This window comes from Rhineura floridana, chromosome 1 (genome assembly GCF_030035675.1).
Source record: "Rhineura floridana isolate rRhiFlo1 chromosome 1, rRhiFlo1.hap2, whole genome shotgun sequence".
Lineage (NCBI taxonomy): Eukaryota > Metazoa > Chordata > Lepidosauria > Squamata > Rhineuridae > Rhineura > Rhineura floridana.
This window is the reverse complement of record NC_084480.1, coordinates 81,933,556-82,005,644: the sequence shown is the minus strand read 5'-3', so window position 1 is coordinate 82,005,644 and position 72,089 is coordinate 81,933,556. Positions and strand designations below refer to the sequence as shown.

Genomic DNA, 72,089 nt, shown 5'->3' with positions numbered 1-72,089 from the left:
AACCACCCAACCTGCACATATCCTAACAAACTGAATGGAAGTATGGTGTGATAAACAGCAATGGAATAACAAAATTCTGATCCTCGTGAAGTATAACCCTGAACATGCGAGTATGGATTCAGGTGGAGCATTACGCACACAGAAAAACACTCGCAAATGTATTTAAAAATCTGATTATCTTAGGTGCTGAAAATTAAGACATTTGGGGCAATTCATGATTGCTTTGGTGACCGAAAAGACAGACAGCTGAGCAAATTATCCTCCTTGCTCCTGTGGTTTTTATTTAACGGTATTTTTTCCCCACTCAGAATGTATGACAGCCACTGAAAAAGAATAATTAAGAAAAGGTTTATCTAGGGACTCTTTTGTTTTGGAGGTAGTCAGAGAACACAGAAGTGCAAAGGGGTTCTTGTTGGTTCAGCAGTTAATAATGAATGTGCTCCAGCCTGCTCTCAGTATGAAGGCAAAAGCCTTTGGTCTCATTCCAGAGTAAGTGCAAGTCTCATCCCATTAGCTGACATATTACTAGGCTCTAAAGCCAACCTATTCAAGTTTCACTGAGCATTCAGAACTGCTTAATTATTCACAGTAAAAACAATCTGCCTAGACTGCCCCCTTTCAGATTAATACAGAGGCATAAGGACATAGGCTATCTTGCATGATCCACGGCTACTTAGGACGGTATCATCAGACACAAAACAACAGAAGCCTTTTTTTTTCAAGCAAAGAAAATATAGAGAACATGGAGGGAAAATAAGATGTTTACATCTAGATATAAGAACTGCTTTTGATTCTCCTAAAGTAACAATTGCTTCTTTCCCTCCTCCTCCTCTTCCTCAGCACTGGAACTAAACCACACAGTACATTCTTTATAAATTATACCACCCTTTGTTAATTATAGGGTGTTGACATGGCTTGTCAGTACTAAGCTCAGTAAATGCTTTGTGTGCTTGGATTTTTAATAGCTGTTTGTTCTGCAGAATGTGACAGAGCTTCACAAGCAGCTCAGATTGGCTATTGCTCATATCCTTTTCTTTAAAGCTTTTCACATTTTCTATTTTTAACATGCATACACACACACACTAGAGAATTCCAGTTGCATGGTTTATGTTCTCAAATGTCATTGTATTGATTCAGTCAAAATAGACTGTGCCTTACAAAGAAAGCTTTAGAGCCTATGAGAGAATCATGTTAAATCCTCTGCATTCCCCCAGCCACAGATCTAGGATGAATTAGCATTCCTTTTCTAGTGAAAAATATATTGCCTGTCAATTTGTTTCCAGAACAATAACTTGTAAAAAAAGCAGGCTGGCATTCATGTCAGTTAGCCACCCACTTAAAGGTGGTCCACACAGACAAACTTTTAAAAATCCAACACACGCAGGATGTTCAGGTGACCCCTGTGCATTGAAAGAACATGTGAAGGAGGGGCACATGGGATAGACTGGCCCCCATTAACACACCCAGCATCCACACATTATACCATATGCACATCCAGACTGTTTTGGAAGGGACTTTGCATGTGTGCCAATGTATGCATATAAACTATGCAAGGAGAAATACTGATGGGACTAGGGTTCCCACTCATATCAAGAAGCTCTATGTGCATTAGGGATGGGATCTTCTTCTTGGTGACGAACCGATTTGCATTCCATCAAACTGACAGGTGGCTCCTTTCTGCGTCCATTTGTTTATTGCTCTCTTACGCTGTTATGCATCTGATTTTTCTTCTTCTCAAGAATTCAGTTGATAGAGAAGAGGGGAGAGAAAAAGAGAGCAGCAGGGAAGAGAGCGGCCACCTTCTCAGCCTGCAGCTATGCACACTTACTTGGAATTCAGTCCCATTGAACTCAGTGGCCCTTACTTCTCCTAATGCCATGCCCCTTTCTCCCAATCCCCCTTCTTCTCCTTCTTTAATTGAGAGCCCTAAGCCCTTTTACACGGGGGGGGGCAGAGAGAGAGGAAAACAGATTGGGGTGGGAGAGATAAGGGGGCACAGAGAAACAGGAGGAATCAGCCTTTGAAAGAGCAAGATGATTAAGTCCCAAATGTTTTACCTGTCTTGAGCAGAGCAGAGATCAAACCTCTTCCCTTCTTCCCCTCCCCTCTGCACATATTTTGTTTACATTGCCATTCATTCTCTCTCTCTTTTCCTCCTTTCTCCCACCCACCCAATCCCCCTTCACCTCTGTAGTTGATCCTCCCCTCCCCCTCCAGCAGAAAGCAAATAGCAAGCTAGTCAGTTTCAGTTTAATAAAGGAGACACAGGTTGTTTGCAAACAGCAAACCAAAAGACAAGCTGATGTTATATTTTATGCATTGTGGGGGGGCTTTAGGAACAGCTGCGGACAGCATTCAGGACCGGTCTACCACTAATCGCAAACATGCATACTGTTGGGAATCCGGTTTCAATTTTAAATTTAGTGGATTAATTGCACGTCCCTAATGTGCATACATCACTATGTGCATAGAGACCCTTCTCATGCCAGCTGACTGTGGATGATGGGGGGCATAACTGTGACATATAGGGGCAGGAATTGGGCTACCCTGTGTAGCCCTCAAACAAAACCAGGCCTCAAAAAGGAGAACCACTGACCTGCTCTATGACTTCTGAAGGAATACATTAGAGACTTCTTATACACACAATACATGGCTTTCCACTTTTTCTCAGAAATGTTTTAGCCCTTGTATTTATTATTTATTTATTAAATTTATATTCCACCCTTCCTCCCAAAAGACCCCAGGGCAGCAAACAACAAACGATAAAACAAAAACATATTTTTAAAAATTCCAGTACAGAGGCAGACTGGGATAAAGATGTTTATTTAAAAGGCTTTTTGAAAAAGGAAGGTCTTCACTGAAAAGGCAACAGAGAGTGCACATGTCTGATATTCAAAAAGAGGGGATTCCAAAGGGTAGGTGCCACAACTTTAAAGGTCTGCTTCCTATGTTGTGCGGAACAGACCTCCTGATGAGATGGTATCTGCATCGACTTGGCATATAAGGGATAAGATCGTCTTTCAGGTATCCTGGTCCCAAGCTGTATAGGGCTTTGTACACCAAAACCAGCACCTTGAACTTGGCTTGGTAGTTATTATCCTTAATCATTCTCTCTTATTGACTAAGATAGTTCTCATTTGTTTGTGTTGTCACTCATTGTATTACCATTTAATCCTTTGAATTCACTGGTGGCTTCACAGCAAAAGTTTTTTCCACAGGTACAGTTGTCCTCATTCTGTTTTGTTCCTTGTTTTACATTGTGGCTGTTAATGTCAGTTCTCCTCTTCAAGGCCTGGTTTTGCTTGCAACAGCTTTCTGTTTGGTGCATCAACTATTATTGTGCTCCTGTCTGCTTTTAAAACAGATATTTACAAACCTTCTGTTTTATAAAAGAACTCCCCTCCCCATGACTTGACAAAAATGCAAAGTGTTTACTTACTTTTCACAGGGTCTGATCTGGAGGTACATAAGGCCACCATCTTGCTGAAGCTAAGCAGATTTGGACCTGGTCATGCCTGGAAGGGTGACTGTGGGAACCACACGTACACCACCTTGGATTCCATGATGGAAGAAAATAAACACAATTTCTTATGAGGAATTTTACAACAATAAGATTTTTGCCACCTGCTTGACAGTCAGCAGTAACAAAGGCTTTACAAAATATCTGCAGAAATATTGAGATAACCTTGCCCCAAATAATTTCCAAGACCTTTCATTACTTCCCCACTAATGCTTTCTCAAAAATGGGACAATTTCTAATCGGGCAATTCAAGACAGAATGGCAGCCTTCCTGTCTACAAGAAAGAGAGAAACAGAACAACAACAACAAAAGCAAGGCTGGAGAACCTTTTTAGCACAGATGGCCAGATCATTCTCTCCCCCCACTCCAGTGGGCCAACTTTGACAGATGTGCAGGGCACCCACCTGTCAATCTTCTGACATGTCAACGTAAGACGATTGATAGGTGGATGACCCTGTCTACCTGCCAAAGTTGACAGAATGCCTTGCAAAAACAAACAAAAAACCAACAGCATATTTTAAAGCCTAATTACCACTATATATATAAAATGCTATCATCATACTTATCATCATCATCCAGGAATATTGTGAAGAAATGAAACATGCTGTAACAAGGTAGATTGAGCAGTGGCCATCAGGCAGCTCCTTACTGTTCATGAACTTGGTTGGCCATTCTGCCCCATAGGATCTTAGCAGCAAGGCTAGGCAAACCTCTCCCTGCTCTTCAAAGAGCCACGAAAAAAAGGGAGAGACATCCCTAGCATGCACTGAAGTCCTTGGCCCTGGGCTCAAGCTACCCCCTTGGTCATGGTGACACAGCATCCAGGCAACTTTCTAAGGGGAAAGCCCTATGTATACATGTACATCTTGTGCACACATTTGTCCCTTAATGTTTTCTAAATCCCTACTATTAAATATTTAATGATGCTTCCCAATACACAAATTGGAACCTGCTCCTTAAATTCTAATGCAATACCCGACTTTACCCTTAGATAGAAGCTGCATACCCTTTTCAAAAGCTCCACATAGAACAATGAGCTCTGCTTTTTGCCCACATCTGTTATGCGTTAATAAGGAATCCCAGGCATTTCCACTTTGACCTACATTCACACTGATGGCATTCCCAGGACAACAGAGAGGCATTTTGGGTTAAACACATACAAAAATCCAAATAAAAATTAGGAAGGATGCAAAAAAAATATATCACATAATAGTTCTCCCCCAATCCTAGGATGCCCTACACACAGCTTTGGAGAGTAAGTGAAAGGAACCAAAGTTAGGGTTAGAGAGATGAATGCTAGAGCGGGAGGAGGGATACAGAGGGAAGAAGGTTCAGGAACAATCCTAACAACCCATTAAAAAAAATCCACATTAACACTGGGAACTTGCATGGGAGGGCCCAATATGCACTGAAAGGGTCATTGAACGTTGGAGGATTCCAGGGTCTTGATGTGCAACAGTGTTGGGATTTTGGCACTCTTCAGGTCTCCAGCAAAGTTACCCAATCTCTGGAGTTCTTGTCACAAAGTCTGACCATATCAAAGGCTTGGAGCATGCAAGATGGCTCCCTCTTCAATATGGCCCCACTTTCCATCCTGCAAAAAGGGCATGCTCAAAAGCTGCCTAAGAGAACTGAGGAAACTACTGTTCTCTGATCCACTCCAGAGTGAATGCCCAGTGCAACCACTTGGTTCCACTCACCCCTAGGTCTATCAACAGGTATTAGCCATAATAGCTAAAATGACTATTGTAGACAGAATACTGCCCTAGATCCAGCAGGGCTCTTCATATATTATGTTCTTCCTCTGTAAAAGCAAAAATAAAATTTCTGTTTCATAAATGTAACTAGAAGACATAATTCCATAGATGGAATGTTTCCACAGTTACATTCCTACAGACATTTATAATATAATTTGGGGCAAATTGCTGTTTCCAGTAGGGTTTAGCATGTTTTTCATATGTATAAAGCAGATGCTAAACATTCCACTCATTACTTAAAAAAGGCTCTCATTTCTAGAAAACAATAATCATTGCAGATTCATAATGCATATGTCTCCTTTTGTTAAACACACAAAATTACATTGCAACACAAGAATACACTTTTTTCATGTAAATCCTTCCTATTATTGTGGACTTTTTTCTGTAGTATGAAAGTATTGGGTGTTGAGAAGTGGTGGAATCAACAGTACAGAGCCTTGAAACCTTTCAGAACACAAGCAATGTTAACATTGTCAAATTTTCATTCTGCATGTACAGAGCTTCTCCAAATTCTTTTAAAAATTGAGTCATGAAGTTATCTAATATACTGGGAATGGTAGAGTCATTGGAAAGCAGTCACTACAAAGATAGAGAGAACGGCTATAGAATGGTAGAGCTTCATGTTTTATTTATTTATTTGATTTATTATTTGATTTATATCCTGCCCTCCCGGCAGGAGCCCAGGGCAGCAAACAAAAGCACTAAAAACTTTAAAACATAAAAGAAACTTTAAAACACATTAAAACAAAAACATCTTTAAAAACTTTTCTTAAAAAAGCTTTCAAAGCATCTTCTAAGATTAAAAATATTTTTAAAAAGAAGGTTTAAGAATATATTAAAAAGCAATTCCATCACAGACGCAGACTGGGATAGGTCTCAACTTAAAAGGCTTGTTGAAAGAGGAAAGTCTTCAAAAGGTGCTGAAAAGATAACAGAAATGGCACCCGTCTAATATTTAAGGAGAGGGAATTCTACAGGGTAGGTGCTGCCACACTAAAGGTCCATTTCCTATGTTGTGCAGAATGGACCTCCTGATAAGATGGTATCTGCAGGACACCCTCACCTGCAGAACACAGAGATGCCCTGTTCCCCTCACCTCTCTGGCTGCTGGAGCTCTGTCAGGGGAATAGGAGTCTCTTCTCAGCACCCTTCACAAACTACACTTCCCAGGATTCTTTTGGGGAAGCCATGACTGTCAAAAGTGAAATAAAGGTCTGGCGTCGGTGTGGCCCCCTGAATAGTCAAGCCAAGCAGCTGTGAGTCTGGCTTTTAGAACACTGACAGTTGGTTCTTACTGGGCATGCCTGGCCTTATCATTGAGTTCAAAAATAAATTAATTAAAAATCATCCAGGCTTTGAAAGTGCAGAAGATGAAGGTCAGAGTATGGGGCAAGGTCAGTAATAGGATTACAGGTACTCTGTGAACATGGCTGATTCTTAATGAATTTCAACAGATTATGAGAACTCTGACAGAAAAAGTCCAAAAGGGGTCTGTTTTTCTCTCTCTCTTTTTACACTTTGAACTGTTGATTCTCTGACTGTTATGTATCGCTATGAAAATTTACAGGGTTGTTAAGCAAGCGTTTCTGAGTTCAGGACTATAAGTTTTGTAAGATTTTGTTTTGAAATGAGGTTATGAATCAGAATGGCATGGGGGTATTTTCAATTTAACATTGCGGAATGCGAAACAACTATGCTGACTATAGTGTACAGCCACTCTCGAGGGTGTATAATAAGGGTGCTTCCTATTCACCTATAGTCGTTTTAAAGTCTTGGGATGGCTTCAACATTGCAATATGTAGTATGCTTTCTACCATACGTTCTTATTACAGCAGTGATGTAGCCAACGAATCATACACTTTCTTATAAAAGCACCAAATGTATACCTTATGAGGACTAATAAATAAATTACTTCACATTGGTAGACACTGCCCTTCATTAAATCAACATGATCCCAGGATGTTTATATAATATATAAAATACAATGAGCAAAAAATATAAACAAATGTTAATATTTGTTATTAATGGCACCTGGTTGGCCACTGTGAGAACAGGATGCTGGACTAGATGGGCCACTGGCCTGATCCAGCAGGCTCTTCTTATGTTCTTATGTAAAAGAATTCAATTAATAAAACAGAAAAAGAGCAGCAACATGAGATCAAATAACCACTGGTGGCTATTAATTAACTCCAAAAGTTTACTAGGCAACCTCTTTTAGATTTGTCCTATAGTAGATTATTCCTGGTTACCAGTCCAGCCTTGTTGATCTGCTTTTTCACTGCATTACATGAAACTGTAATCTGAAAAAAATGTCTGATACAAATCCTTACGTTGTGAGACTCCTCCCAATGAGTCTGAACTGATGTGATTATATCCATAGACAATGAATTTTATGGTATGTTCTGGGTGGAACCTGTAAGCATGTAGGTATATGCAGCAGAGATAGGTTGCTGATATAAGATAGTGCTCATATATCTACTGTGTAGTTGCACAGTAGTGTTCAGAAAGTGAACCTGTTATGTGGAATGTATAGGCTCAAGCAGATGGTGAGGGGAAGTTATTGAAATTCTCAAGTGTCTCCTGTCTGTGAATCCAGATTATAAAGATATGATAAATGTACCTAACATAGAGGAACATTTTTGGGGACAGGACCTGAGACATCTTTGTCCTAAATCACGCATGAATATGGTAATGTATTGTTCAGCCTTCTGAGTACTCACAGTGGTGCCATTAATCTCTCCAAAGCTGAAGTTAATTGTTGTGGGTAAATGCCATCAGGGAGTAGCACCACCAGGGATGATATTCCGATGATTCATATTCCATCCTTGGGGAAATATTGGTGTAAAAAGCCTGGTAGCTAGGATGGTATTCTTTGGGAGATTATTGATGGATAGTAGGTTCCTCATGAAGTCGTGCCTTACTACCACATGTATATACATGCCTGCCAATTTAGGATTACAATTCATACATCTGATGAAGCAGGCTGTGGTCAATGAACATTTATGCCATAATAAATGTGTTGGTCTTTAAGGTGGCACAAGACACATCATTGTTTTTGCTACATCAGCCTAGCACAGCTACCCTTCTGGAAATGGTTTAAATTTCCAAACATCCAAGTCATTACTTAAGTCTATTTACTTCCTTCCCTTCTTGGGTCACTATTTCCAGCAATATGTTTCCATAAGCAAGACTCTTGACCTCAGATCATAGTTGTTTCCTTCCTTTAATCCAAGTGACTCTGGGTTAGCTTTATTATTAACTGCTCAGAGCTCCAAAATATTTTATGTCATCTTCATTCATTTTAGCATCATAAGGAGGATTAGGAGTTCTACTTCCTAACTAGCTCTTCCAGTCACTCAACTATTCTATTAAAGCCATTGTTTTCTTTTCTGAGAGCTAGGGAGATGCTGCAAGTGCAGGACTACAGTGGGCAAAACTCTAATCTTGTTTATTACTGACTTAAAAATATTGAGTTCACCAAAAAATAGCTAAATAAAAACAGAGGAGTATAGACCGAGGTTGGCTATGTCACAAGAATGAATCAAGGTTAAAATGAGAGTGACTTTAATTCATGTTTTCATATTTTCTTTTAATATCCTCGGTGAGATATATGCAACAATCAACTTACAATCCTATATAAAGACTGCTAGAGTACAATCCTATACTCCCTGGGAGGGTGTTCCAGGAACCATAGGATAAATCAGATTGACCCTTTTGACACTGGAAACAAAGCTTCATGTTCCGATGTTGAAACATCCTTCCCTACTACTGCTGGCTCCTCTAAAGCCGTGGCTCAACCAACATTGGAGCTCTGACATCAAAAAGGACAAAAAGGGGATGTGTCAGGGATGTTCTAGGAAACGGCTTGGTTCTGAAGGATCATAAGTCATCCCAGTCCCCTGATAAGCTTCCAAACCAGGAAGAAATTTAGTCACACTCCTGAGCATGACTAAATATCTTTCTCCCCCTTTCCTCCCACTATGGAAGGGAAAACATTTTTTAAAATGTAAACCCGAAAAGAGGATGTAAAAACTCCAAGGATTCCTCTGCACTCATTTCTATGGCTCAAGCCTAGCAGGGTGATGGATAAGATGGTAGAACCACTTTCATATCATCTCCTCCCTACGCACCTTAGGATTGCATTGTCAGACAGACTGTTTAAACATCACAAATTTTACAAAGTTCAAAAAGGCTCATTTCAGACTGGTAAAAAGATACTATAGTAAGAGTAGATTAAGCAAGGATGATATTACATCCTTTTTTTCCCCTCTAACATCCAAGACATTGGGTGGTATTCAATGCTAGTCCTACTCAGGGTTGAACTGAACTCTACTCAGAGTTCCATTGAAGTTTATAGACATCATTAATTTTCAGTGGGTTTACTTTGACTAGGACTTTGTTGAATACAGCATGTTTAATACAGTTGTAGCCCTAGTGAACCCAGAGTCTTGCCTCTTTATTCCAGGTGTGGGCACAAGCAGTTACCAACATGTATGAATATGTTTATCTTTCATACAGTTGGTTGATAACAGGGAGCTAAAATAAATTGACAATAAGATTCTATTCTCACCATATCACTCATCGCATTCATACCATTTGTAAATGTAAATGTTGGTGCAACATGTATGCTTACAAAATCAAATTAATCAAACCTTCCCATTTCTAACCCTCCCTCTCCCCTCTATTATCTGTTACATTTAATAATGGCAAAGTATTAAAGAATGGATCATTAACATCACCATTATTATTCTGTCCTTGTATCTTACAATAGTTATAATTGGGTTCAAGTCATTTGAATTATCTGATGCTCCTCCCTCATTTTCACTTTTCAGGGCAGCTCCATTTCTTCTCCATTGCTCAGGGTATTTGGGAGCAGTGCCTTGTACCAAGAAAAATCTGTCTGCCATTTAAGAACATGTGGAAACATGTATGTCGTAGTCACACCCTGCTAAATGGCACTCCAAAAGCAATGCCCAGAAACTAAACCGACAGTCACTTTTATAACCCTGGTTCAAGCTAATGGAAACTATTTAATACTGTTATGAGCATGGGGGGGGGCTGGAATGGATGATTTCTGTGGGTCACCTTTCCAGCCTCTGATTTTGAATCCTATGCCTGGGAGGCTGGCTCTGCTAGCCAGATGAATCTCCTTTGTTAATCAAATAGAGTGGCTAGGTAGTTAATGGTCCTATTTAGTTGCCCCGGCAACTGGTGAAAGGGGCTAGGAAGATCCTTTTTGTCATTTTAAACTCTACTGGAGGAGAGTCTCCCCCCCACTCCTGGGCGGGGAGAAGTGTGTTTGGAACTGGAAGTGGGTGTACTGGAGAACTAGGGCAGCAGGCATGCGCAGAGGCTGGCTCCCTACATCGTGGCGATAGGATGCCCCTGCACCTAGATGGAAAAGCTGGATATTAGACTGCTGATGCCTTGAACCCCTCCATCCTAAGCTCAGGTTGGAATGTGTGTACATAAATAAACCATATTTCATAAAGACACCGCAGTCTCCGCTGGCCTTCTTCCCAAAGGAAACCAAACCCTGGATGGGCGCAGGGACCCCCTGAAATCTCACCGCTCGGAGATTGGGGGAGGTGCGCAACAATACCATGAAGGAAAAACACAGCCAGTGATTCTGTGGAAATCTTAAAATGCCTGGCTCAACAGTTCTGTTCTGACTTAAGTAGGATAAAATCATTAACGTTCACTTGGACTCCCTTCTTCTAAACCTCTGACAGATCATTTCAGATTAATATCTTTAAGGTTTGTAGCAATCTTTGGTAAGAGATTGTTTAGTGAAATTCCTGATTAGTGCTTTTAACATTGGGATGGTCTTCATATAAAAGGGAAAGAGGAAGAAAATCACATCAGCTAGTATAGAAAATGCTTTAAACTGTCTCCTTTTTTTTAACTTCTTACCCTTCAGTACACCAGGGAGAGGCTTTATTTACATAGTATTAGTAGTCTGGTAGTGAGCCAAGAAATGCAGAGAGGACTGTAATTCTGTCCTCAAGTTCCCCTTTGGTGTCATGATCTTGGCAAGCTCACAATGCTAGTAAACCACAGCACTGTGCTTCAGAACCTACACACAGATCACATGAGAAACAGGAAACAAGGATAAAGTTTCACCTTCATGTTTCCTGGGCTTGGAATGGAATAACCTTAAAAAAATTTCAGCAGCAAAGCACACTGTTTTCAGTTTGATCAATACCTTTCAACTAGACTACACAGCAATGCATTAACAATTCTGCATTGAGCCTTTTTAAAAAAGAGAGAGATCATTCATAAGAGTATTACCTGCACATCAGACAGTACTACCAAAAAGGGGAAAACATCTGAACCTTATTTGACAAACTGACTGTTCAATGAGCCATTAGCTAAGGGGGCTTTTGGATTGCCTCTAGGAAAGCAAGGAGCTGTATGGCACAAATGTTTACAGATGCAAAACACTGATGAGGGGAAATGGGAGGAAAGGTTCCCAAGGAAAAGAAGTGATAAAGGAAGCCTAGCATGAAACCGATATTCTCTAAAAGTAAGCTGTTTATGAGAAGCAGTAGTAAAATTGCTTAATTCTTTTGTGCCTCAGGGAAAAATCTCAGCCTTTTGAGGAGCGATGGAGAGAGAGAAATGAAGCCAGGGATGTATTTATCAGAGAAAGAATGCTGTGGAAACAAACTTCCTGTACTTTAATTTAAAAAAACACAAAAAACCAACAATGATTGTTGCTTGCCAGGAGTTGACAGGTGTAGTTTCTTTTTTTTCTGGATGGCATCCAGAAACCACAGCTTTAATATGCATTTACTACTTTATAGTGAGAAAACAGCTGTCTCTCTGGCTTAGCATACAAGGAGACTAAAATACTGTGTCGGCTGCACTTTATAGCAGGATAGCAAAATCTGCATAGCGTTGTAGTCACCACCACCACCAAGGAAGTCAAGGACTATTCTGAATCCATTTTGTACCTCCAAGGGTGTTGCTAAGAAAGCTAGGTATTAAAAGGACTCAGGATACAGGTTCATTGCTCAAGTTTGCATATGCTAATTTGTATGTGTAGATGGCTCTGGATAATTATGTTGGTGAGTGTGGTCTCACCAACACTTCACATTGTAGTGCACCCAGCCATTGTATAAGTGGAGTTAAAAAGGGTGAAAAGGGACAGGAAACCTGAGGTCCTCTGCAAAAGATCGGGTAACAATGTCCCTGTTGTACTCTATCTTGCATATAATCTATACAATCCACAAACAAATGGGTTGAGAAGCAGACCAGTGGGGGTTGGTCCATTACGCGTAAATGGGGCATTGCTCCATCAACCTCACTCTGCCCTTAGCCAGCCCCCACCTGTCTGCCTTCCTCATTCATTCATTGGCGATCACTCGTGGCCGAGTAAGATTGTCTTCCAAGATAATTTGGTTGAAAGATGCCTGTACATGAATTTGTTTTATGTGAGGAGATCGGTGCACAATGATCAACACAGAATCTTGACAGAAAAAGGCTTTGATCCAATGGCATGGATACCACGATGATTGGAGATGGTCTCGGCTGTGCGTGTACAGTCCCCAAACCTGCTGGTATTGGGGGACTTCAATGTACATTCAGAGGCCATCCTTACTGGGGCGCCTCGGGACTTCATGGAAACCATGGCTTCCTGGGAGCTGCACCTTATTACAATGGGGCCCACCCATGTAGTTGGTCATGCACTCGACCTTGTGTTTGTCTCGGGAAAGGAGGGGAGTGATCTGAAAATTGGGGGTACATCCATCACCCCATTGTCATGGTCAGACCACTACTTGGTGAGGTTGGAACTTTCGGTGCCACAAACCCTCCGTGGGGGTGGAGGACCTATTAAGATGGTCCGCCCCAGGCGTCTGATGGATCCTGATGGATTCCTGAATGCACTTGGGGATTCTCTGGAGCATGCACACAGCCACTCGGCTGAGACCCTGGTGGAAGGGTGGAATGCTGCAATCGCCAGGGCATTAGACTGGGTGGCTCCAAAACGCCCTCTCCCCCTGAATAGAACTCAGACGGCACCGTGGTTCACCCCACGGTTGCGAACTCTGAGGCGGGAGGTGAGACGGCTAGAGCGCCGGTGGCGGAAATCTCGCTCTGACAACGATCGGACACATGTTAGAGCGGCTGCGGCAGCCTATCATGTGACAATAAGGGCAGCAAAAAAATATTTTTATGCTGCCTCTATTGCATCTGCAGAGTGCTGTCCCAGGAGACTGTTCCAAGTGGTCCGGAGCCTGGTCGGTCCAGTTGCTCCGGAACCAATGGAACATGCTAAGGCCTCCTGTGACGAGTTTGCTAAACACTTTGTGGAGAAAATTGATCGTATTAAGAGTGCTATTCCGTGCGCTGTGGACACAGTGAGTGAGCCAGAGGTGACCAGTGGTTCTCTGGTGGTGTGGGATCGGTTCCAGCTTCTTCCATCTGATGAAGTGGACAAGGTGCTTTCAACCTTAAAGCCAACCACTTGCTTACTCGATCCTTGCCCATCGTGGCTCATTATGAGCTGCAAAGATAGACTGGGTGAGGGGATCAAGATGGTGGTAAATACATCTCTCGAAGAGGGAGTAATGCCATCATCGCTCAAGGAGGCAATAATAAAACCAATCTTAAAGAAGCCCTCCTTGGATCCCCAAGATCTGAACAACTTTCACCCAGTCTCAAATTTGCCATTCTTAGGCAAGGCAATTGAGCGGGTGGTGGCAAAACAGTTGCAAGCGCACTTGGAGGAAGCGGATTATCTGAATCCATTTCAATCGGGCTTCAGGCCTGGACATGGGACTGAAACAGCCTTGGTCGCCTTGGTAGATGATATGAGGAGGGCGTGGGATAGGGGCAAATGCACCTTCCTTGTCCTCCTTGATCTCTCAGCGGCTTTCAATACTGTTGACCACGTTATCCTCCTGGACCGCCTGAAGAGGTTAGGCATGGGGGGCACTGTATTGCAGTGGTTCCATTCCTTCCTCTCTGGTAGGTACCAAAGAGTGGCATTGGAGGATGAGGTTTTGGATCCTTGGCCTCTCACTTGTGGGGTGCCACAGGGTTCCATCCTCTCTCCGATGCTGTTCAACATCTATATAAAGCCGCTGGGGGCAATCATCAGGAGATTTGGGCTGCAATGTCATCAGTATGCGGATGACACGCAGCTCTATCTCTCATTTAAATCTTCACCGAGGTTGGCTGTAGAAACCCTGTCCGAGTGGCTGGATGGGAAGGAATAAGCTGAAGCTGAACCCTGACAAAACCAAGGTACTGTTTGTGGGAGACAAGGGAAGGCTGGGGGATGTGGACCTGGTGCTCAATGGGGTACGTTTGCCCCTGAAAGACCAGGTCCGCAGCCTGGGGGTCATTCTTGACTCCCAGCTGACCATGGAGGCTCAAGTCTCGGCTGTGAGCTGGGCGGCGCTGTATCAACTCCACCTGATACAGAGGCTGCGCCCCTACCTTCCCAACCATCTGCTCCCACCGGTAGTACATGCCCTGGTCACCTCTCGCCTAGACTACTGTAATGCGCTCTATGTGGGGTTACCCTTGAAAACGGTTCGGAAGCTGCAACTGGTACAGAATGCGGCGGCTCGTCTGATTAAAGGCAGCCGCCAGCAAGATCACATCACTCCAGTGCTGAAGGAGTTGCACTGGCTACCGGTTGTTTACCGGGCCCAATTCAAGGTGTTGGTTTTGACCTTTAAAACCCTATACGGTTTTAGCCCAGTCTATCTGAAGGAGCGCCTCCAGCATCGTCAGGGATGCCGCTCAACAAGATCAGCCTCAGAAGACCTTCTCTCAATCCCACCGGTTAAAACAGCTAGACTGGTGAGGACTAGAGAGAGGGCTTTTTCAATAGTGGCCCCCACCCTGTGGAACTCTCTCCCAAATGATCTCTGCCATGCCCCTTCTATGATAAGCTTCCGCCGGGCCTTGAAGACCTGGCTCTTCAGGCAGGCTTTTGGGGTGGGTTAGGTTTCTTACTGTTATGGTTTTAAATTTTAATGTTTTAATGTATTGTTTTATCTTGTACGTCGCCCAGAGTGGCTGGACAACCAGCCAGATGGGCGACTAATAAATTAAATAAATAAATAATAATAATAATAATTTTATCTGCTGCAGCCTTCATCCACCTCCACAGCCATTGTAATATACACATGGTTATCCTCCGCCTGTTCTGCCGTTGAGGACATTCTTGGATCTTTCTTTGTCCGGTTCCTCTCCCTTGACCTTACTGCCATGGGTGACCCTGCTGGGAGTACATGACTCCTGACGGCATTGCTCATAGGGTTCACTGGAACACGCAAGCCCACTCACCACTACAAGGTGATAATCCATCAACTGGGTCTGCCTTCCTACTTGCATTCAGTCCAGGGAGTGACACTGGCTGTCAGTTTCTTCCTCCTTAGTCTCAGTGACTAAGACTCCTTAGTCTTAGTCTTGTAGAATTTAGCAGGGAGGAAGATGGGGATAAAACTTGAATTAGTTGGCTCTGCTTGTCATTAGCTCTGGCTCCACCTACTTTTGGCCTTTCAGCCTTCTGCCCTTTCAGTTACAATTCAGCAGCTTACATGCAAATATTCCTTGGAAACACCTATATTTCTAGTCAATGCTCTGGTTGCATCCTCTCAGTGACTATTGGTGTATACAAGTAAATGGGACAATGTACAAAGTAGACACGCTTGTTGGCAAGTAAAGGGTTCCTGAGAGTATTTTTTCCATGGCAGAGTTACAAGGCCAAGACGCTCAGAGTCCGTGCAGATCTCAAGGACAAGTATCCAAGGCAACCAGCTGGCCTTATCTATAAGACTTGGCAGATCTGGCCAGTTGGTGTGGGGGTCGAGGAGTTTGTACAGAGAGAGAGCTTGTGATATATTCTATTGTCAGTAAAGTGACTCTTAAAACTTATTACTTGTCTGGCTCATTGCGTCAACTGGAATCTAGCCTGTCACTATTCTGTTCTGCATCCTGGGCACCTGCTTGCGCCAGATACAACATCCAACAAGTGGTAGCAGAGGATGGTTACCTGGTGCTGATGTTTACCTGGTGCTGATGGTTACCTGGTGCTGAGGTTTACCTGGAGCGGAGGATTGCAGAAAAGCGGCAGAGAAAAGCCAGAACTGCAGACCAGTGAGTAAAACAGCAGAGAGATGGAGAAACCAAAAGCTGAGCTGAAAGCTGTGAGAGAGCCGTGGGAAAAAAAAAACCTGACTGAAGGACAGAGGTGAGAAGCTCTAATTACAAAGGCGGTGAACTGTGAAAAGTGAAAGTATGTCTGTTATGTTATCGGCCGGGATCCCCTTGGGAAGGCTGACAGGGAAAAATTATGGCACTTGGAAACAGAGAATGCAGGCTTTTCTAGTGAAAGAAGACCTGTGGAAAGCTATCGCAGAAGACCCACCCGCCGGGGTGCCTATTCCAGCAGATTGGAGAAGGCTGGATGAGAGGGCAAAGGCGTTAATTGTTCTTGCTATTGATGATTCTCAATTACTGCACGTGCGTGATGCAACAACAGCTAAGGAAACCTGGGAAACTTTAAGAAATATTCATGTGAAAAAGACTGCCAGTTCTAAAATATATCTTGCCAGAAGATTGTATCAGATGCGCTTATCTGGAGATACAACCATGTCAGAGCATTTGTTGGAAATAAACAGACTGTTTACTGAGTTGTCAGAACATGAAATTGAACATTCTCAAACGCAAAAAGTGTATATCACATTAGCTTCACTAGATTCAAGTTATGATAGTCTGGTGAGCTCTTTGGAAGCAATGGACGATGCAAATCTCAATATGGATTATATAGAAGGAAAACTTTTACAAGAATTTCAAAGAAGGCAAGAAATGGCAAAGCAAGAAAGGACTGAGTCTAAACACAACTTGGGAAAGCTGAACAACAAAGCAGCACAAGAGAGACTGTATGAACAAAAAGCGTGTTATTTTTGTGGTTCCAAGCAACATCTTCAAAGGAATTGTGAAGCAAGAAGAAGAGAAAGAGGAAGAAAACCATGTGTACAGGTGATCTATGCTAGTAAGAATAAGCAATGTATGAACAATGAGCAGGGAAATAACTGTAAAGATTTATGGGCAATTGACAGTGGGGCAACAAATAGTATAATCAAAGATAAATCCATGTTTCATACATTTTGTGACGTAGAGGATCATGTGATAATGGCTGATGGAACTAAGAAACTTATCAAAAGTAGGGGTACAGTGAAATTAGCAGGTTTTAATACGATTATGACAGATGTGCTGTTTATTCCTGACATTGAATGCAACATTATGGCTGTGTCAAAACTCAATGAAATGGGGTTCAATGTGATGTTCAAAAGGGGTTCAGTGCATGTAATGAGAGGAGAAAAAATATTCATGAAAGGAATAGTGAGGAACTCATTGTTCTTCTTACACGTGAAACAAACAAATCATGTACTCATGTGTGCTAATAAGAAACCCCATAATAATTGTGTTCATTTATGGCACAGAAAACTAGGCCATATAGGATATGAAAATGTGGTGAAAACAACAGAGAACAGTAATGATGTGACATTGAGAAACTGTGAAAAATATGTAGACTGCCACATGTGTAAACAAACTAGGGCAGTTGTGGCTGCAAAGAACAAAGAAGCCATGCCCAGCACAAATGCACCTTATCAATTAATACACGTGGACTTAGTGGGGCCATTTCAACCTACTCAGGGGGGTGCAAGATATTTCCTGACAATAGTTGATGATTTTTCAAAATTCTGCACTGTTTATTTACTAAAAGCTAAAAGTGAAGCTGCAGAGAAACTGAAAAGATTTATTACAAAAATTGAAGTGCAGTTTGGTGTCAAAATACAGAGAATAAGATCAGATCAAGGAGGAGAGTTCTTAGGACACTCTTTTACCGAATACTTGGATAAAAGAGGAATAAAACAGGAGTTCAGCCCCTTATAGTCCTCATGAGAATGGGTTAGCTGAACGCTGGAACAGGTTGCTTCAGGACTCAATAAGATCAATGCTGTGTGACTCCTCTTTAACACAAGGTTTCTGGGGAGAGTGTGTTCTGTATTCAGCTTACATTCAAAACAGAATATTCCATAAGGCCACTGGAATGTCTCCTTATCAGAAATTGTATGACAGAAAACCCAGATTAAAACATTTGATTAGGTTTGGAGCAGAATGCTGGGTACATGTTCCCAAAAACAAAAGGACAGGGAAGCTGCAAAGGAGAGCAGACAAAGGGTACATGCTGGGATTTGAAAACACGTATTACAGAATTTGGATGCCAAAACAAAGGTCTGTGGTGTTAAGCAGAAGCGTGCAAGCAATAGAGCAGGATTGGGAAGAGAAAACATATGTGGAGTTGGGAAACACTGAAGTTAGTAATGAACAAGAACAGGCAGATACAGTACCAATAAAACAAGAAGAAACAGGCAGCAGTAGTGAATCAAGTTCTAGCTCTGAGAGAGAAACAGAGGAATCGCCTGACACAGACACAGACACTAAGGCAGAAATACAACCACGCAGATCAGAGAGAACAACCAAAGGTATTCCACCTGTTAGATTTAAAATAAATTCCATTAAACATATAGACTTCAGTAACTGGAAAAAGTGGGATGATGGAAATCATGAAGAGTAATGAAATGTAATAAAAGTGATGCTGAGATTCTAATGCAATGTAGTAACTGTATTACAAATGATGCTGATGTAAACTGAAGAAAAAGAAATGTATCATGTGGAGAAAATGATATAAGTAAATGCAAGAAATGTAAATGTAAATGACATGAAAAGAAGTGAAAATGTGAATCTGTAACAATCTGAAATGTATTGTTGAAATGTGATATAATGTGTGAAATGCTAAGCAAGAAGGCTATGGAAAAAATAGGTGGGGGAATGTTGGCAAGTAAAGGGTTCCTGAGAGTATTTTTTCCATGGCAGAGTTACAAGGCCAAGACGCTCAGAGTCCGTGCAGATCTCAAGGACAAGTATCCAAGGCAACCAGCTGGCCTTATCTATAAGACTTGGCAGATCTGGCCAGTTGGTGTGGGGGTTGAGGAGTTTGTACAGAGAGAGAGCTTGTGATATATTCTATTGTCAGTAAAGTGACTCTTAAAACTTATTACTTGTCTGGCTCATTGCGTCAACTGGAATCTAGCCTGTCACTATTCTGTTCTGCATCCTGGGCACCTGCTTGCGCCAGATACAACATCCAACAACGCTAAAGAAGGGGTGGGGAACCTGTGGCCAGATGTTATTGGTCTACAGTTTCCACCATCCCTGATCATTGTCCATGCTGGCTGAGCCTGTTGGAAGTTACAGTCCAATAACACCTGGAGGTTCCTCTCCCTATGCTAAAGTTACAAATCCCTTTGCTTCAAAAACAAAGTCAACTGTTTGTCCTATGTTGATAAAAACTGCTAAAGTTAATATGAAATAAAAATGTAGCCGCACAGCAGATGTTCTTAAAATGCACTGTTTTGGAGCAATTTAATCTTGAACATAGCTACGGATGGGCCTTTAGACCTGCTCCTAACCTTGCCTTCTCCCACAGCTAAAATCTGTAATAGTACACTGGACTAGAGGATTGTGGGAAATGTTTCCATACTGAGTTGTTGTTTTTATCAGTCTGATATAAGCAACCTAATTCAAACTTGGAAAAAATATATATTAGAAAAACGTCAGGGCCAATATCAGATAAACATGCGGTATTCATTTACTGCCTCTCTTAACAAATGGAGCTCATAAATCCTTAAGTTTTCATAATGTTGAGAGATGTTTGCCATTAATAAATCCTTTGAACACAAAATGTTTCCTCACTCTTCAATACTGTGTGTTTTCCTATGGTACGTGGCAAGGAGTTCATGCTCAAGCTCAGTTCCCTTGAGGAGTTCAAAAAAAAAATCCCAATGTACCAGATGTAATAGGCTGTAAGAAATATTCAGCTGGGTTGTATTAAATTTCCTCTTTGGGCTAGAGTATGCTACATTATTAAAAGCTCCTGATAACCAGCTGGCAGATTGTCATTGGATAAACTTGTATATACATGTCTCAGCAGTATATCTAGACTCACATAGACTGATAATTTGATATCTGCAAATAAAGCTGGGGGGGAATTTGAAAGTTTTTGTTTATAGGGGGGAAACAATATTCATTCAAAAAACTGTAATTGGATTTTTGAAGCAATGATGCTGTTCCCCAAAGAACTTTACTAGGCCTACAAAACTTCAAAAGGCCTACATAAAATAAGATAATGGACATCAAAGGTTATGCATGTAACCTTCAGGCTGGCTGCAATAGTATGAAAGGGAGTCACCTGCATACAGATGGAAAGGAATGATAAAGCTGAATCCAAAACATTGCTCACTTCTTAATGAGAAAGACAGTTTAAGTGGTTTAACTGATAAGATCATTTTAAAGGTGATTTCTCTCACCAAATTTAATGATAAAGAAACAGAAAAATGTATTCAAAAAATGACTCCATGCTGCACGTTACTATGTTCAGGAAACGCCTAGTTTTCAAGCAAGGGCTGGTGATACCATGACTCAGAATGAGACCAGTTACACAGGCAGCAATTTTTGGTTCCATTTTCATGGGTGGTATCTTGCCCTGTCCCCTCATGGCTACTCAAAATATTTCTGGCAGATATGGAGGGAGGGGAAGGCAGCAGTAGTTGCTGCTTCCTGCTTTGGCATATTTTAAAAAGGCCTCACTGTGGCATCACATGCACTGTTCTGAAGGGAGCCTAAAGTCTAGTAAGCACTCATCTAGAGCACCTGTTGAGCCCAGCAGTCAGGTTCGGCTGCTGGACTACTCACCTTCATTGCAGAAAGGCAGGACCACCACCCCAATCCAATTGGCTGCCCCTATCTGTCTCCTGCTATTGGTTTTTTTTAAAAAAAAATACTCACTCTTTCAATGACCAGAATAAGCATTTTAAGAAGCAAGGCCTAGGCAAGGCATTCTAGGCATGGTCCATGACTTTCCATTGTTTCCTCTACCCCCTCCCCCCACTGCTTTTTCTTTTATTGTATCCTTTTGCCACCTTCTCTATCTTGGTTTGTGCCTCTCTGCTTCTTCCCTTTCTAGTATGTATGTATTTATATTACTACATTTATATTCAATTTCCCTCCCGGGTAGCATACATAGTGCTCTCACTCACTCATACACCAACAACAACAACCTCTTTATTCTCACAACAGCCCTGTGAAGTATGTTAGGCTGAGACATAATGACTGGTCCAAGTTCCCCCAGTGAGCTTCAGGGCTGAGTGGGGATTCAAACCCTGGTTCCCCAACACTCCAACCACTACACCACACTGGCTCTCAAATTATCCTTTCATTATCTGCCCTCACTCCTCATCACCCAGTCAGCTGCTTTGTCAAAAAAGTAAAAGGGTGGCACTGGAGAGTCTAATCTGTGTCAATGCCTGTGAAGAAGAAATTGTGGATGTTAGATAACAGATTAATGGAGTACATGGGAGGGGGGAAAGAGGGAGAGAACGTGTGAGAGTTTTGAAAGAAAGAAAGAAAGAAAGAAAGAAAGAAAGAAAGAAAGAAAGAAAGAAAGAAAGAAAGAAAGAAAGAAAGAAAGAAAGAAAGAAAGAAAGACTATTTGGATAGTGTGTGTGAGGGAGGGAGATAAAAGGGTTCTCCTTCTTTTAGTCAAGCAGTGTTAGTATGTGTCTATTTAGATCCTGAGTGTGTGAATCTGTCATAGGGTTACCAGGTCTCTGGTTTTTGGCCAGAGACTCTGGATTTTTGGGGTCGTCTCTGGGTGAGACACCCCAATCTCTGGACTAGGTTTCTAGGTGGTCTGGTTCAAGAGATATACACAAAAATGGCAGCCACCCCCCACACAACTTCTGTAGCTGGCTGCTCTAACCCTGCCCTTTCATGTTTGTAGCCAATAAGTCAAGTCAGGGTTGTGATTTACAAGGGATTTGTTGACCTCCAGATAATTGCAAGTTCAGAAAACTGTTGCCTTTTCCTGCTTGTCTGAAAATCTCATAAATTGAGTAAGTTTATAGTTTTCAGCAGTAGCAAAAGTCCCTTTCTCTCTGCTTGCAGATCTAGAACAACAGTTCACAGCAGATCTTAGTAGGCATGCACAGGTAACAATTTCAGTTTTGATTATAATAAAAGTGTACATGCAGGGTTTTTTTAATTACTTGCAAAAATAGTATATTATACATTTTATCTTTCAAAAAAAATGTGAACATAATTTTTTTAAAAGTGTACATGCAGCTTACGATGCCATTACAATGTGTTATAATTTTCTAAGGAATCAGACAAGTTTACATTTTCCGGGGCTGTTGAAGAGGGCAGTTTATTTTTCTAATTCTTAGCCTGTTTTGAAACCTTCCCAATATGAAATTTGTTTTGGAGTAAAGCTGCAATGCTAATTCCACATACCTGGGAGCTAACTCCATTGAATTCAGTAGGACTTACTTTTGAGTAGACATGGTTAAGATTGTGCTGTAAATCGATGGGACTTGTGAGTGAACATAGCAAAGGATTGTGTTTGTGTTGTAAATCATTCTCTCCCACTCCAATCCTATTTTTGAAGCAATTGGGCAGGCCTTACTTAGGTGTCACTGTTAGGAGATGCCCTGTTCCACTCACAGAGCTTTAATCAGAGTGGCTGACTGTTAAACCACTCTGGCCACTGGAGCTCTGTCAGGGGAATAGGAGTCTCCTCTCAGCATGCTTCACAAACTATACTTCCCAGGATTCTCTGAGAGAAGCCATGATTGCCTCATGTGAAATCAAAGTCTGGTGTGGGTGTGGCCCCCTGGTTAGGCAAGCCAAGCAGCTGTGAGTCTGGCTTTTAGAATACTGACAGTTGGTTCTTACTGAGCATGCCAGACATTATCATTTTGTTCAAGCCAAAATTTCTTAAATTAATTAAAAATCAGCCAGGCATTTTTTTTTTAACTTTTAAACTGCAGAAGATGAAGGTCAGAGTATGGGGCAAGGTCAGTAACACTGTTTTGTGCATCACCATGAAAATTTAGAGGGTTGTTAAGCAAGCGTTTCTGAGTTCAGGACTACAGTCAGAGAGAACCAAGAGTTCAAAGTGTAAAGTGAGAGACAGAAAAAACTGACTCCTTTTGGACTTTTTTCTGTCAGAGTTCTCATAATCTGTTGAACTTCATTAAAAATCAGCCATGTTCACAGAGTACCTGTAATCCTATTACTGACCTTGCCCCATACTCTGACCTTCATCTTCTGCAGTTTAAAAATTAAAAAAATACCTGGCTGAAGTAAGGGAAGTAGGGAAGGTTTTGGCTTGTAAACGGCGGCTCTGCCTGAGTACTACCCTCTGAAAGTCTCTCTTCCTGCCCCTCATCGCATGGGGCAAGGGGGGGAGTCTCAGATGATCCATCTGACAGTGGGGTTTTGCTAGGTGATGGCATGGTCTCTGGAAGCAGGATGCTGATTGGCTACGAAGCATTTAAAGTGCCTGGTGGGAATTCCTTCATGGAAGTAGCTCGCATGGGTGGAGAGTCGCTTCCCAACTGCTCAGGCGTTGGACTCACAGGCAGGGCAGGATCTTTCTCAGTGGAAGTACTAGACAGGGGAGTCTGGGCACTGCCAGAACCCTCCCCACTCGTCTCCCCTCTTTCAGCTTCCCAAGGATCCTTGTAGTCATCTGACTCCCTCCCTGATCTAACTCTCCCCTCGCCTGGATCACACAACAGTGGCAGGTGAAATATATTCTACCAAAACTCTAGTTGTACTATGTTTTTAATTGATCATGCCCACTTTTCCTTAAATGGAGTAGTATAAGCATAGCAGACTGAAAACATGAATCTTGGGCAGGCCAAGTTTGCTTTTTCCAACAGCTGGAGTCATTGCTTAAGTACTAACATATTGTAATCTGTCTAATTTTACATCAAACTTCAGTTTCAAATTCAACTGTTAATGCGCCCAAAATAGAAACAGAGCATAACCTCCAGTTTGCAACAAAAAGGCTATCTTCACTATTATATGACATCAACCAATAAAATTATTTTAATAAAAGTACATTTGACACAGATTTCTATGATGAATAATGAGAGAAATATAATTTTCTAGGTTAGATTCTCTGTAGAAACAGTAGCAACACAGAAAAGAAGCAAAGTACCAACAACACCAACCCAACACCAACAAACATACAAAAATATAATTCTCCATCTTTGGAGACTGCAGGTGTTGCTACCGCTCACCATATGCTCAGAGATACATGTTACCAAATTCTTCCCAGCTACACAGGAAATGGATTGGACTGTGAAAGACCAACCCAAATGGTGTTTGCATTTTGACCAATTTGTAGGGCAGTCCAATATCTCAGAGAGGAGGTCAGGTCTCTTGCTCCCCTGGTGCATTCACTATAGCTGCCCAGTTTCCCTGCTTTTTAAAGTTTGATAGAAATATCTGTGGGCTATAGGTACATTCTTAAACCACAAGTTTTTTTTTGCCTATTAGTGAATATCTTTACAGGCTGTGTAAATAATAAACATCTTTGACAGTCATACCTATATACATATTTCTTCATACTATATCCCCATAAGTATCTGATTTCACACTGTGGTGGTACATTATTATTTTGTCTACATTTTAAGTGTGCCCCTTTTTCCTTGGGCTGGTCATGGTCCCCCTCTGTTGTTTTCACTTTGAGGGGCAGATTAGGCTGAGAGATGGTGAATAGCCCATGGTCACCCAGTAAGCTTTTTAGCTGATTTCCATTTTTTAAAAATTAATTAAAACAATTTAGCTGCAGGCAAGATTTATGAAGAGATCCACACAATACATTTAAAGCACATCCAACTCACATTTAAAGAGCATGATTTCCCCCAAAGTGGTTGGTCCAGAAGCTGCAGCTGATGCAAAATGGGGTGACGCAACTGGTCACTGAGGGGGGGGATTGCCAACATGTCACCCCGCTGCTGAAAGAATTGCACTGGCTGCCCATTACTTACTGGGCCAAGTTCAAGATTCTGGTTTTGGTGTACAAAGCCCTATACAGCTTGGGACCAGGACATCTGAAAGACTCTCTACCCCTTATATATACAGTTGATCACTGCGCTCTGCAGGTGAAGTCCTCCTGCAGATACTATCTTATCAGGAGGTCCATTTTGCACAATATAGGAAGTGGACCTTTACTGTAGTGGCACTACCCTTTGGAATTCCCTATCTTTAAACATTAGTCAGGCACCATCTCTGTTATCTTTTTGGCTCATATTGAAGACCTTCCTCTTTCAACAAGTATTTTCAGTAGAGACTTTATCCCAGTCTGTATCTGTATTGCAATTGTTTTTTAAGATATTTTTAAAGATGTATTATTTTAATAAGTTTTTAAAGATGTTTTGTTTTAATATATTTTAAAGTCTGTTTTTAAGATGTTTTAAAGTATTTTTAGTCTTTTGTTTCCAGCCCTGGGCTCCTTCTGGGAGGAAGGGCAGAAAATAAATTTAATTAATTAAACACACCTCCTTCAGAGGAGGGGGATCTTTTGCAAGGGATAAACCAGGTGCTTTGCCCCAAAATGTGCCTAAATATTGTGCGCATAACCCAAGAAATGAAGGTCCAAACCTGACTAAAGCAAATCTTTCTGTTATTGAAAGAAAAAACAAGAATAGCTATACAAAAGTACTGGGTATTTGGCAGTATTACTCAAGGCCAGCTCCAAAGGCTGAGGGCACCTGGGGCTACAGGCACACATGCGCCATCAGCCAAGATGGCAGCAAAGGCTTCAGTCCCTTAGGGAAACCTCGGCTGTCATCTTGGTTGAGGGTAGCCCTACATGCTCTGTGTGCTGCATGCACAACCGCACAACACAGCCAAGAAAGGTAGGTTAAGCGAGGCAATGGCAGGGCTCCAAAACTCCTGCCCTGTGATATGCGGCAGCAATCCTGCTGCGAATCGCAGAAGGGTAGTTCTGGGGTCTGGGGCAGGCTTGTGCCCAAGGGCCCTGGCATGCCTGGGGCCGGCCCTGGTATTAATCATTAGTACACTAACCCATTTATGACTAAACTAAAGAGACAGAAGGTCCTTATTGCTGTAATAAATGACAGGTAGCAGAGATTTCCTATTTTAGGCCCAGCTCTCTGGACCATCCTTCTGAAAATTGGATGCCCTGATAAATTTGTGAATATTTTGCGACTCCTCCATGACAACATGACAGCTACAATTTTGGATAACAATGGCTCTCAAAGTGATCCATTCAAAGTGGGATCAGGCGTCAAACAGGGATGTGTCATTGCTCCGACCTTATTTGCTACTTTCATCGCCATGATTCTACACCTTGTTGAGGGGAAACTTCCCACTGGCGTGGAAATCACATATTGAACAGATGGAAAGCTTTTTAATCTCAGTAGGCTGAAAGCAAAAAGTAAGGTAATTACAACCTCTGTCGTAGAACTTCAATATGCCGATGATAATGTAGTCTCCGCACATTCAGAGGAAGATCTTCAAACTATCCTAAATGTCCTTGCAGAAGCATATGAAAAGCTTGGGTTCTCACTTAACATAAAAAAAACCAAAGTGCTTCATCAGCAAGTGCAAACCAATCCCTCTGTAGCACCATCAATCCAGCTTAATGGAGCGACACTGGAGAATGTCGATCACTTTTCTTATCTTGGCAGCCATCTCTCTGTGAAAGCTGACATTGATGCAGAAATTCAGCATCGTCTGAGCTCTGCGAGTGCCGCATTCTTCCAAATGAAGCGTAGACTGTTCGAGGATCGGGATACTCGCAGGGAGACCAAAATGCTTATTTACAAAGCCATTGTACTACCGACCTTACTGTACGCCTGTGAAACATGGACCATCTATAAACACCACTCCCAACTTCTTGAAAGATTCCACCAACTCTGCCTCCAGAAAATTCTGCAAATTACTTGGGAAGATAGGCAGACTAATGTTAGCATATTGGAAGAAGCAAAGACCACCAGTGTTGAAACAATGATCCTCCAACATCAACTTCGCTAGACCGGCCATGTTGTTCGAATGCCTGATCACCATCTTCCAAAGCAGCTACTTTACTCCCAACTTGAGGATGGAAAAGGGAATATCAGTGGACAGCAAAAGAGGTTTAAAGATGTTTTCAAAGCTAATCTAAAAAAATGTAATTTAAGCACTGAGAACTGGGAAGCCTTGGCCCATGAGCGTCCCAATTGGAGGCCGGCCATTATCAAAGGTGCTATGGACTTTGAAGAAGCACGAGTACAGGGTGAAAGGGACAAACGAGCTAAGCGGAAGGCATGTCAAGCAAATCCTCATTGTGACCATCTTCCATCTGGAAACCTATGTCCTCACTGTGGGATGCTGTGTGGATCCAGAATTGGTCTCCACAGTCACTTACGGACCCACTGTTAAAGACCTTACCCTGGAAGACAATCTTATTTTATTTATTTATTAAATTTATTAGTCACCCATCTGGCTGGTTGTCCAGCCACTCTGGGAGACGTACAAAATAAAAACATACAAATACATTAAAATATTAAAAATCTCAACAATAATAATAAAACCTAACCCACCCCAAAAGCCTGCCTGAAGAGCCAGGTCTTCAAGGCCCGGCGGAAGATCATCATAGAGGCGGCATGGTGGAGATCATTTGGGAGAGAGTTCCACAGGGTGGGGGCCACTATTGAAAAAGCCCTCTCTCTAGTCCTCACCAGTCTAGCTGTTTTAACTGGTGGGATAGGGAGAAGGCCTTTTGAGGCTGATCTTGTTGAGCGGCATCCCTGATGATGTTGGAGGCGCTCCTTCAGATAGACTGGGCTGAAACCGTATAGGGTTTTAAAGGTCAAAACCAACACCTTGAATTGGGCCCGGAAAACAACCAGTAACCTGTGCAACTCCTTCAGCACTGGAGTGATGTGATCTTGCTGGCGGCTGCCTTTAATCAGGCAAGCCGCCGCATTCTGTACCAGTTGCAGCTTCCAGACCGTTTTCAAGGGTAACCCCACATAGAGCGCATTACAGTAGTCTAGGCGAGAGGAGACCAGGGCATGTACTACCGGTGGGATCACTCAGCCACAAGTGATTGCCAATGAATGAATGAAGTAGGAAGTAGAATACAGATGAAGTGATGTGAAGTAGCTCTGCCCAAACAGCAGGAAGGAATCTATTTGCCTCAAGATTTGCACTGAGGCAGAGATTTTCTTCCCAACCTGTGGCCTGAAGGCTCGCACTGCGTTCCTTGAAAGCATAGTTACATGTTGGAGCTCAGATCGCCATCTTGGATCTCAAAACCCTGCTCTTAAATACACTTTTTTCTCTTATCAAGCAATTTGGAAACAAGGAGTTTGGGAGTTATGAGGTGATCTCATTCTGTGTATGTTTCTTACTGCCACTTTGTGAAAAACTTAGTTTACTTTCTAATGCTGTCTCTAAACAATGGGATTGTTCTGGTAGTCAAAAGGGAAGTCTGCCAAGGAAGAAGATAACATTTAATTCAGGGTTTTCCTGTGCCTCTGAGTTTGTCAATAGATCAGCATTGCTTCTGTCCTCTTTTCACAGTATTTCAAGAATGCATAACTAGTCAGAAAACAGAGGGTGCGGGGTGGGAAAAATGTATTCCAGAACATCTGAGGGCTTTTACCCCCCTCAAATCCTGCATGAACCAAAGTAGGGTTAGCCAGAACATTCCTAACAGGACACAGGGCCAGCCCCAGGCATGCCAGGGCCCTTGGGCACCAGCCTGCCCCGGCACTCCCCTTCTGGGATTCACGGCAGGACTGGTACCGTGGATAGCAGGGTGGGAGGTCCCAAGCCACCCCCCCATTCCCCCGCTCTACTTACCTTTCTCTGTGCTTTTTTTTGGTGGCACACCTGCACTCACAGGTTTGCCATCAATCAAGATGGCGGCCGAGGTTTCCCTAAGGGACTGAAGCCTCTGCCGCCATTTTAGTTGATGGCACGCATGTGTGATACACGCGTGCATTGCTGCCATCAACCAAGGTGGTGGCAGAGGCTTCAGCCCCTTAGGGAAACCTCAGCCGCCATCTTGATTGATGGCAAACCTGCGTGCGCAGTACTTGCAGCTGCAAAAACCAGCAGAGAGAAAGGTAGGTGAAGCAGGGGAATGGCGGGCAGCTCTGTAGCTCCTGTCCTGCTATCCGCAGCAGCAATCCTGCCACAGATTGCAGAAGGGGAGCACAGGGGTCCCACAGGGGCCCCTGTAGTCCCAGGGGCCCTCAGCCAGTGCCCCACCTGGCTGCCCTTTAGAACTGGCCCTGAACAGGAGTAAGAAACAGATTTAAGAAGTTACTCACAAAATGAATCACAATATACAATTCATCATACTTTAGCCTTTTTGAAAACTTTTTAAAAAATCTCTGTAACATCTTGCTCAGTTTCAAAATACTTTAATTTTTTTCAGTGATGATAGGGTTTTGTGTTATAGTACATGTGCCACAGCAGTTTCTAGTGTAGAACACAAATTCATAATAACTCTGTGTTTTGGTTTTTTAAAAGATGTGTAGCCTTTAAAAAAAACCTGACAAATAGAAATGGTCCAATGGAGTATCCTTTTCAATATGCTCAAATAAGCAGGTAAATCTGTTTCAAGATGTTGATTAAAAACTTTATCTGGAGATGTCAGGGTAGGGGGCAATAAGAACTGTTGTGTGGAACCTTCATATCTGAATATATTGCTCTGAAGTTTCTTTTAATATAATATAATATATATAATAGTTGCTTCTATCTTGCTGGAAATATGCCAAGGTTTTACTGCTGTTTTGCCTGGGACCATCTGTTTTGAGTTCTAGAAGAAAAAATGGAAATTTTTGTTTAATTCCCTCTCCCTTCCCAGTTCCTGGAGGGAATCACTCTGGACTGAAATAAGATTATTTTTTGTTATTGTTGTTCGTTATCACTGTAAAATGTTTTCCCTATTGGGGATAGCTGGATTCTCTAGGGGTCCATGAACAAGTGTGATTCTACAAGTGAACAGATGGCATCTGTTGTTGTTGTCTACATATCTGAGTTTCATTCTCTCTATCAGTGTTTCATTCCCAGATCATTTCTACACTTCATCATTAACTTATATTCAGAGTATGGAAGATATACTGCATCAGTTGAATATTTGAGGGATAGTATTCTCATATAAATACTTCCTAACATCTTCATAAAAAAGCAGAATACCCACTTTATAATGAACAATGCATTCTTTTTGCTTATTTGTTGCATGTGATACAGATTTACTCAATCGCATGCAACAAATTACTCAAGGAAACCCATTCAAATTTCAGTATATTGTAGCTAGAAACAAGCTATTCTTTCCCCAGATAGCTATCCAAATAGCAATTACCAGGCTTTCTGAAATGTGGATGATCAAGTGTCAGTGGCACATTTTGGATCCTGCTCATTGCTTCGGTGACAAAAAGCTTGAAACTCTGTTCCTGTGCTTATGTTGTGCTGTGGTCCTAACATTAGCAGTCAACCAGCAAATAGGAGATTCAACAGCACAATCTTTTGTATGTCTATCTATGTCAGAACTGCATCCAGTTGAGTTCAGTGGGACTCTCTCCAAAGTAAGTGTGTAGGATTGCAGCCTCATGCATGAGCTGAAGCTGACTGGTCCTGAGCAAAGTCTAGAGAAACCTCTCATCAGTTTCTTTTTTTCTTTTCTAAAAAATATTTTTATTGATTTTCAAGAAAAAATACAATATAATAAAAAACAGCAGCTCTCATCACTTTTATTACATGACTTTACCTTGACATTTAGAACTTTTTTACCTTTGAGTCAGTTAAAAAAGCAAATGCCCAAAATTGCTGCTTTTTTGCTTCATATTATTTCTTATTAAAAGGGAGCTTATGGGAGATACCTGAGCGCCACATGTGGAGTTTGTATGTCTTCCTCATGGAGAAAATAAACAAATTTCCTTTCTGGGGGAAAAGCCTATCTAATGAAAAGCAGAAATGCAAATCCACTCCAGCCCTAGTCACTCCAGCCCTATTCAGTCGTATACACACAAACGCACACAAATACACAATTCCCATTGCACAAAGAAGAGGGCCAATTGGTATCTTCCCCTTTCCACTCACCCTGCCCACTCACTGCTCCGGTACCTTCATTGGGTACCCTAAGTTACCCTAAAGAAGCTACCTTAATGATGGCATTAAATTGGCTCAGCTCACTGCCACTCTTATTACTTTGGATAAATGACAATGAGGCCAGTGATATTAACCAATTCCAAGTGAAAGTTCAAAGAACCATATAATCACTTAGTTATTTGATAGAACCGATTGAGTTGGGGTATTATGATGAAGTTAAAAATTTTTTAAAGAAGTGTATGGCCAGGATAAAATTGACAGATGAAACAAATAATTATAGCAGCTGATTGTAAAAACTCACAGAAAATACGCAAACAATGGGGTGAAGAATTTTCTTCAAAATTATCATTAATCAAAAATAATAATCATTCTCTTACGATGCAGTTGAATTATACCTAAACAGATGCAGATGTTTGTCTGAAAATATGTATTAAAATTCTGTTAAAAGCATTGATTTAAAACAGTTCAATAAAAGAAAACAAGCCCACACATGGGACCAATTGCCTGTAAAATCAAATCCCTTTCTATAAGAGAGAATGTTTACAGTTCAAGAAAAATAGCATTTGAAACAACTGAAACTCTGATTTGTCAAACATGAAAAAGCCAAGAGCAGTTTGTGCTGTATCCCCAAGGTTCATATTAGTGCATTTCAAAAAAGCATGGTTATAAACCCCTTGAAATCAAGATTCATAATGCAAATGCTGATAGCTCTTAATTTTAATAGTATTTCCAAGAGTTGCTATACTAGGCATTACTTTTAATGTCATAAAAAGACATTTACAATACGATTGTCCTATAGGCAGGTGTTCAAGAGGACACTGCTATTTAAAGTTTATTGGCTCATGGAATATGTCATTCTAAAAGCCAGAAATATTTATGGGAGATTGTAGATAAGATTTTCAGTCTTAGAATACAAAGGCCAGCTATTATTTCGATACCATTTGAATGTGGAATGCAGCTTCTGCTTGCTAGAAAGGAGTTTGTTGACACATGTAACATTTATTGAATCCTCCCATCACTTGATTACACTTGATTTGGAAATGTACAAGTTGGCTCCACTGAAAAGCATTTGGTTATATCTTCACCTAATGAAATCAGAATTATTTATATGTTTAGACTGTTTTGAAATTGTGTTCAGGTAAGAAAGTGTTAATAGAATGTTAGTAGGTGCAGATGAGGTATGACTGACAGGTGGGAGTGTGTGTGTGAGTGAGTGGGGAGTTTTGAAGAGAAAAACCGTTGGGTTGTGACAGTCAGAGTTAGATAGGATTAGGGATCAAGAAGAGAACATCTAGTTAGAAGGGCTGGGATTTGTGGGGAGGATTTCATTGGGTTTAGTAGAACAAGATAGATAGGTCAGATAGGAACAATAGCAAGTTATTCCTTTATTATCTCATTTGTGTATAATAAAGTTTATTTGTTTGATTCAAAATCCCACGTGTCAGCTTGGTCAAGCGTGCTACCAACCTAAGGTCCTGTACTTATACGTACCCCAAGTTTACAGGCAGATTACACCAGTGGTCACCTTTTGGGGAAAAGGTGGTGGGACTGAAGCTCATGGTTTAGAGACTGTTGGAAGTGGGGCAAGAGCAACTCCTGTTTTGTTCTTTTGTTTGTGCTCCAGAAGGGAGATAGAGCTAAGGTCCTCCAGATGGATAGGCTTGTTTACCTTTACCTCTGATGCTCTGACTGACTTCCTTCTGTCGCTAGACTGTTATGTCTTTAGGGAAGCTTACCTGCCCCTCCTCCTTCCGCCCGTTCCATTCTTTTGTTCTCTGACTGTTGGGGAGAGAGGAGACATCCCTTTGTCTCTGCTTTCTCCAGGCCATGAGGCTAACCCCTACACCTGGGTGTTATGCCTCCAACTTAGTTAGTTAGTTAGTTAGAACTAGGTTTGCTTTTCTATCTACTATGTATTTCTATAAATAAAGTAGCTTTTCTTATTTTACTAAGTCTCAAGTCTCAGTGATGCTGATGTAGGGTAAAAGCCTGCTTTCTTAGGCAAACACATGCACATGCTGGCACACTCACATTTCAACACCTGCTGTTACTCTGTTGCTGTGGTGTTGCTTTAAACGAAATTAAGCACACACAAATACACACAGCGCAACAGAGACCATATCTGACCCAGGCTGAGTCAGACTTCCTGGGGGGTTTCCTGATTTAGGTATCAGGAGGTGGTAATTCCAGAGACATGGGAATGTCACACTCCTCCCTACTGTGGTCTCCATGCCCCTTCCCAAGTTTCTCTTGACAATCCTACAATCCTGTAGGCATTTCTTGTTGCAGCTAATTCCATAAATTTTATTCTCTGTGCATAATTAATCTTGATTGTTGGAATAAGGCAGATGTTTTATTCTGAAAGTTGATAGTAGCAAGATCTGCCCTGTCCAAAGGATGAATGATAGGCACAATGGTACTAGCAGGGCAACCATTAACCACATATTCACCATTATAAGTGTGATAGAACTATTTGGGTCTACCAAAGAAACACTCCTTTTCTTTACTGCTGAAATGATTGCAGGATTGCATGGCCAACCATTGCTTCAGGTAGCACTAATAACCTACAGGATATCATTTACAGAAGCTGTCACTGGCCCTGACTCTTCCTTGTCTCCAGAATTGTGCAAAGGTCTCACCAGTGCAGCATGTCCTTTACACTACTGCAACATGTGAAAATGAAATATTGTACTCTAGCGCAACAGTAATTTGCTATCTGACATAATGATGGATGTCTGAAATAGTATCTCATATTGGACAGTAGTTATCTCTAAAGCAGATTCCATTGCATCATTTAACTTATGAAAAATATACAAGATGTCCAGTGCAAGACCGAAGGTAGAAAAACATTTTATTATTATACATCAAAGAATAACATTTTTTGTTATGGTTTATCAATCTTCTACATGTGACATATTGTGAACGCAGGAATGGGTATTCGCAGGTGAGAGTCAGTGGATGTGCTTATCTCTCCCCCAGTTGATAATTCCCCCTCCTCAGCAATTTTTACTGGCAAGACTAGATACAAGTCCAAATGGAGGAATGTGCAGCAGATAATCAATTGCTGGGAAAGTGTAAAATACCTCCTACCAATTCTCCCCTGCAAATACTCACCCTCACATTTGCATTTGAGTTTGAAAACATGTATATGTCAAGGTAGCATGATGTTCTGCCCTTAGGAAGAACCTTGTCCAGCACATAATTTATTAGTTTATTTAAACTATTTGAAAATGTTCAGGATGGTTGATGACTGTTGTCCCAAGTGGGTCACTTAACCTTGGTTTAAAAAAGTAATTATGCAAATTCATGGAAGAGCAGTCTATCAGTGGCTACTAGTCATGATGGCTGTGTGCTGCTTCCAGATTCAAGTCAACCTTCAGTTGCTGGATAGCAACAATAACCTATTCATTGCCTTCATGTCATGCTTACAGGCATCCTGGAACATCTGGTTTGGAAACACGTTGCTGGACTAGTGGACCTTTGGTCTGATCCAGTGGTGCACTGGTTATATTTTTAAGAACAGGCAACTTCCTACATTGCAAGCAGAAGTGAAATAAAAAGCCATACATCTCGATGCATCCTTACCAGTTGGCATCCGTCTCCAGAAAGCAACACAGCCATTGAAAAGCAACCAGTAAGCCATCAAACCATTTTATGAAATCAATCAGCACTTTCTTCTGTTAACACAAACATCACTAATATTTGAGCAGTGGAACCCTAATGATTTAGTGAAACTCTAATTTACTACAGAAAGTGTCATGCTATCAGGTTCTCAATAGAAAATATCATCAGAGAAAGCTAGAAATAAAAAATTCCCATTGCTGCTTAGATCTTTACATAATAGGGAAGGGAGGGCAATGTTCAAAAGGTAGTGATGCTCATATTGTTTCTCCTTAATAAAACAAAGCAGTTTATTTTCACTCAATATGTTTGGAGAAAACTAGTGATAAAATTAATATTTTCTATTATCTTAAATCTTTCTATTCAAGAATGTTCATATGCTTACAATTAGTTCTTATTCCTGTTTTGCTCAGTTTTACAGACGGGAAACCAAAAGGATCATGGATGGATTAGAGACTCACCGAACTATTAATGAAATCCAAATAACCTCCTACCACAAACATCCCAGAGAACTGGATAAGGTCTTACCTCATCCAGTATTTTAAAAAATAATGACATACTGTGTCTTGTCCACTGGTTTGTCACTCCTATCCTTTAGTACTTTGAAATGATTGTATCACTGCATGGGTACAGGCAGGGCCGGCGCCAAAAGGTGGCCAGGTTGGGCCCTGGCCAAGGGCCCTCGTAGGGATGGGAGAGTAGCTGCTGCAATCTGCGGCAGAGTCCCTGCCACGGATCGCAGGGAGGGAGCTTCCATCTACCTCTCTTTCATCTACCTCTCTTTCCTGTCTTCTGCTGCTGTGCATGGTGCACATGCAGGGCTGCCATCAACCAAGATGGCGATGGAGGCTTCTTTAAGGGACTGATGCCCCTGCCGCCATCTTGGTTGATGGCAGGCATGTGCACGTGCATAGTGTACTGTGCATATGTGCCACCAAGATGGCAGCAGGGGCATCAGCCCCTTAGAGAAGCCTCTGCCACCATCTTGGTTGATGGAAACAGGAGAGATGAAGGTGGGACAGGCAGGAGCCATGCACCCGGGCAGGCTGGTGCCCAAGGGCCCAGTAATGCCTGGCACCAGCCCTGGGCACAACCCAGAGCTGTGGAACCTGGCAAATAGTAGCCCTCCAGATGTTGTTCATCTCCCAGTTCTCCTGTGCTGGTATAGGCAAACAGTGGTTTACAGTGGTTCCAATCCTATCTGCAAGGTTGTTTTCAGAGAATAGCATTGGGTGATTGTCTTTCGGGCCCCTGGCAGTTATGTGGAATAGTGAGGTGCGTCGGGCTCTTGACACGGTTGCCCCCGAGCACCCTCTTCAGCATTGTGGAGCCTGGTCTGCACCTTGGTACACCAGTGAGCTAAGGGCAATGAAACAGGCTGGATGACAGCTACAGCACAAGTGGCGAAAGACGTGCTGTGTGGCTGATCGGGCATGAGTAAAACATCATAACCGTGCCTATTGTGTGGTGGTGAGAGTGGCAAAGAAGGCCCACTTCTCTGCCTCCATCACATCCTCAAGTAGCCGTCCGGTGGAGCTTTTCTGTATTGTCAGGAGTCTGTTGACATCAACTCCAGGAAATGGAGTTCTAGACCCTTCGGAGGCCCACTGTGAATTATTTGCTAGGCACTTTGAGGGTAAAGTTGCTCACCTCTGTAGCAGTCTTGATGCCCCCTCCACATCCACTGTAGCCCCCAATGAGGTGTCCAGTGCAAAGTCTGCTGCAACTTCTTGGGAACGGTTTCAGTTGATGCGGCCTGATGACATGGACAAGGTGCTTGCGATGATGCGGCCAGCAACGTGTCCTCTCAACCCTTGCCCTTCTTGGCTTATTAAAGCTTGCCAAGGGGGGTTGACCAAGTGGATCCAGAGTGTGGTCAATGCATCATTGCGGGAGGAAATGGTTCCAGCCGCCTTGAAGTAGGCGGTGATCTGACCACTCCTGAAAAAGCCCACTCTGGACCCATTGGTTTATGACAACTACCGACAGGTTGCAAATACCCCCAGGCAGCCCTGGACTGCTGCCTGGACTCGGTGGTAGACTGGATGAGGGCCAATAAACTGAGTCTGAATCCTAGCAAGATGGAGGCGCTGTGGGTTGGTGGTTCCCAAGTTTGGACAATTGGTCAGTTGTCTGCTTTGGAAGGAGACATACTGCCTCTGAAAGAGCAGGTTCATAGTCTGGGGGTGCTTCCAGATCCATCTTTGTCGTTAGAGGCCCAGGTGACCTCAGTGGCTAGGAGTGCTTCTTACCAGCTTCAGCTGATAAGACGGCTGCAGCCGTTTCTGGACTGGGACAGCCTGACCACTGTTGTCCACGCACTAGTAACCTCCAGGCTGGATTACTGTAATGTGCTCTATGTGGGACTGCCCTTGAGGTTGGTCCAGAAGCTGCAACTGGTGCAAAATGCGGTGGCGAGACTACTCACTGGGGCAGGGTATCACCAGCATGTCACCCCGCTGCTGAAAGAATTGCACTGGCTGCCTATTAGCTACCGGGCTAAGTTCAAGGTTCTAGTTTTGGTGTACAAAGCCCTATACAGCTTGGGACCAGGATACTTGAAAGACCATCTTATCCCTTATATGCCCAGTCGATCACTGTGCTCTGCAGTTGAGGGTTTCCTGCAGATACCATCTTATCAGGAGGTCCGTTCCGCACAACATAGGAAACGGACTTTTAGTGTAGTAGTAGCACTTACCCTTTGGAATTCCCTCCATTCTGCACTAACAGAAGTATAGTTTTCAAATTACATGAAGTACTAGTTCCCCTCTATTTGGCACTGGTTAGGCCTCATCTTAAGTGCTGCATCTAGTTCTGGACACCACACTGTTAGATGGATGTAGACAAACTGGAACAGGTTCAGAAGAACAAGGATGGTCAGGGTGCTGGAAACCAAGCCATATGAGGAGAGACTGAAAGAACTAGGCATGTTTAGCCTTGAAATGAGAAGACTGAGGGGAGATATGATAGCATTCTTCAAGTACTTGAAATATTGTCATACAGAGGAGGGCCAGGATCTCTTCTTGATCATCCTAGAGTACAGAACACGGAATAATGGGCTCAAGTTACAGGAAGCCAGATTTTGGTTGAACATCAGGCAAAATTTTCTAAATGTTAGAGCAATACAACAATGGAACCAATTAGCTAGGGAGGTGGAGGGTTCTCCAACACTGGAGGCATTCAAGAGGCAGCTGGGCAGCCACCTGTCATATGCTTTGAGTTGGATTCCTGCTTTGAGCCAGAGGGGGTTGGACTCAATGGCCCTAAAGGCCCCTTCCAACTCTACTATTCTATGGTTCTATGATAATTAAAGGCAAATGAGGGTTTTGAATTTCACCACAGGTTGAAGGGGACATATGGCCAGGCTCAGCACTGTTTAGGGGTTGAGCAGTGGACTGTGAAGAGGATCAGTGAGGAATTCAAGGAGGGGCTATGAAAACACAAGAATATCTGGCAAAAGAGAGTGTGAAGCAGCAGCAGAGGCTAGCAGTGGATGAAGAGTGAGGAGCCTACCTGGAATCTGAAATCACTTGACATAAGAGGTAAGAAAGTCTGCAAGAGAGGAATGGGTGACTGCAATAGCAGCCTTTGAAAGAGCTGAGGCCAGAGTGACAGTGGATGCAAGGTGACCTGAGGAAACAGTAAGTCCCTGGCCAGAATAAAGATTTCTGGTGAAAACTGTTAGAAATGTGACAAGAGCAACTCCCATTTGGTCCTATTTGCATGGAAAGAGAGATATAGTCCTCATAGCTGGCTAGGCTGCCACTGACAAGCACTCATCTGTTCTGTCTGTCTGTCTTCCTTCCATGTAAACTGATATGTCTCAGAAAGCTATTCACCCACCTTCCTGTTTCTCTCTTCTCTGCTGACCATCATTGGAGAAGGAGCCATGTTCTCTTTGTCTCCTCTCCTCTAGCATGAGAGGCAATGTCCAGGCATGGCCATTGCAGCCTCCAATTTAGTTAGCTAGATAAGAAGTAGCACCTTTTATATCCAGCATATATTTCTATTAATAAAGTAGTATTTTCTTATTTTGAAACCAAGTCTAAGTCTGAGTGATTTAAAGCAAGGTAAAAGCTTGCTTTCTTTCAGGTAAAATCACACCAATGCAGCACAGAACGCTGAGCAAGCTACACTAAGCTAAACTCTGCTAATTTGCTAAATCTCTAATTGGTCTACCAGCCATTGGAGAGTCCAACAAAAAACTCAGAAAAATTGAAAGGTACCTGAAGGGAAGGGAGCCATGACCAGAGGGAAGACTTCAAGAAAGCCCTCTGAATGAGCCAATGAGTTAATTGGGATGGAGTTCAGAAGGGTAATTGGCTAATGTTATTGTCTAGGGAAAGCAACTAGAACAGGCACTTAGGAACAGTAACACCATTAATAATTATATCTTGTATCAAATAATAAGCCAAGTTTACTTTTACAACTTACCTGAAAATAAGCATATTATGTTATACTAATAATAAGCTTTAATAAATTATAATATCTGTGTTCTATTTCTAAGTAAGAATCTCTGGTCTATTTTGTTCCATGCCTGTACCCAAATAACATTATTGTAAAAGGGTATGAGATAAATAAAATCATTGAAATAAATTAATAGAAACAGTAGCAGGTAAGTTATATCATGCTGGCAGCTGGTGGGATAAGAAACACCAGGGCCACAATCCATGACAATAGTGGACAGTAGACAATGGGATGTAAAGGGCTAAGTCACTAGGCATCCACAGCATGAATTAGTGTGCACATGTTGAATTTAAATCAACATGAGCTGGATTCCTCAAAAATGAGTACTGCTGAATGTACATTATGTGTACCCATGTATGATCTAATACTGGAGGTCAATGGAAAAAAGCCTTCCATGGGAACAAAACCTGTAGAAGCTTGCTTACTTTAGAACATCACATTGTCAAATTAGTTATTAAACTATTAACACCAGTAGCTAAAACTTCACTAGGAAATGAAAAGCATGTGTGCAAATGTAGCACATAGGAAGAGAAGAGTGGACAGGTATAGCTATGAGCTGAGGTAAGGTGAAGAAATCCTACAACCAGTTATGGGTGGTGAGGCATAAAGTTCCAACAGAGGAAGCTAAGAGAAAGGTCCAGTAGCAAGTGCTTCCTCATATGGTAGTCTCAGCTTCATTCATTGCTTTCCCCTTCTATTTGCACCCATCCTCCTTGGATCACAGCTTGTAAAGACCTGATACCTTACCCACCACACCAACACAGTGACGCCAAGGAAGGATCAGTAGCTAGGGAACATTCATTGTGTTAAGCTTTAGTACAGGGGTGGGGATCCTGTAGTTGCTGGATTTCCACTCTCATAATCCCCAGTGAGAATAGTCGGTGGTCAGGGATGGTGGGAGTTGTAATCCCAGAACAGCTAGAGGGCCACAGATTCCCAATCCTTCCTTAGAATCAACTTTTATCTGAACATTTTTTATACCAAAATCTGCCACCTGAGAACTGTTGAAGTTTTAGGTGTGGCAATTTATTTTTACACTAACCTTATCTAATCCCCCCTTACAACATTGCAACCTCCCCCCAAAGTCACACACATCAACTACCCAGTGTAAGGGCTGCAACATCACTTCATGTAACGTTCCTCAGACGTTTGGATAACAACAATCTTAGCTGGAGCAGTCATGACATATTTGCTATTCCACTGCTCTCTCTTGTCTTGGTTCCATTCGTCATGTCAGCAGGGAGCAGAATTGACAAGATTGTGGCTTTCTCAACACTTCAGTGAACTGCAATCTTGTCCTGTCTGGTCTCCTGCTGACTCAAACAATAAGAGCCAATAGAGGGAATGGTTTAATGTGCTAAGGCCCAATCGTAACACATTCAAAGCTTTGGGATGCTTATAGGGGCACCTGTCCAAGCAGATGTCAGTTCAATATTGAAACAGCCCCCCACAGAGATACTGTCAGGAGGACATTAAAAGAAAGACCTTATTTTGTGAGCTTGTTTGTACTTCAAAGCAAGAGAAAAGAGACTGTCATTTTATAACCCTTTCTCCCCTGTCCTCCCATCCTGAAGTTGGTGGTCACAGATAACACTAAAGTAGGGAACCTGTTGAGTACAGAAAGCTACACTAGACAGCTGCAGATGTAATGTTGGCTCCCTGCTAGCCATAGTGACCAAATGAAATCCAGCTTCAGGAACACCAGTTCCTTCCACACAACCCGTGCCTTTCCTGGAATAGTCTCCCCCGCAATAGGGCTAATCTGGCTTTTCCTTCAAAGCGGGTCTGGGACTGCAGGCTGAAGTGGGTTTAAAACCTAGGGTTATAGGAAAACATGATTAGCCTTAACAGTATCACTTCAGGACTACCCAACTGTTTATTCCATTCACAGTTATGGAAGGTGTGGAGCAGGGAAGGAGATTACTACAAGGAAGAGGCTGCTGATTCCTAAATATGGTCCTTAATTTCTTAACCACCGTTTGGTTAACCACAGGGTGACTCATCAAACCATTATGAGCTGGAGATCAGTGAACAGTTTTGTGTGTTTCACTTGCATGCCAGAAATATAATTTGAACATCATTTTATGACCTGTGAAGATGGCACGTTAATGTTCATGTTAAATATTCTACAAGAATCTTATTTTGAAAATGAAAATGTGATCTTCAAATGTGAAGAAGCTTATTTAGGCCACCAATATTCCCAGAGGCTCTTTCTAATGATAGCTTTGCACTTGTGCAAGGTGGGGTACCCAGTTTTCACAGATTACTGCTACTCACTGTAGCCCTCTGTGCACCCTGAAAAAATAGTTCCTGAAATTTGGTGGATTCTCCAGAATAGTATGACATAGCATGGACAGCTGGAATCAGTAGGAGAGATAGATGAAAACTGTATCTTGCTTTGCACACATCACATTTTTAAACGAATAGTTGTGCGTCCATATGGACATCCAGTTCCAGCTAGTGCACATCCAGTAAATACAATTTGGACACAATCCATGTAATGAAATAGGGGAGAGGGGAAATAAGACATGCAGCAGAGAGGCTACGACGGCCTCGGTTACTCAGGGCAAGGCCCTCAGTTGGTGAGCATGTGTGACATGCAGCGGAGAGGCTACGACTGCCTCAGTTACTCAGGGCAAGGGAGGGCGGGGTGGGCGTCATGCTGGCAAAGAGAAAGGTAGGAGGGGCGGCTGGACTTAAATAAGCCCCAAAGCCCTGCCCCTCCACACTGCACATCGCACGCACACAATAGGTGCAACGCGCGACGTTGCCCCAAACAAAGATGGAGGCGGCAGCTTCGCCCCCATCTGCAACCATGCCCCACTCGTCAGCTGCGCGGTGAGCGGGGCATCATTTGCAGTCGAGGGGTGAAATAAGACACAGAGACATCAGCTTGGGTTGAACAAGGGCCACTTTATTAAATTACAGCAAACAAAACCCAATTTAAAGTGACCTGCAGAGGGAAACCTAGGTGTGGGAACTGTCTATAAGCAAGTAGCTTGCCACACAGCTCTTGGGCGACCAGCCCCTGCTGGGGCAAGGGCAAGCCCATCTGCTTACCCTTTACCCCGGCCACACCTTGTAGGTGAGTAGGGGGGCATTCCCACGTCATCCCCACCCGGGGCCGTATAACCCCTGGGTAGATGAGGATAAGTTGGCCCCAGAAGCAGCCCATATCCTGCCCTCGAGCCGTAAAGCCCTGACAGACAGGCCTCCGGAACCGCCCATCACCTCCAAAGGTGCCTAAGGGGGCCACCTAGCTGTCCTTACCTATTTCCCTTCCCGCACCTTCCCGCCACAAAAGGGGGACAAATCTCTATTTAGTCCCCCTTTACCCCACTGCCGAGAAGCACCTCTCGCAGACACCTCTGCAGGTCTCCCAAATATGTCGTTACCTGCATCTGACAGGTGAACGCCATCGGCCCTGTATCGTTCACCCTTCTAATGCTGAATGGGGATCCGGAATGGCTAACCCCCCATGCCCAAGAAGAGCCAACCGAATCTGCCGGTTAGCCTTCGTTCGCCAAACCCTGCGTGGGAGCATGCCCAAAAGTAACTGAGGCCGTCGTAGCCTCTCCGCTGCATGTCACACATGCTCACCACTGAGGGCCTTGCCCTGAGTAACTGAGGCCGTTGTAGCCTCTCCGCTGCATGTCACACATGCTCACCAACTGAGGGCCTTGCCCTGAGTAACTGAGGCCGTCGTAGCCTTTCCGCTGCATGTCACACATGCTTGCCAACTGAGGGACTTGGCTTTAAGTAACTGAGGCCGTCGCAGCCTCTCCGCTGCATGTCACACGTGCTTGCCAACTGAGAGACTTGGCTTTAAGTAACTGAGGCCGTTGTAGCCTCTCCGTTGCATGTCACACGTGGTTGCCAACTGAGGGACTTGGCTTTAAGTAACTGAGGCCATCGCAGCCTCTCCGCTGCACATCACACATGCCAGCCAACGGAGGGCCTTGCCCTTACGTAACCGAGCCGTCGTAGCCTCTCAAGCTGCATGTTGTCCCATGCCTGCCAACTGAGAGTCTTGCCCTTAAATAACAGAGGCTGTTGTAGCCTCTCAAACTGCATGTCGTCACCTGCCAGCGATCTGTGGGTCTTGCCTCAAGCAACTGAGGTCATTGCCACCCAGGGGAAGGACCACCACTTGTGAAACCGTCTGTACTGAATTATGCTGGAATAAAGTGGGTAGGAGCCTATCCAAACGCATTCCTCTCCGGCCACGCCACTGTATTGCAGCCCATCGACTGAGGCCCAACTGTGAGCCCATGCTTGATTTCAAGGCCTTCCTGGCTGCCCAGAAGACTATGCTGAGGCCGCCTATTAGGATACGCGTCTGCTCCGTCCCCGTCCAGCAGCCTGCCAAAATAATTATAACTTGTTAGGCTTCCAAATTCCCAGGCCCTCTAAAAGGGGTGAATATAGCCCTTATAAACCTGAGGACGAGCGTCCAACAGCCTGCACCTTTGCCTGGGAAAACCCAAGACCTGCTGCCGTAGAAGCAGCTGTAAAAGCCCGCTTTGTGAGCACCCAAAACTGGTATTTTGTGAGGGGGTCCTCGCTTGCATTGGGGAATAAATATCCTTCTCCAGATCCCCCTGGCCAATTTACGGTCTGCCCCATACATCTCTGGTCCGTCTGAGACCTTCACAATTGTATATGGGCACAACCCCCCCATCCACGGAGACATCTGATAGCTGGAGGGCACGTCAAGACAGGTCTCACTTGGATCCAGCCATCACCTTACCTATCCTAAAAGCTCCAAAAAGCCCAGCATAAGGGCTACTGCCTGGAAAGTATGGCTTCATAGCCGGAGGAGCATACTGTATTCCCACTGGCTCACCATACCCAATAAAATGTCCAGTGAGAAAGGGCGATGGAGATAGGGAAAAAACCACCAGCCTAGCTATGAAGGAAAGTCCCGCCAGCTTACCTTGAAGTGCTTGGACTAACAAGCCCCTACTCCTGCCATCCACTGGGAATGTCAGCGGGTGACACAACGGAAAAGGCCATTCTGGCACATAGCCCTTGCCGGCCCAGAATTCCTGAATTGCCCTACCTGCTCTGTGGTAGCTGGCGAGCGTACTGGGGGCAATGGAATCTATGGGAAGTCCAGCGCGCAGTTCACAAGAATAGGCCATGTTTGCACAGCCCGTACAGCCCTTTCAGCATTCCAAGAGCTGGTGATCACACTAGGGCAATGGATAGGCTTATGGCCATCTCCAACTGGGGTAGATCATCCCTACTCTCAGCTGTCAAGGGAATCCCCAGGTACATAGCCATACTATAAGCTGTGACCTCAGGTGCTAACATGCATCCCAAAATCTGCCATACCCCTGAACAGCCAATCACACAGATAGTGCCCCACTACTTCTGGGCCCACATGTCTCCTGATTGCTCCCTCCCAGAAGAATCTGAAGGACTCCATGTAAGAAATATAGCAGTCCATAGGCAATGTTCTGCCGCATAAATGCATAAGGCACCTCTGCCACATGCGTGCACCATGTTAAATGAAGTGTAGCGCATGGTACCTAGACTATCAGGTATGAACCACTTACAGCCAAACCCCTTCAATAAGACTGGTGGTGAATCAGGTGTAATTTGCATCTTTACACTCTGTCCCTGGCAAATTACTGCCATAACGAAAACAGATCAAAGATTGTAGGCCATGAAGGCCAGTCTGGAGTTGGAGGCCACGAAGGCCAGTCGGGAGTTGGAGTATGGGACTAGGAAATCAAAAGGAAAACACCATAACAGACAAACCTTCCCTTAAACCGGGTAGCCAGCAAGCAAAGTTCGTAATACCTTGAGTCTAACCGGGGAGGGACACATGTCCTTGAGCAGCTTATACTGGGGGCTTCTACTTACCCCTTTGAAGGGCTCTTGCCTCCTATCTAACTGTTGCATATATCCTTCTGCAAAAGGGAAGGAAATCATTTATGAGTAAGTACACTTTACCAACTACTAGTTCATTGCTTCTAACCCAGTTCCCTTAAAGCAGAGACTTCAGGTAATTGTTATCAAAAATCCCAACAAAGAAAGGTTTTGTTATTGTTGTAAAGTCATCAGGAAAGGGTGAAGAGTCTGCCTGAATCTTAAAATGCAGCCTCTGTGTCAAAAACAGAGTCTAAGCTTGCATCAAGGCAGCCCTTGTTTCAGTAAAGTCCAAGATCTTGGAAATGAGGATAAGATCCTGATAAGTGATCTGTCTTTCCTCTTTATTGCTATCCACCCATTGAGCCACACTATTATCTGCAAGACCTGCAATTCCCTGCAGAAGTTTGCATGTCCTTCTGTAAATATAACAAATGCCATATGCCTTGTTTTTGATATGAGACCAAATTCAAATAAATGCAACTCCTCAGAATTAACAAGGAATGTGTAACTGACACTTGGAAAAGGATCACTGTCACCTAAGTAGTGGTTGTGATTTATACATTTCCCAGCAAACCCTGTCATCTGTGCACACCATTAGTATCCAAATATGAAAGGCCCAAAGGCTCACCTGGCCCCTCAAAGGCCACATGTAATATAATAATAGAATTAACTACTTCAACCTACTATATTCCTGGGCCTAGCAGGAACTCAGAAGCCTAATCAAAGAGCTCCACCCACCCCCCAAGCAACCACGATGTAATAAAATTAATAGAATAAGGTACCTTGAACCTAATATAGGCCCAAGTCAAGCAAAGGCCGCAAGCCTAACCAAAGAACCCTTCACAACGGCCAAGAGAGGCTGCCAAGGCCTCACCCACATCCTTCACTGTCTTGTGCCCCCTACCTAGGCTGAACTCACACCCAGCCTTGGCAACCAAAGGGGGGTAAATAGGGCCTGTTGAGACTCGAAAGGCTTGTGCAGCCTCCTCTCCCGTAATTAGTTCTGAGCCTGCAGCCCATGGCTGTTGGGGAGATTTCAACCCCAATCTCCCAGATCGCAGTCCAAACACCTCAACCACTATCAAAACCTATCCCATGCGTATGGGGTGGTGGTGGTTTAAAATTGCCCAAAGACCTGCATTTTATGAGGGGACCTTTCACACACACCTCTTTTCCTTGCTTGGTTGGCATGACTACTTAAATCCTCCCTGGCCTATAATGAGAATTATGAGACCAATTATAATAATTATTATTATTATTATTATAAGCCACCAACTGCAGAAACACCAGCACAAATACCAGTATTGTAAGCTGCTAACTGTAGTAAGCCATTGTCTGCAAGGTCTGATCCTTTTATTCAAAACCCTGCAGCTCTTTTGCTCTAATTTATTTTAATTACTGGTTTATTCCAATTACTTTATATTATATCGCTGCTCTTATACAATATTAAATGTGTGTGTGATCTTGTTTAACTGGCTAGCAATAGCCCTAAGGCGGCGCTGCTGGAGGACACTGAGTGCCTACCCCCCCCAGCCAAAGGAGAGGGGGTTTCCACAGCATTCGGCCCAGCAAGCCCTTAATAAAAGACCCGCTCCAGCCGCCACCACTGCTCCAGGCTCATGACCGCCTGCCTCCTCAAACTACCTCCACCAAGGAAAATAATTGAGGCCTAATCTGCCCACAAACGTGGCCTAACTGGCCTGTAAATGCGGCCTGTGCCGCTGCAAACAAGCGCCTCCAAAATGGCACCAACCACGCGGCCGAGCCAGAATGGCCGCTGTCGCTCTTCTCCTTGCTCTGCTTCGGCCCTCGTCGTCCTTCAACGTCACACTGGCAAAGAGGAAGGTAGGAGGGGCGGCTGGACTTAAATAAGCCCCAAAGCCCTGCCCCTCCACACTGCACATCGCACGCACACAATAGGTGCGACGCGCGACATTGCCCCAAACAAAGATGGAGGCGGCAGCTTCACCCCCATCTGCAACCATGCCCCACTCGTCAGCTGCGCGGCGAGCGGGGCATCATATCTTGCTTTGCACACATCACATTTTTAAACGAATAGTTGTGCGTCCATATGGACATCCAGTTCCAGCTAGTGCACATCCAGTAAATACAATTTGGACACAATCCATGTAATGAAATAGGGGAGAGGGGAAATAAGACATTCTGAATATGAAATAAATTGTAATATACTTACAATTTTAGTAACATTTAAAAACATTTAAAATGAAGTCACAAGCTTTATTTCAACATTATCAACTTTTAAATATATCGGCAGTTATAACTAAACTGTATGAAAAATGTGTTAATACTACAGATGTACAATCCCAAATCTTGCACTGAAGTGGGATAGTTCCAAGGGATTCTGAGCTTGTCCAATGCAACGTGGAATGTGTCCAAGACCAAAGCAGCAACCTCTGAAGCACTTTTTGGTGCCTCAGCAACTCAAATTGTAAAGAAAAATATGCTGCAGTCAGTGCGTCTTCCAAAAACAAATCTATGGACCATACTGAATGGACTCGTAGTATTAGCGGACTTCCCCCTTTTCCTCCCCCTATACCTCCTGTGTCCAGAACATGGTGCAGGGGGATGGAGATGGGAGATTGCTCCATCAGGCAAGCAGAAATGCTTGTGTTAATAAAATGGTATCTTTGGCACTAGGCTGAACACAACCCTATGACTCTATACTTATTTAAGCAAAATGCCGGGGGAGGGAGGGAGAGGGGGGGAAGGGAGGGAGAGTTCCTTTGTGATTGACTCTTCTAGGTTATAACTGAAGGAAATGATTTTACCAAGGCTCTCTAACGTTTGGAGAAGGGATGTTGACAAAATAAATATATTTTTGCAAGTTTTGGGTTGTATCCATCTAATGTCAATGTATCTACTCTGAGTAGGATTGTTGGATATTATTCTATCTTTAAGAATCAATAGAGTTTTTGTGGAATTATTTGGGAGCTTCTTTTGCATTCTTTACTAGTACGTCATTCAGGTCCATACACCCACTCCTTTATTACCCATCTGTCCCAAAGTCTTCCTTATTAATTTGTTCCATTTTTATTTTTTTATTTATATTGTTTGCTTTTTGAATCTTGTTATTATTTAAAGCCATTGTTATCCCTGGCTCTTCCACTTAGAATAGTTCTAAGTTTGATTGATTCATTTTGTTTCACATGTCTGTTTTATCTTCTAGTCTGCCTCAGGTGATTTTCCTATTTTATTTATCAGTCACTCGCAGGCTGTCTAAACTAAATTGCTTTTTACAGTAGGGGCAACCAACATGGTGCCCTCCAGATGTTGTTGGACTCCAGCATCCATCAGCTCCATTTTGTATTTATGTCTGTGTGTGTGTGCATGCGTGCGCACGTGCATGTCTGCGTGTGCGTGTGTGTGCGTGTGTGATGTTTTCACACACTGTTACTGGACTGTAGTGTATTGTGGTAATATTGCTCATGGCTGTAAGCAGCACACAATACAGACGTACAGAGCAATCCAAGTCAGGGGAAGCCAGCATAAATGGAGTCGGTGAAAGAGGAGCCAGGGAAAGGTCCACCACATCTAATTGCCATTCAGGAGCCTCTGGGTTGGCTGAATGCTGGCTCAGCTGGGAGCTGCAAGCAGGGACCAGAAAGTAAAAGCCTCCTCTCCAAAATACCCCTACCGGGGAGTCAGCCCTCTCCATTGCAATTATTTTCTTAGACCAACCTTTTTCCTGGTGTAACTTCTGCCTGGATTGGAACCTGCAGAAGCACTCCAAACATGAGTTGGATGTGGCTTAAGTCCCCACCCAGCCCCTCCTCTGACACTCCCCCAGAACACCCCTTTTTTGGGCCTTGTGCCGGCTCCCCTTACACCAGGCTGGACATCCCCTCAGACCTCCAGCTGAGCCGGCTGGGTCCCAGCTCTGCTGCGGCGGGGCAGGTTTGAGGGACTTCTGCCAGCATAGCCTGGCATAGCCCACCTGAACCAGGACCCAGCCAGCTCAGCCAGAGGTCCTCCTTATCCAACTCCCCTCAGCCCGATGTAAATAGCAGTTGGATTGTGCCCTTAATTTACCATTATTGTTGTTATTACATTATTTACAATCACAAAATTCACTGTGTGTGCAGTTGTCTGAACTGAATAGTCTGTTTTAACTTTAGTCTGTCTCAAGTTATTTATTTTATTTCTCAGTCATAGCATTCTCTCTCTCTCTCTCTCTCTCTCCTTGTGTGTGTGTGTGCCTGTTTCACACATATACTATCAAGGCTGGCCCCTTTCTTGATGATATTTCATCAAGAAAAAGCTGTTGTATTTCAGTGCACTTTTGATGTGACAAGTTCTTGGGGTGGTGGTGGTGTTTTTAGGCCCTGACATTTCAAATGTGTGCTTCTACCCATTTATCTGCTTTATTATTGTTATTAATTGTTGTGGATGAAATTATAATAAGCTCTGGAGGAGCATATACAGAGCATATATATATGGCAGAATCGTGGCATTCCCTAGCCAAAGAATATATGGAGCACCAGCTGCTACTGATAGGGACAATCCCAATCCAAAAGCAATCGATCTACCAGCTTGTTCAGATCACAAATAGGCCATTCCTTGATGACTTATTGCCAGTTCAAAGAATAACCATGGGGCTGTTTAACAAGTCTGTGGCTTCCGACATTTATTTATAGTACACTAAAAACTTTAAAAGGCTGGGTGGCAAGACTTTCAGGCCACCTGAGATGTCTGTAAATCTTCAGCCCATGCTTAAGTGCAGCAGGACCAGCAGTAATAAAAAAAAAGTAGTCTTGATATTGGCTGATCCAGACTTTAATTACATAGGTTTGTCTCAGGAAACTGTGTCTTCCCAAGTGTCCTTTAAAACATTGGAATGGGTTCTTGTAAATCTTCTTATAGGTTAAGTGATGGAGAAGTACTTAGAAGTGACTCTCTTGTATATAAAATGTTAGTCAAGGCATAAGGATTTGCCAGACTTCATCTTTGTTGCTATTAATATGAAATTCGTACACATTCCTTCCTCTCTTATGCAACATGATGTTAAAGTGTTCACAGCTGGCTTAAAACTATTCTCACCCAAGAAGGTGAACCTGGCCCAATGAAGAAAGTGTAGGATCTTTATCTACATTCAAATAGGGCTTCACCAAGTTCTGTTTGGCAAGTCACTTTGACTCTCACCCTCAGTTTCCCATCTGCAAATTGTACATGACAATTGATCTCTCACAGAAGTATGATGAACATGAAATAAATAACATTACAGTAGGGCCCCACTCATATGGCGGGTTACATTCCGGACCCCCGCTGTAAAGCGAAAACTGCTGTAAAGCAGAACCCATTGAATAGAATGGCACACGATGCCCGAAAACCACCGTAAAAGTGGAACAAGCGCCATATGAGTGGGGCTTTAGTCTAATTGCGTCTAATTGGGACCACTGTATTAGCGAATCGCTGTAAAGCGAAGTGCTGTAATGCGGGGCCCTACTATATCTACTCTGAACTCTTGAGGAACAAGGTTGTCTATAAGTCTAAGATGTTACAATTATTTTCTGTGGATATTGTCTCTCCTTTTGATGACTCTGATCTTAAGATGTAATAAATGTCACCTCTAAATCATTTACATTATTGGGGTCCAATTTTTAGCAGGAAAATAATGCATGGGAAAAGGCTAAGAAACCATTTCAATTTCTTCCTGAATCCAGACTGAGGGTCCCCACAGCAGCTAAAAGTTTAAAAAGAGATTCCCAAAATCATAGCATTCAAAGAAAGTACTAAAGTAATATCCAGTTTGAAACTTTAGAACAGCAAACTATCTTCTAGTGTAGACTCACTCATACAGGGGAGTGATGCCTATATCCAGGGCCGGCTCCAGGCATGCGGGGGACCTTGGGCATCAGTTTGCCCTGGCCCCCGGTGGGTGGGTGTGCATGTGCATGGCCCCCCCATGTGCCCCCCACAGCCCCCCTACCTGTCTAGTCTTTACCATTGCCCTTAATGAAGATGGTGGCCGCGGTTTCCCTAAGGGGAATGAAGCCTCTGCCGCCATCTTTGTTGATGGCACACATGAGTGCTAAGCGCGCACATCTCTGCCATCAACTAAGATGGCGGCAGCGGCTTCAGTACCTTAGGGAAGCTGCGGCCGCCATCTTCATTAAGGGCAATGCTAAAAAACCGGCTGACAGGTAAGTGGGGGGCGTGGGGGGTGCAGATCGTGGAAGGGGAGTGGAGGGCCTCTCAGGGGCCCCTCAGGGGCTCCTGTAGCTCCGGGGCCCTTGGGCCAGTGCCCAACCTGGCTGCCCTTTAGAACCGGCCCTGCCTATATCACCCACCAGGGCCCTATGTTCTGGCTGGTCATGAGAGGGTTCAAACTGAAGGGGGAAAACACCTCCTGTGGTTTTCCCTACATAGTCAGTTTGTTGGGAAAACTGGATAGATTTCACAGAAGAAAAGAAAAATCAAACTATTATTTCCAAAAGAAAGATTTCCTAGAATCTTTGTGTATGTTTGCAAAGACGGATCCTGTATCCAGGACAATGTCTTATCAGGCCAAAGTTTAATTTTGTGTGTTTCAGGCAACTGAGTCTGTGAGGATGAGATCAGAAGCTTTCTATATCATGGAATTTTGTGTTGAAACCATGGGTTTTGAAACCATGGGATACAACCCTCACTTGTTTCCCTGGTTTAAACCACAACACTAGCCAAAGTTCTCCATTCAAACAAAATGAGTAACCGCGACTAGTTAAAAATGGAAGTGAACACTTCTGCTTTCCTTGCAGATTCTCTGGAGGAGGAACGGGGAGGGAGAATGCGTAAGCGATAAGTTTGTCCAGGCTGTTACCATAACTGAACTGTGGTTTAGCGCTACATCTGAAGGCAGCCACTGTGTTCTTTCCTGTGTTCCACATTTTAAAATATATATCTATTGGCCACATAGTTCTGTAGTGGGTATCATTCTCCCACATTTCAGAGTGGTGTAGTAGAGCAGGGACAGGCAGGAACTAAGTAGATTTGTTTCACAGCAGATATGATAATGTCGTCTATTGGGATGCTGTCTGCTAATCTTCTGCATGCCAAAGTGATAAGCTCTTCTTTGAGAGAAATCCACCATATGACCTGAGTAGAGAGATGGGTAGGTGACATGAGCACGCATGACTAAATGTTAACCTTTCGTGTGAAAAGTTATTAAGCTATTTTATTAGGCTAGACATTAATGGGGAGGAGGGGGAGAGAAAGGGCTGGCTTGGTCATAATGTCTGCATTGGTCAAAAATTCATTTTTGTTGTATAATCTTAGAAGAGATTTGTAGCTCAATGGTAGAAGGTTTGCTTTGCATGCAGAAGGTTCCAGGTCCAGTCCCTGGCATCTCCAGGTAGGGCTGGGAAAGACCTCTTCCTGAAACCCTGAAGAGCTGCTGCCAGTCAGTGTCGACAATACTGAGTTCGGTGGACTGATGGTCTGTCTCTGTGTAAGGCTGCTTTCTAATGTTGCTATGTAAGAGTAGTGGTTTTGTCAGCTGTCATAAATTCAGAACTTACTACTCCACCACAGCCTAGGGGTTGAAAACTGCCCTTGCCCCTTACTCCAATGTATGCAAACACTGGTTTTAGAGCAAATTTGCTGCTGGAAGTATATGATGAAATACACATTCCTGAAGCAGAGATTTGACTTGTCTGTGCTACATGGAAGTGGTGTGTGTTGGGGGGGGGGAGAGAGAGAGACTAGAATTGAAGCAGGCAGGGGAAGCACTTAAATCCACAGAGTGAAGTCCTTGCATTTTATCTCAGGAGGCTGAAATCCATCTTGCAATGTGAGGCTTTGATGTTATTCATATGCTAACAATATGCCATTTCCTCCAAGTGCTCAATATGCTGGAATAAAAGACAATTTGCTGACATTGTGCAGAACACTTCCTGTCCAGAATACTGATCAACAATTTTTTTTTACAATAATTTTTATTCAAATTTTCATAAAACATACAAAACAAAATCATAAAACATTCAAAGACAAAAAACAAAACAAAACAAAAATGATTAAACAAAAAAATAAAATGTTGACTTCCCATTTGTCGCAGATCAAATCAGTTATAGGTCTACAATATATAACAATCCTGTCTCTTAAATTATATTATAAAGTCACTTTCCTCCAGTAGTTATCTTAACTAATCATCAAATCTCATAAACATTACTTTATTCTTTCCACAAAAAGTCAAAGAGAGGTTTCAATTCTTTAAGAAATATATCTATCAATTTTTCTCCAAATAAACATGTCGATTAATCCATCTCGTTAATAATAATAATAATCTTATGGTCATAACCATAGTCCAAATAAACATATCGATTAATCCATCTCATCAAAATCTGTTAGGTCCAATAATTTCAATAGCCATTATTCCATTATCCATATTAATTCCATCTTCCATCTTCAATAGTCCTGTTAAGTCCAGTAATTTCAGTGTCCAATCTTCCATTATCAGTATTCCATAATAATCTTGCTGTCATAGCCATAGTCATATAATAAGAGTCTGATGGGAATTTCCTCTATCCCAAATATTTTCTTGCCATCAATTCTGAATAAGTTGCTGAAATATTGTTGTAAAGTCATATCTCTGTTCTTCTTTTTTACAAAATGCACTGGCTCATCTCTTGAGAGTTTTTCCATTGTCACATGGCTGCAGTTAATTCCATAGATTTTCTCTATATCAAGCTCCATCACGTCATTCCAGTCCAGAAGATTATCCAAGCCATTGATAACTTTATCTCTAATATCTTCATTAATTTCTTCAGAGATAACGTTAAATTCCAAACAGTAGATTTTATTTCTAATATCCATAAACTCCAGATCTTTTTCCAATTCCACATTTGTTCCAATCTCCAGGGCTTGTATCTTCCCTTTATTTTTTCTTTTCTCATCTCTGATCTCATTCTCCTCTCTCACAGGATCCCCTATTTCTTTAAGCTCCTGCGTCATTTTGCTCAGTTCAATTTTCAGCTCCTTACTGCCCTGTCGCAGGGTTTGTTTCATTATCTCAATCTCATCCATTATTTTCTGAAACATAATTACTTCCAGATTCTCAGCCACTTTCTTGATTGCCATTTTTAAAACCACGAAAACAAAACAAAACAAAAATAAAGAAGAACCACTTCTTATTTCAGCAACAGTTGGGTTAATATTCCAGGCTTGATGACATCACAGTATAAACAGAGCAGCCTGCCTTATCTCTCTATGTTCAAGAATACAAAACAAATTTAGTTCCCAGCATCAAAACAGTTAGTGGCGTCGTGAAGAAGCAGATTCGTCAAAATAAAATAGACCAAAAAGAGAATAGTCCCAGACAATATAATGTTCCTCGGAATAGAAATCCCTCTTCTGTTTATATCTTTAGAATGCACTTCCAGGACAGCTTTTTGCAATAGAAACAGAGATAAGCTGTTAATTTCGTGAATAACAGAGAAGAGTTATAGCTCACCCAGAAGTTCTTTAAAGATGATTCATTTGACAAATCTCTTTTTGCTGCAACAATTTAAACCAAGTAAAAAAAAATAATAGAAAGAAGGGTGCTTGCCTGTTAGTCCGTTTTCTCTTTGAAGAAAAGATAAACGTATCGCATTAATCAGATACAGCTTGTTCGGAAGTCCGTCCGGCATTGCTGGCTGGACCTTTTCTCATAAATTAATGAAATCCAGTCCTCCCAACAAAAACAGGCTTTTGAGGTTGATCTCTACGTTTCTCCCTGCCCGGGAGAAATTTCATCAGTCAAAAAAAAATGTTCTGACTGATTTATATCTGAATAAGCTTGTTTTGAGGCGGGAGCCCGTCTCAAAAGCAGGCACAAGCGAAGTCACCCTTCCCGGAAGTCCCAGAATACTGATCAACAATTGACATTCAGTTTTCCAAAACTAATCTGCCCTAAATAACCCACAACATAACCTTTCCGATTCCAGTTAAAATAATTTATCATTTTGCAGAATAAAATGATGAAACAGACTATAACTGTATTTTCACTCTGCTTCTAGAATGCAGTTCCAGTGCCCCGGGGACTCCTTTCATCTCATGTAAGTGCTGGCATATGATGATGTGATTGTTAACATAGCTGGCCACCAGATGAAGTGAATTATCTAAACTGCCAAGGTTTTTACTTTTATTCCAATTTAAACATCAATTTAACACAGAAACTGAAGGGTATTATGAAAGCCTTAATATGAACCATTTTATACATGAAAAAGAACTCTGGCTTTTTTTAAAACCACTAAAACAAACAAATATTGAACATGAAGAAGAGTTAGAAAATAAACAGGGCACAAGAGGAGTTCAGTGTATGGTTGTCTCTATATTCTAACTGAGATGAGCTATTTGCTTGTAAATTAAGATTACAGAATATCACAGGGACATTTTGAAACCCCTAGACTTGGTGAACACAAACTGCTTTTTTTTTTTACTAGATATAGCCAATCTCATATGTTTCAGCTGCTCATATGTATCAGCTACAGCTCCTGTTGTCTGATTCCTGCCACTTGTAAACATTTTATCCCTATTTGCCTTTGGGGAATACCTTGCTAAAAGGTTGCTTCTGTGAATTGCTAAAAGTTGGTCATTCTTCAGACCTAAAAGTTACTGTGTGGGGAATATATGCATCTGGTCTTACCTAGACAGTAGGGGTCTTGCTCAAGTTGTCTATGTCTTAACAACCTTAAGTAATACACTTACTACTGTAAGTGTACACTATACACTACTGTAATACACTTATGTGAGGTTTCTCCTAGAGACTGTCCAGAAGCTGCAACTATGCTGATATTTTGGTTTGTTGATGTCCGTCTGTTTTTATATTTATAATCTATCTTAGTTAAGAATCAAGATTCAGATACAAAAGCCTAGGGATTTTATTCTTTCTGCTAAACCTTCTGGCTAAGAAAATCTGGGACAGCAGTTTGCATATCTATACAAAGGCTTTCCTCCTTACACATCTGAAATGTAATTCAAATTTCTAAAATGAAAAGTTTTAGATCTAATCCTGTTTAGATATCACACTGACTGATTCCATATCCTTCCCCAAACCTAGAAGATACTCTTCTTCATCTCAGACATAACAGAGGCTGATTATGATTAGTCAGATGTCATGTACTCTGCACATGACCAGAGATTATTACTCCACATTTTCAGGACTGAGCCATGCATTGCAAATATGTTCAGCTGTGCCCTGCCTCAAATAAAACAATAATTTTTTGTCTATTGGTTGGAACACTTTGTTCTTTTAATTTTGGATAATGAAAAGTTAAATTGATTTTTTTAGGGGAAGAAAACTGCATGCAACTGGAAACAAGTGTTCCTCACATTTTACAAGTTATAATGTGTTTGTTTAGGGGTTTTTTTGGCAATGGATATGCAGGTGTAATCAATACATGAACAAAATATTATGACATTTTATGCTGTATATGTTATTTTGGAATATTATTTGTTTCTTATAATAAAAGTTTTTAAAAATGTATGTCGTGGTATGGTGTAGTTCCAAATAAGAGATACAGAGTCAATCTTCTGTGAAAATCATACTTGCCCTCTTACATGGAAGTGTTTCAACTGTCCATAGTTATGCAGAGAATAATTGATTTATTTTTTTTAGTGAGGACACAGTAGCACTCTGCTCATGTGTAATGGCACACTTTCTTAAATAAGTGCTGTACAAATCCTCTTGTGATGAAAACAGGAAGGTTAAAAATTGCAGCCCTACCAAGGCAAAATGTTACCAGCTGCCACTGCAGAGAGATAAATGGTAGGTGGAATCAGAGCGGAACCAATTTAGGGGAGACATATTTACTGCTCTGCCGGTTCCAGTGCATCTCTACCTCTCTTTTCTGAAAATTGGCCTACATTATGCTAGTGAAACCCTGCCCTTTTTTACTATAAAACCTGGTAGGATCAGCTCAAGCGCATTTTTTTAATCCAGCTTCAAAGAGATTTTGCAACTGATCAGATCAACCTATTGTCCCTCCAGGTTTAGCCAATGGAAACACTTTGCTGTAGTCAAGTAGTGTGTTCGCAGTCTCAGTGCTGCCTCTATAGAACTTGGCAGGGAAGAGAATGGGGACAAAACCTGAATAAGGCTATGAGCACAGTAGCCACCTAAAGCAAAGAGTTTCCATTGGCCACACCGGGAGAGACAATGGGTTGATCTGCCAATCAGTTGTGAAATCTCTTTGAAGCTGAATTTTAAAAAATGCACTCAAGCTGATCCCACCAGATTTTATAGTAAAAAGAGGCAGGGTTTGACTATAGGATTGTATGCCTTTGTTTTCAGAAGAGAGAGGTGGAGTTGCTCTGAAACTGGCAGAACAGTGAGTGTGTTTCTACCCTGAGACTACAGAGGAAGAAACTGAGAGCTACTGCCTCACTGGGACTTGTAAGTAAGGAGACAGGAAGGTGGGATCTGGCTAAAGGACAGACTGAGCTTGATGGGCCAGTGCCCTGTTTGTTCTAATGGACCAGCCTCAACTGATAGAAACATTTTGTTGTTGTTGTTGTTATGTGCCTTCAAGTCGATTACGACTTATGGCGACCCTATGAATCAGTGAGCTCCAAGAGCATCTATTATAAACCACCCTGTTCAGATCTTGTAAGTTCAGGTCTGTGGCCTCCTTTATAGAATCAATCCATCTCGTTTGGCCTTCCTCTTTTTCTACTCCCTTCTGCTTTTCCCAGCATTATGGTCTTTTCTAGTGAATCATGTCTTCTCATGATGTGTCCAAAGTATGATAACCTCAGTTTCATCATTTTAGCTTCTAATGATAGTTCTGGTTTAATTTGTTCTAACACCCAATTATTTGTCTTTTTCGCAGTCCATGGTATGCGCAAAGCTCTCCTCCAACATCACATTTCAAATGAGTTGATTTTTCTCTTATCCGCTTTTTTCACTGTCCAACTTTCACATCCATACATAGAGATCGGGAATACCATGGTCTGAATGATCCTGACGTTAGTGTTCAGTGATACATCTTTGCATTTGAGGACCTTTTCTAGTTTTCTCATAGCTGCCCTCGCCAGTCCTAGCCTTCTTCCGATTTCTTGACTATTGTCTCCATTTTGGTTAAGGACTGCACCAAGGTATTGATAATCCTTGACAAGTTCAATGTCCTTGTTGTCAACTTTAAAGTTACATGTCATTACTGTAGTCTTTTTGATGTTCAGCTGTAGTCCTGCTTTTGTGCTTTCCTCTTGAACTTTCATCAGCATTCGTTTCAAATCATTACTGGTTTCTGCAAGTAGTATGGTATTGTCTGCATACCTTAAATTATTGATATTTCTCCCTCCAATTTTCACACCTCCTTCATCTTGGTCCAATCCTGCTTTCTGTATATGTTCTGCTTATAGATTTCTACAAAGTCAAAGGCTTTGCTGTAATCTATAAAGCACAGGGTGATTTTCTTCTGAAATTCCTTGGTCTGTTCCATTAGCCAACATATGTTTGCAATATGATCTCTGGTGCCTCTTCCCTTTCTAAATCCAGCTTGGACATCTGGCCCTTCTTGCTCTATATATGGTAAGAGCTTTTGTTGTAGAACCTTGAGCATTACTTTACTTACATGGGATATTAAGGCATGATAGGAACATACAAAGTGCCTTTTGCTGAGTCAGGCCATTGCAGCGGCATCACTAGCGGGAGTACAGGGGGGTGCGGACCTCCGGTGCGTGCCCTCCCAGGGGCATGGACGAGGTGTCTGGGCTTGTGTGTGTGCGCATGCGCGCTCGCACTCAAGGCCAGCCACCCCGTCCATGCCCCTGGGAGGGCACACGCCGGAGGGGCACCCAGCCGGAGAAGGCCTGGGAACGCCGGCACACCTCCCTTGCCCCGCCAACGCTGCTCCCGGTCTCACCCGCCTGCCCGCCTCCAAGGAGGAGTTGGAGCAGCCTTGCCGGGCAACGGCGTGGGGCGGGACGGGTCTGGGTGTCACCCCCCTCATGGTGACACCTGGGTGCAGGCCGCACCCTCCGCACCCCGGTAGTGATGCCCCTGGGCCATTGGTTAATCTAGCTCAGCATTGTCTACACTGGCTGGCAGTTGCTCTCCAGGTTTAATCTACAGGGCACATTACTAGTCCTACCTGTAGATTAAACCTGGAGGCTTTTGCACACCGAGCATATGTTTTACCAGTGAGCTACAGCCCTAATTTCCATAGGCACAGCCATATTAACCTTTTTAAAAAAGCAACAAGGGGTATTAAAGACCAGGCGTTTTTACTGTCACAGGCAGGGTAGCACAGGCATCTTTGCTGTTTAAACCCAATGAAGAGACTGAAGAAAAAGGTGGTTTTGAACTGAATCACATGGGCAAAGGTGCAACACTGAATAGCTTTATTTTGAGGCTGCATTTGCGTAACCATTACAAACCAGCCACTTCAAAGACAGCCAAAGGCAGTCTGATAGGGCTTTTGAGATTACAAGTCCCAGGAAGAGAACACAACTAACGAACTTGGCATTCAGCAAGCAAGAGAAAAGCCTCAAGCAGAGGTTTATGGAAGAAATGATTGGAAAGGGAACCAAGCCAGAAAATTGCTCAAAAGAGTAATTAATTTTGGAAACAAGAAGCCTTTGTGGGTGATGTGAAAGAAAAGGACAGTACACTGGTGGTGACATATGGGAGGAAATGGCAGAACAGAAGTAGAACTATGGACAAATGAGACAAATCGCTTGGTAGGAGGGCATCAATAAGTACAGTCATGAGTCTTCTTAAAAAAAAGCATGTAGTGGGAAATAAATTTTTAAAAACAAAAAATTAAACAAATGGATAAATGGCAATTAACACTCTTTCAAACAGATGAGCAATAAGTCAGTTCCCAAGATTCTCAGGGCATACTTTGGCTGATCATATAATCTTTTTCCTCCATGTTGCAATGTTGGCTCCAAGATTTCTATTGTGCTATTAGGAGGACTAAACCCCTCCACCCTTAAACTTATTTTTCTCTATAAGAAACGTTATATAAAATTTATTAGGATGGTTCTGTAAATGTCTAGACTCCGTTAACCTGTGTACTGGTTGCAAAATAGATATGCATGGCCAATATTTATTTATTTATTTATTTATTTAAAATATTTATACCCCGCCCTTTTTCCAGAGAACTCAGGGCGGCTTACAAGAATAATCATAAAAAAGATTAAGACAGTAAATATACAAATTTAAAAACAATTAGAATGAATAAAATCAAGTACAATTAATTAACCAATTCAATCAAAAGCTCATCTAAAAAGGATTGTCTTCACCTTAGCACGGAAGGACAAAAGCGAGGAGGCTAATCGCACTTCACTAGGGAGCGAATTCCACAATCTGGGGGCGGCCAACGAAAAAGCCATATTCTGTGTCTTTGCAAGAAGAACTTGTGAAAAGGATGGAATAGTGAGTAAGGCCTCACCGGAGGATCTTAGAGTCCGGGCAGGTTCATAAAGGGAGATACAGTCTAACAGATAACCTGGACCTAAGCCGTATAAGGCTTTATAAGTCAAAACCAGCACTTTGAATTGTGCCCGGAAACATATTGGCAGCCAGTGGAGCTGGTACAGCAAAGGGGTTGTACGTTCCCTGAGCTCGGCTCCAGTTAACATTCTGGCTGGTGCTGTTTGTACCAATTTAAGTTTCTGAGCAGTCTTCAGTGGCAGCCCTATGTAGAGCGCGTTACAGTAGTCTAACTAAGGCATGTGTCACCATAGTCAAGTCTGATAGGTCAAGGAACGGGCGCAGTTGGCGAACAAATCTTAATTGAGCAAAGGCACTCCCGGCCACAGCAGAGACCTGGGCCTCCAGGCTCAGAGCTGAGTCCAGGAGTACCCCCAAACTGCAAACCTGCGATTTCAGGGGGAGTGTAAGCCCATCCAGCACAAGTTGAATCCCTATTCCCTGATCCACATTACGACTGACAAGGAGCACTTCTGTCTTGTCCGGATTTAATTTCAGCCTGTTCATCCCCATCCAATCCATCACCGATACCAGGCATCGGTTCAGAACCTGGACAGCTTCCTTGGTATCATGAGGTGGAAAGGAGAAATAGAGTTGGGTGTCATCCGCATATTGGTGGCACCGAACCCCAAAACTCCGGATAACCTCTCCCAGCAGTTTCATGTAGATGTTAAATAACATGGGGGATAGAATTGAACCTTGAGGGACCCCATAGGTCAATGGCCAAGTGGTCGAGCAGGCATCCCCCATAACCACCTTCTGGGTTTGCCCCTCTAGGAAGGACTGAAGCCACCATAACACAGTGCCTCCAAGTCCCATCCCAGCGAGGTGACCCAGGAGGATACCATGGTCGATGGTATCGAAAGCAGCTGAGAGATCCAGTAGAACTAACAGGGACACACTACCCCTGTCCAGTTCCCTATGAAGGTCATCCACCAAGGTGACCAAAGCCGTCTCAGTTCCAAAACCGGGCCTGAAACCAGATTGGAATGGATCTAGATAGTCTGTGTCATCCAAAAAGCTCTGGAGCTGAGCGGCCACCACCCGTTCTATTATCTTGCCCAAAAAAGGAATATTGGAGACTGGGCGGTAGTTGCCTAATAGTGAGGGGTCCAGGGAGGGTTTTTTCAATAAAGGTCTTATCACTGCCTCCTTTAAACTAGGGGGCATTCTGCCTTGTTGTAAAGAGGCATTAATCACTTCCCTGGTCCACTCAATCAGTCCCCCTCTGGCACTTTTTATAAGCCAGGAAGGGCAAGGATCCAACATGCAGGTGGTCGGACGCGCCTCTCCAAGGACTTTGTCCACATCTTCGGGTTGAACAAGCTGAAAAGAATCCATTTTAATTAAGCAAGCAGGGGCCAAGGTTACATCCACAGAGACTGTATCAAGTTTGGCGTCTAAGTCAGAGCGAATCTGAGCAACTTTATCCGCAAAATATAGCGCAAATTCATGACAGCGGGTTGCTGGGTGGTCAACATCAAATTCATGGGGGTCAGAATATAAGAGACCCCTGACCACTCAAAATAATTCCGCTGGGCTAGATCCCGCAGATGCAATGGAGGCAGAGAAGAAGGATTTCTTCTGAGCCCGCACTGCCACGGTGTAGGTCTTTAAATAGGCTCTAGCCCGTGTTTGGTCAGATTCGCTCAGAGTTTTTCGCCAACGTCACTCTAGTCTCCATCTTTCGCGTTTCATCATCATCAGCTCCTCAGTAAACCAAGGAGAAGACTTGGCTCCAAAGCGCGAAAGGGGACACTTAGGAGCGATTGTGTCCACAGCCCTGGTCATTGCCTCATTCCAGAGGTCAACCAGGGCTTCGACAGAATCACCTGCCGAGGTGACAGGAAAATCCCCAAGAGTCATCAGAAAACCATCTGGATCCATCAGTCTCCTGGGGCAGACCATTCTAATCGGTCCCCCACCCCTGCGGAGGTTATGAGTTCCAGTGAGTTTAAACTTAACCAGGAAGTGGTCTGTCCATGACAAAGGAACTGATACAAGTTCCTCCACACCAAGATCACCTACATCCCATCCAATACAGAAAACAAGGTCCAAGGTATGACCAGCAACATGCATGGGGCCAGATATTATTTGAGACAGACCCATGGTTGTCATGGAGGCCATGAAATCCTGAGCCACTCCAGAAAGGGCAGTATCGGCATGGATATTGAAATCACCCAGCACTACAAGTCTAGGGGACTCCAACACCAAACCCGAGACTACCCTAGTAAGCTCAGGAAGGGAGACAGTTGGGCAGCGGGGTGGGCGGTACACCAACAGAATCCCTATTCTGTCTCGAGCACCCAACTTCAAATAAATGCATTCGAACCCTGGAGACTGTGGGAGAGAATGCCTGGTTAGGTAGATGGTATTTCGAAAAACCACTGCAACTCCACCTCCCCGTCCCCCAGGTCTAGGCTGCTGATGAACAGAGAAACCGGGAGGGCAGAGCTGGGAGAGATTAACCCCCCCAGCCTCATCCAACCAAGTCTCTGTAATACACGCCAGGTCAGCATGCTCATCCAGAATCAATTCCTGAATAGCATTAGATTTACCATTTACTGACCTGGCATTCACAAGGAGTATTTTTAGCCCGGGGGAAGTGTCACCAAGACTATCCAGGTTATCTGGGTGGGGAGACAGCTTGGGGGTTACCAAAAACCTGCTGGGTTTCCCCTTAGCTCGGTTGAATAATTGTCTCCCAGGAACGTATCTCCCTAGCCCCTCAAAAACACTAATGGCCGCTCCCTGCACCCCCTCCCTTGATTCCTCATTGGTCCATATAGATGATTGTTTCCTCTTATTCATAGAAACTATTCGCAGTCAAGGTTTAGTCAATCGAGCCACTGAAACAGGACATGGGAAGGTTAAATCTAGAGAAGAGAAAGTATTATTAATCTCGGAAGATTCATCTGGGAGGGGTTCAATTTGTTCTAGACCAGGGTCCAAGCAGCATACATTTGATAGGTGTACTTGTTTAAAGTTTGAAGAAGAACCTCCAAAGGTATAAGCCTTTTGAGGAGGAGCTTCTTTGTCATTATCCAAGTGCCCTACATCAGTCCAGTAAGATGGTAAACTAGAAGGAGCTGTCATAGTAGAGGAGGTAGCTGGACAGACATTCTCACAAGGGCCCTGAAGTGCATTAGAAAAATTGGAATTAACATCTGCTGTAGGCATAGCAACAGTGTCGTTATTGATTGCAGGTAGTGCCAGATTTAATCAATGAAAATCCTCCCCCCATTTATCATTCTTCAGAGTCAGTGACTGAAATGGAAAACCCAACGGGCAAAAAACATCAAGTACAGAATCCAGTTCAATTAAGTCCCCAGTAATAGCTGGTTCTAATGTTATTAATGGTTGCTGAGTTGTCTTACGAATACCATTAATAAGGGGCTGCGCAGGGGCTACATTTTCAAAAAATCTCATGGTTTCTATACCAAGTGACATCAAAAACCGTTTATGTTGGAGTAACCATCCAGCTTTTTCATATGAGTTAAAAGACACTACAGTGAGAGCTGTAATCTGATTATAGTGGAGATATTCCACATAATCTATGTCCTCCAAAAAGAAGAAACCGGGCAAAACACTTCCAAGAATTCCCAGAAGGTGAGTTTTTCGATCTTTTTGGGCAATAAGTCCCCAAGGTTTAGGGTAATTTAATAGCACCAGTTTCCGGCGATTAAGAATTAGCCGCCATGATGGAGCAGTAGTGTCCATCTGCTCAAATATGACATTGGTCAAAACAGAAGGCCCAGGTATTTGCCACTCAGGAATATGATGTTGCGGTAGGGCGGCAGTTGGTAAAGGAGAAAAGGATAAAACAGATGGTTCACAGACCAAAACAACTTTATCATCCTCTCTAGGGGCAGCGATCGTAATGTCTTCTCTAGAGAGGGGTTGTAAGACAGGATGTATCTTCTCGGTCTTCTTTGGTGAGGAAAGATTTTCTAGCACTTTGAACAATTTAATAAAATTCATTTTTCTATACCGCTGAAATTTCGAACGTTTAACATTTTTGCTCAATTTAGTAGTATTGGTTTTATTTCTCCGTATAGGAATCCTCCGCCGTCTAGTTCTTCTACTGTTTAACTTTCCTGGGGACCTAGTTGTCGTTGGGATTTTATATGTTTGAGTACCCCATGAAATAAAGCCAGATGAAAGAGAGTTTTTTCTACTAATTTCCACTAATGTAGTTAAACAGTTATTGGTTGAAGTCAGAAAGTTCTTGATATGATCAATATCCTTGGCTAACATATAAAGCCGCCATTCCATAGGGAAATTATCTGCCAAATCAATCAGAGACTTCTTATCTTGAGAGGTCAAGGGGTCAGATGAATCCAGGGTAGATTGAAAAGTACAGTCTAAGGAGACAGATGGTTTCTGGCTCTCTCCTATTTGTGTTGTAGGAAGACTTGTTGATAATTTGTCTTCTGATGAGAGATGTAGTCCAGTCTGAATCAGTTTTCCCGCTGTTGCTCGTTCACTTGCCAAGTCAGGGGAAGAAAAAATAGGAGTATCTAATTGTAAAGCTCCATGAAGATCTAACGTCCAATCCAGAGGTATATTAGCTTGGAGACAGTCTGCTACAGCCTGCCTCGAGGAGATATTTAAAGGACTATTACTAGTATTTGGCTCCAAACTCAGGTCAGCTACCGTCCCAGTCAGTCCCGTCTGCTCTTTAGGGGAGAAAAAGTTAGTAATCTTTGGTTGTTTTGATTTAGGCTTTTCCGTTTGAAGTACTGACTCCAGAGGGATCAGACCTCGTTTTTTATAATCCAATCTGGTAAATACCATGGTATAGCACTTCCCCTTTAACTGAAATGAATGACAGAATAAGTGAGAAGCGTAAAGCTTTTTCAGCCAATATAGTGCCATTTCGCGCAACTGTCTTTTACACTGCTTGTTTTTGTCCCTCACCCATGCATACTGTTCCCCATTGTGTAGGAGGTCTAAGATCTTGTCCCATTGCCATGCAAGCCCTCTCCTGTTAGGATCTAACTTTTTAAATTGTTTTAGTTATATCAAGACAGGGGTGTGTATGGGAAATGCTGCTGTTATCTATGCCGATGCCAGAATACTGGTACAACGTTCGTCAGCCAAAAAAACCCCTGTGTGACTAAAGGGTGGGAACGCACTGCAGGCTGGGATGCCTGTCACGTGAGCAGCTGCAGCTAGCAAAAAACTCCTGCGATCTTCCGAGTTCCCAGCCTTGCTAACAGATTATTTCTGGTATCATTTATCACAAAAATTAGTGCTAAACTTCCACTACATTTCACTAGAATTCTGGACCTAGCTTGTGCATTGTGTGAAAGATCAAATATAATGTGCAAATTACCAGAGAAGAAATTATCAGAATAACGGAATAAAGTGCAGTGTGAAAGCAGCCCCAAACAGACAAGATCCAGGAGATCCCAGATTTAAAACTTAAAACTAGCCACAGGGGGCTCTAGATTAGGGAAGTGGCACTGGGGGGACAGTTGCTCTACTCTTCCCCACACTGTTCCCCAAATCCAGACCCAATCTAGATGATATGAGAAATGTCTGGTCACATTTCATGTGTCCTGGGTTTATTTAAGAAAGAAAAATCAGGCAGAGAGGGGTCTAATCAGGATCAAAACTATGATGTTGAGGAAGGATGGGGTAACCTTCCTACCACCACCACCCCTGTGCTGCAGTCCTGATTAACATCTCCCCCAAGCTGTTGTTTGCCCTGGAAAAGAAGACTCAAGGGGTGCCCTTTCTGGAACAAATAGCGGGGTTGGTGGGGTGGGGAGAGAGATTTTCACTGCAACTACAGTTACCTCTCTCCCCATGTCTCCCTCCATGGCTGTTATTTTATTTTTTAATGTCATGGGAAATGCAGTCAAGCATTTCTCATATCATCTACATTGGACCTCAGTTTACACAGAGAGAGAGAGCTATTAATTTTCAAATAAAATAAATAGGACAAGGGAGATATAATTGTTTTGGAGGAACGTTTTAATTGGGAATACAACACAGGGTTAAGGATTGTAGTGCACCATTGAATGGAAATGGACTGCCTTCAAGTTGATCCCAACTTATGGCTACCCTACAAATAGGGTGTTCATGGTAAGCGGTATTCAGAGGGGGGTTACCATTGCCTCCCTCTGAGGCTAGTCCTCCCCATCTGGCCAGGGCCTGCTCAGCTTGCCACAGCTGCACAAGCCAGCCCCTTCCTTGTCCACAACTGCTGGCTGGAGGGCAACTGGGCTCCTTGGGACTATGCAGCTTGCCCACGGCTGCACAGGTGGCAGGGCACGTAACCCCTGAGCCACTCACTGTGGTATGATCTTTAGCTGGCCCTTGACACCCAGGAGACGCAAGCAGGGATTTGAACTCACAGACTCTGGACTCCCAGCCAGGATCTTCTCCCCAGTGTGCCATACCAGCTGTTAAGTGCACCATTGCTCCAATCAAAATTGGAGCCCGCCCTCCTCAGCTGCTTTTTAAGTTTAAAAATAAACATAGGGAGATCGTCATAGATTTCCCATATCACATCTGTCTTGGCCCCTTTTGTTTTCTTTTTCATAAATGGATATTGACCATATAAAGAGAACACTGTGCTTTACATATTCATGCACGGGGAGTCTTTTTTACATTTACTCCCAAACCTGTGGAATGGGATTTGCTAGCATGTGTCCGACAGCTTGTGTTAAGAGGAAAAACTGTTCAATCTGTGTGCCTTGCCTTGAACTAAGTTGATTGTTGTGAGCCCTGCTGGAGGGGGTGGACCGACGAGAACAAAGTGGAGGAGGAGGACTTAAGAGTGTGATGGTCGAGCCATCTGGAGGGGCTGAGCGGGGAGTTGGACTCAGAAGGTGCCCCAGTTCTGGACTTTGATACCTCAGCCCCAGCAGCTCCGAATACTCCTATGGAGTCAACCTGATCAGCCAGTTGTTTCCCAGCCTGATGCTTCCCTTTTCCCTGCGCCCGTGTTGCCCACAAGCAGCACTCCTCCCTCTGAGGGGGAAGACGGGACAGTGACGGGGGCTTCGCCTTCACCTCACACTAGGAGGTGAATGCGAGGAGGAGGGAATTCAACAGGCACAGTTGAAGTGGAGTCTTTGCCTGCTCATGCTCTCCCAAAAGTGACAGTTAGGACACAGAAGTAGGGTGCCTGCCCAGCCTTACTTAAGCCGAGTGAGGGGGAGAAGTAGATGTCTTAGTGCAGCAGAGTTGTTCCTAGCTAGACCTAGAGAGATGCTGAGTTCTGAGTAAGCTGTAGGTAGATTCATGAAGCACACTGAATTGAAACTTTATTTCAATAAAAGAAAAAACCACAGCTGTGTCTGAGTCTGAGTGTTTTTAGTTCGGGCAGGACAATTTGACTCAGCCACCACCTCCTCCACCTGACAATCCCATGACTGAGTTGGAAGTGAGCGTCAGGACAGGGGAGGTCTATCAGAGAGTCTTAGAGACAGTGCTAGCCGAACTCCAGAAACTCTGAGCCGAGACCTAGATCCTCTGAATGGAGAATCAGACCTTGCACCTGCAAGTGACTCAGCTTGGGACTCAAGTGTCAGCCTTGTAGCAAGTGCTGCCCCAGCCCTACCAGTGCCTGCACCTCATGTCAAGACCCCCATGGGACTGCCCCTCCATTACAGTGGGAAGAAGGAGCAGTTTACCATGTTCATTGCTCAGTGCAAGCTTTACATCCACGTGCAGCAGTCAGATTTTCCCAATGACTTCTTGAAAGTGGCCTTCATCATCAGCCTCCTGTAAAGGGAGGCTGCCCAGTGGGCAACACTTCTGTTGCTTCGGAATGACCCTGTGCTAGCCCAGTATGGTAACTTTGTTGATTCCATCTTTTGGGATCCCCAGTGGAAGACCACCATGGCCTGCCATTTGCGAACCCTGCGGCAGGGCAAGAACTCTGTCAGGACTAATACCAATACTTTTTGTATCCTCGCCCAAGAGATGGACTAGAATGAATCAGCTTTGATGTACCAATACCATAACGGCCTCAGCAATGAGATTCTTGATGAATTGGAGTGAATACTGCCACTGGCCACCTTATTGGAGCTCATCCAACTGTGCCTGCAGATAGACAGCAGACTTGAAAGTCATTGCCTAGAACACAAGGCTGAGGTGGCCTGAGTGTTGCCTCCCACACCACTTCCTCACATGTGCTTCTCACCCAGTGTGGGAACCTCCACCAAGTTGGGGATGGAGCCCATCTAGATAGGGGGTGTGGCTGCACCTGACAGAGGTGGAGAAAGTAAAGCATCACAGGGGTTGTGTCTCTACTGTGGAAAGGCAGGACACCTTGCAAAGGCATGCCCCTCCAAGTTGGAGAAGACCTGGTCCAGGAAAACTTCAAATCCCAGCTCTCATAGAGGTCCATGAGCTGCGATCAACGGTAAGCCAGGGACCTCAAGTCAGACCCATCCCACCAAAGTCCACTTTACACCTGCCAATCCATCTAGGCTTGCCCTCAGGCTAAAGCATCCAAGTGTTTGCCATGGTTGATTCAGGGGCATCTAGTAACTTTATGGACTTGGACTTTGCTAAGTGACATGACATCCCAATCACCACACTTGAGACTCCCCTGTCTGTGGAAACTATAGATGGGTGGCCCCTGATATCAGGAGCAGTCACCTAAGCAACTGCTGGGTTGAGGGTGGAACTACCTAGGCATGTAGGGTGACTGTCCTTCTACCTAGCCACCCTGCCCTAATTTCCAGTGGTGCTTGGAATGACCTGGTTGATGCAACATGATCCTATAATCTCTTGGGGGGAAGCAACTGTGATGTTCCAGTCAGACTATTGCAAACAGCACTGCCAGCCTACTGAGGCAGCAGCAACGGCCACCCACCCCCACCCGAGGAGGCTCCCCTGCCAGCGAAGTATCAAGATTATCAGGATGTCTTTAACAAGAAGGAGGCTGACCAGTTGCCACCCCATAGGCCCTACAGCTGTGCCATAGACTTGCTCCTGGGGGCCCAAGTTCCCTCTGGGCTCATATACTCATTGTCTGAGCCAGAGTTGACTGTTCTAAGAGACTTCCTGGATGTCAGTCTGCAGCAAGGGTTCATTTATTTATTTATATTATTTATTTATTTTCTTTATTTTTACCCCGCCCTTTTTCCAAAATTGGAACTCAAGGCGGCTTACAGATAAAAGTGGATACATATAATAAAAACATACAAAAGTCTGCATTACACTAAAATTAAACTATTTGCAACATTAAAACATTAACGTACACTCAAGATACTTAAAAACAATGTAAAAATAGTGCAATTAAAAAACGTGAGCAATACAGCATACCTCTTAAGGGCCCTGTCCTAAGCACCTTCTGTTCCAAAAGCCCGTTGGAATAAAAAAGTCTTCACCTGCCAACGAAAAGACAGCAAGGAGGGAGCCATTCTTACCTCCCTAGAAAGGGAGCTCCAAAGCCTAGGGGCAGCCACCGAAAAGGCCCTATCTCACGTCCCCACCTGTTGTGCTTGTGAGGGTGTTGGGACTGTGAGGAGGGCTTCTGCTGAAGATCTCAAGGCCCGGGCAGGTTCATATAGGGAGATACGGTCTGACAGATAGCCTGGACCTAGGCCGTATAGGGCTTTGTAGGTCAAAACCAGCACTTTGAATTGTGCCTGGAAACAAACTGGCAACCAGTGGAGCTGTTGTAACGGGGAGATGTATGATCCCTGTAGCCAGCCCCCATTAGCACTCTGGCTGCAGCTCACTGTACCAGTTGAAGTTTCTGCACAGTCTTCAGAGGCAGCCCCACGTAGAGTGTGTTACAGTAATCTAAACGGGATGTAACTAAGGCATGTATCACCATAGCCAGATCAGGCGTCTCAAGGAACGGGCGCAGTTGACGTACTAGCCTTAACTGGGCAAAAGCACTCCTGGCCACCACAGCCACCTGAGCCTCCAGGTTTAAGGCTGAGTCCAGAAGCACACCCAAACTGCGAACCTATGTCTTCAGGGAGAGTGTAACCCCATCCAGCACAGGCTGAATCCCTATTCCCTGATCTGCCTTTCGACTGACCAGGAGCACCTCTGCCTTGTCTGCATTGAGCTTCAATTTGTTCACCCTCATCCAATCCGTCACTGATGCCGGGCACTGGTTTAGAACCAAGACAGCCTCCTTGGCGTTGGGTGGGAAGGAGAAATAGAGTTGGGTGTCATAAGCATACTGATGGCACCGAACCCCGAACCCCCGGACAACCTCTCCCAGCAGTTTCATGTAGATGTTAAATAGCATGGGAGATAAAACTGAACCCTGAGGGACCTCACAGGCCAATGACCAAGGAGTCGAACAGGAATCGCCCAGCACCACCTTCTGAGTACGCCCCTCCAGGAAGGAACAGAGTCACTGTAAAACAGTGCCCCCAAGTCCCATCCCAGCAAGGTGGCCCAAAAGGATACCATGGTCGATGGTATCAAAAGCCAATGAGAGATCCAGTAGAACCAACAGGGACACACTACCCCTGTCCAGTTCTCTGCGTATGTCATCCACCAAGGCGACCAGAGCAGTCTCTGTCCCATAGCCAGGCCTGAAACTGGACTGAAAAGGATCCAGATAATCCGTATCATCCAGGAATCTCTGGAGCTAGGAGACCACCACACGCTCTATTACCTTGCCCAGGAATGGGATGTTGGACACTGGCCGATAATTGCCCATTATAGAGGTGTCCAGGGAGGGCTTTTTCAACAATGGCCTTACAATTGCCTCCTTTAGGCACATTGGAACTCTGCCTTGTTGTAAGGAGGCATTGACCACTCCCCTTACCCACTCGGCCAGTCCCCCTCTGGCATTTTTAATGAGCCAAGAGAGGCAAGGGTCTAGCAGACATGTGGTGGCTCTCACTTCTCCCAGGATCCTGTCCACATCCTCGGGCTGTACAAATTGAAAAGAATCCATTATCCTTGAACAAGCAGGAGCCAATGTTACATCTCTGTATCAATTATAGCATCCAAGTCGGAACAAATCTGAGCGACTCTATCTGCAAAGTGCCGTGCAAACTCTTGGCAGCGGGCTGTTGAGTGGTCTATATTACCCTCTCGGGACGCAGAACTCTCAAAGTCCCCTGCCAGGGTTCCTTTACTATTTGTCAAAAAGAAAAGTGGGGAACTTTGCCCTTGTCATGACAACTGCGACCCGAATAAAATCACTATCCCCAACAGCTATCCCCACCCTCTTATCAACGAGATGCTAGAGTGGCTGTGCACAGCCAAGATCTACACTAAGTTGGACCTTCGTGGAGGGTCCAGATCCAGTCCAGATCCGGGAAGGGGATGAGTGGAAACAGCTTTTAAGACATGGTGTGGTCTTGGGACTTCCCGGAAGGAGTGCTGGCTGGTGATTGTCTCTGAGTGAGCTCTATCTCAGAGGAAGCTTATTTCAGTTAAAAGCCAGTCAAGAGGAATTTTTGACTGGCGTAAATGT

The 72,089-nt window shown here is 43.4% G+C and overlaps 1 long non-coding RNA gene across 2 annotated transcripts; it reads left to right on the top strand.

Moving 5' to 3' along the window:
- Positions 1-18,572: 18,572 nt before the first annotated feature.
- Positions 18,573-55,476, top strand: LOC133376119 (uncharacterized). Of its 2 annotated transcripts, none has more exons than XR_009760406.1 (4): positions 18,573-18,791; positions 34,719-34,921; positions 38,251-38,450; positions 55,248-55,476. It is a non-coding gene; the product is annotated as an uncharacterized LOC133376119 (long non-coding RNA). The 2 variants fall into 2 exon arrangements; XR_009760404.1 differs by lacking the exon at positions 55,248-55,476 and adding an exon at positions 41,267-41,630.
- The last annotated feature ends 16,613 nt before the right edge of the window (positions 55,477-72,089 follow it).